The sequence below is a fragment of the Stomoxys calcitrans genome, chromosome 3 (genome assembly GCF_963082655.1).
Source record: "Stomoxys calcitrans chromosome 3, idStoCalc2.1, whole genome shotgun sequence".
Classification (NCBI taxonomy): domain Eukaryota; kingdom Metazoa; phylum Arthropoda; class Insecta; order Diptera; family Muscidae; genus Stomoxys; species Stomoxys calcitrans.
This window is the reverse complement of record NC_081554.1, coordinates 32,829,930-32,902,018: the sequence shown is the minus strand read 5'-3', so window position 1 is coordinate 32,902,018 and position 72,089 is coordinate 32,829,930.

The window sequence follows — 72,089 nt, the reverse complement described above, 5'->3', positions numbered from 1 at the left end:
ATATAAATTCTTGATCAGCTTAAAAATCTAAGACGATTTAGCCATGTCCTTCCATCTGTCCGTCCGTCCGTCTGTCCGTCCGTCTGTCCGTCCGTCTGTCCATCTGTCCGTCCGTCCGTCTGTCCGTCCGTCTGTCCGTCCGTCTGTCCGTCCGTCTGTCCGTCCGTCTGTCCGTCCGTCTGTCCGTCCGTCTGTCCGTCCGTCTGTCCGTCCGTCTGTCCGTCCGTCTGTCCGTCCGTCTGTCCGTCCGTCTGTCCGTCCGTCTGTCCGTCCGTCTGTCCGTCCGTCTGTCCGTCCGTCTGTCCGTCCGTCTGTCCGTCCGTCTGTCCGTCCGTCTGTCCGTCCGTCTGTCCGTCCGTCTGTCCGTCCGTCTGTCCGTCCGTCTGTCCGTCCGTCTGTCCGTCCGTCTGTCCGTCCGTCTGTCCGTCCGTCTGTCCGTCCGTCTGTCCGTCCGTCTGTCCGTCCGTCTGTCCGTCCGTCTGTCCGTCCGTCTGTCCGTCCGTCTGTCCGTCCGTCTGTCCGTCCGTCTGTCCGTCCGTCTGTCCGTCCGTCTGTCCGTCCGTCTGTCCGTCCGTCTGTCCGTCCGTCTGTCCGTCCGTCTGTCCGTCCGTCTGTCCGTCCGTCTGTCCGTCCGTCTGTCCGTCCGTCTGTCCGTCAGTCTGTCCGTCCGTCTGTCCGTCCGTCTGTCTGTCCGTCCGTCTGTCTGTTGAAATCACGCTACAGTCTTTAAAAATAGAGCTATTGAGCTGAAATTTTGCACAGATTCTTTTTTTGTCCATGAGCAGGTTACGTTTGAAGATGGGCTATATCGGACTATATTTTGATATAGCCCCCATATAGACCGTTCCGCCGATTTGTCGGTTTGACACAGTTGTTGAGAGTCATAACAGAACACCATCCCAATTGGACAAAAATTTTGGCTTCCATGGGCTCAAGAAACCAAATCGGGAGATCGGTTTATATTGGAGCTATATCATGTTCTTCAACGATTTGACCCGTACTTAACGCAGTTTTTGGGACTTATAACAAAACACTATGTGAAAAACCAGTAAGGAAGGTCAGAAGTTGGGCGGTGCCGACTGTATAATACCTTACACCTACCCTATACACACAATGTGGGACCAATATCCAATTCTGAACCAATTTTGATTTACTTCGGCGAGCAAATATGTTCAAACTGTAAAAACTACGGTTGACAAATGACAACATTATGAGAAATTACCCAAAATCTGACAAACATATATATGGGAGCTATATCTACTTCTGAATCGATTTCGAGAAAAACTTCTCAGATAATGTAGTAGTCGTCGAGAAAAGCATTGTGCAAAATTTTGGCAAGATTGGTCAAACAATGTCCTTGCAGTGGCTCTTGGGGTGAAAATCTGGCCATACACATATAGGACAGCTATATCTAAATCTGGGCCAATTTCTATAAAATTCACCAATTATATTGAGAGTCATAAGAAAATCCTTCCTGCAAAATATCGACAGAATCGTTTAACAAATGAGCACTTTTTTGCAATATTTCTCAAAATCGGACGAACATATATATGAGAGCTATACCTAAATCGTAACCGATTTCGAGCAAACTCCTCAGATACTGTGGCAGTCGTCAAGGAAAGCGTTTTGCAAAATTTTGGCAAGATTGGTCAATAAATGTGCTTGCAGTGGCTCTAGGAGTGAAAATCGGGCGATATATATTTTATATATATATATATATATATATATATATACTTATATATATATATATATATATATATATACTTATATATATATATGTATATATATATATATATATATATATATATATATATATATATATATATATATATATATATATATATATATATATATATATATATATATATGAGAGCTATACATAAATCTGAACCGATTTCCATGAAGTTTATCAGTAATCGTTCCTGCCAAATTTCGAGAGAATAGGTTAACAAATGACCACTTTATTGCATTATTACTGAAAATTAGCCGAACATATATATATGGGAGCTCTATCCAGATCTGAACCGATTTTTTCCAATTTCAAAAGGCTTTCTCTCGGGGCCGAAAAACATGCCCATACCAAATTTTAAGACGATTGGATGAAAACTGCGACCTGTACGGACATAGCTAAATCGAATCAGAAGGTGATTCTGAGTCGATCGGTATACTTATCAATGGGTCTATCTCTCATCCTTCTGGGTGTTACAAACTAATTCACTAAATTATAATACCCTGTACCACAGTATTGGTGTAGGGCATAATTTCAGCAAAATTGCACAAAAATTTTGGCTTCCATGGGTTCAAGAAGTCCAATCGGGAGATCGGTTTATATGGGAGATACATCCAAATCTAAACGACCGATATGGCCTATTTTCAAACCCCAACGACCTGCATCAATATAAAGTATCTGTGCAAAATATCAAGCTGCTAGCTCTACGCCTTCGACCACTATCGTGATTTCGGTTGAAAGTTTGCTCAAATACTTTATATTTATGTAGATCGTTAGGGATTGCAAATGGGTCATATCGGTACAGATTTGGATATAGCTGCCACATAGACCGATTTCCAGATTTGACTTTTTAAGCCCCTGGAAGCCTCGCTTTTCATCCGATTTGGCTGAAATTTTGTACATGGTGTTCGATTATGACTACCAACAACTGTGCCAAGCACGGTTCAAATTGGTCAACAATATGATATTGCTCCCATATGAACCGATCTCCCGATTTAACTTCTTGAGCCCTTAAAAGCCGCGATTTGTATCCGATTTGGCTGAAATTTTGCATATAGTGTTCTGTTATGACGCGGTCTAAATCTAGATATATTGGGTTGCCCAAAAAGTAATTGCGGATTTTTTAAAAGAAAGTAAATGCATTTTTAATAAGACTTAGAATGAACTTTAATCAAATATACTTTTTTACACTTTTTTTCTAAAGCAAGCTAAAAGTAACAGCTGATAACTGTCAGAAGAAAGAATGCAATTACAGAGTCACAAGCTGTGAAAAAATTTGTCAACGCCGACTATATGAAAAATCCGCAATTACTTTTTGGGCAACAAATAGCTTCCATATTTTTGCAGAATCCATGGTGGTAGGTTCCCAATTCTCGGCCCATCCGAACTTAGCGTTTCTCCAGGATTCGAACCCAGGCGTTCAGCTTCATAGGCGGACATGCTAACCTCTGCGCTACGGTGCCCTCCACTTTATTTAGCAGGCCTTATACAAACGGCATGATGAGATAAGCATTTGCTTGTCCAGTGGTAGTGGGTATAAAAATCAAAACTTTATCGAGCGGTTATTCTTCGTCCTCAATGGTTAAGCGACCATAATTTAGTTTAGGTTGAAACAAGTTTGATTGGTGTAATGTCTCTAGAATGTTGCCCATGGCTTACCAAATCAATACGTCATTCAAATTTCCCTTGTGAAAGTAACATCATCGAACATTACTCACATAATTTGTTTTTTGCTTACATGCCATTTAGACACAATGAGAATCTTTCACACCAGGACCTATAGTGAAGGTCTTTTCAAAATTTATATTTTTCCAATATTTTTTCAACGAAAAAAAAAAAAAAATATTTTTTGGTATATCGATTGTTGAACTTTTATTTATCATTGAAACTTTTACCTTAAGGTAGCGCAATAGTTTCCACAGTTTTGCATTTGTATTTAGTTTTCAGGTGTTACCTTGTCGTTATTTTCGTCTATTCCATTGGATCATCGTTAGTATTTTTCATGTGCAAAGTAAAACTTCTTATCTCTGCGGAAAATATACGTACGTACTTTAAATAAACATAGAATTTATTTCATTTTAATATCGTTCTTAGTGAAAATTACTGTTGTAGTATCGCAGCACGTATGTACGAATAGTTCTGAGGAAACTCAATACGCCTGAATGCCTCTATAAGGTGTGTTGGTAAGATTTCATGCATGTGTACTGCTACAGCATGTCAAGTGGGCTTTCTGTACAGTGTAAGTGCGTGTGTGTGTGTGTGTGTGCGTGTACAACTGGAAATGGTACATCAGTTCATAAAAGGTAAGTTAGCAAAGGTGCTGGTGTGTATGGCTGTATGTGTTTGAGTGTGTAAAATTCACAAGTGAAACTTTTCATGGCTTGTACAACATCTATGCTGTAAAATAGAAAAACAACGGGAACAAAACTACAGAAAAATCCCCTTCGTAAGTAGGCCACAAATGTTCAATGGTTGGTTTAACTTCACAATTTTTTGTTGTTGTATAAATCTAGGGTGTGACTGGGAGTTGGTGTTATTGCGAATATTGTGTATTTTCTTTGAACGCTTCATGTGTGAGTAGGGAATGCGTTTCGTTTTTCTCGCAAACAGTCAGGTTAAAATGATCTCTGCATGGAAATCCGTCCGTCTGTCTGTTGATATCACGCTACAGTCTTAAAAAATTGAGATATTGAGCTGAAACTTTGCTTGGATTCTTTTTTTGTCCATAGGCAGATTAAGTTCGAAAATGGGCTATATCGGACTATATCTTGATATAGCCCCCATATAGTTCGATCCGCCGATTTAAGGTCTTGGGGCCATGAAAGCCCCATTTATTATCCGATTTTGCTGAAATTTGGGACAGTGAGTAGGGTTAGGCCCTTCGATATCCATCTTCAATTTGACCCAGATCGGTCTAGAATTGGATATAGCTGCCATATAGACCGATCTCCCGATTTAAGGTTTTGGGCCGTAAAAAGCGCATTTATTGCCCGATTTCGAAGAAAATTTGTGTCAGTGAGTTGCGTTAGGCGCTTCGATATCCATCTTCAATTTGATTCTGATCCGTTTAGTTTTGGATATAGCTGCCATTTGGACCGATTTCTCGATTTAATGTTTTTGGCCCATAAAAAGCGCATTTATTGTCCGATGTCGCCGAAATTTGGGACAGTGAGTTGTAATAGGCCCTTCGATATCTTTTAGCAATTTGACCCAGATCGGTCCAGATTTGAATATGGCTGCCATGTAGACCGATTTAAGGCGTTGGGTCCATAAAAGACGCTTCTATTGTCCGTTTTCGCCGAAATTTGGGACAGTGAGTTGTCTTAGGCCCTTCGACATCCTTTGTCAATTTGGTTCAGATCAGTCCAGATTTGGATATAGCTGCCATATAGTCCGATCAATCAATTTAAGGTCTTGGGGCCCAAAAAGGCGCATTTATTCTCCGATGATACCGAAATTTGAGAGAGTGAGTTAGGCTCTTCGATATCTTTCTGAAATTTGGGCAAGATCGGTCCAGATTTGGATATAGCTGCCATACAGACCGATCTCTCGATTTTAGGACTTAAAACTCGATATATAATCTGATTTCGCTGAAATTTGTCACAGTACTTATGTTAGGCTTCTCGACATCCGTTGCGTATATGGTTCAGATAGGTTTTCATTTGTATATGTCTGCTTGTTAGGAGAAAAATGAAATCGGCAGATCAGTATATAGCCTAGTCTTCTCACGATCTGGATTTCGCCGTCCTACCGTCAGTTTTGCTGTTACACAGTGTTGCATGCGCATTCGTCGCCCACATCCCTAACTCGGATTGCGTCGACCCGAAAGACTTCGGGTTAACCAAGCTTATTGACGGCAGTCCTCTGGCCTTCACCGCCAAATCATCTGCCCTTTCATTTTTCCTTACTCAGTTATGGCCCGGCACCCAAACGTAGAGGATTTTTCCATCCTCAGAGAAGGCGTTATTCTCCTTCTTACGCTGGAAGACTGTTTGTGACCTTACCGTCCTGATGTTCAGACTCGACGTCCTCGGGTTAGCACCACACCACTTCACGCATTCCGGATCGCCCGGATCCCGCCTGCAGGACCGTTTTATGGTCAGGCAGTCTAAAAAAGGGGTAACAAATGCGCCTTTAATGGGCTCAATACCCTTTTTCGTCAGATTACTCTATATGGCAGTTATATCTAAATATGGTTTAGTTTTCCTCGCTCAGAACTTAAGCTGCGTAAGGACAACATTCGTTCATAATTTTTGCTCAATATGTGTACTTTTTAATGCTCTGACGTGATTACAACTGACAGAAGGACGGACGGACAGACAGACACACGAACATCGTTAAGTGGTCTCAATAATTTTATGACAATTAAACATTGATGAGCCGGAAATGGATACTTCGACTTGGTGCAAATGGACACAATTGCAAAATAAATAAACCCCCTATCCCATGATGGTGGATATGAAACTTAACTAAAATTTTCCACATTGCCAGCCCTATCTCACTCATTCTCTGCATGGCTGAACTAAGGAGCTCTACTAGTCTCACAACAATTCAATTTAAGTTTATTTACAGTTTCCACCCTAAAAATGTGAAAATGAAATTTGTTTCCTTTAATTTAATTTTTATGTGAAGAAATTGTGAAATATGTTTACATTTAAGTCCATAAAAATTATTGAACCTTGCATATAGACATTTTTGTTATGAACGAATTGAATACAAAAGAAATGGGAAGTTAGATGGAGAAGTAATTTCGAATTGGAAGTAAATTGATTTATCAGCACATCGATAAATTGAATACCGAATCCTTAAAGTTTATTAAGTCTTAATTGTGGTAGAATTGTAAAAAATGCCCATTTAACTGTATAACCATCTTTCTACTAAAAGATGGGCAGCTCAATTTTTTTTAAACATATAAATTTTTGAATGGCATAACTTGAAGAGGTAGATATGATATAATATGAACGATGCAGTAAAAAGCATTTAAATTGTGTTTCATATTAGTTTACTTGTTTATGAGCTCAAGGGTGAGTTCTGTATTTTCTTGGAAATTCCTTGTTATGCAGTGAAGCAATAATGCTTTGCAATGCAGCAAGGATTTTAAAAGAAACCCTTCAATAAATGCCTTATTGATTGCATTGCCTTCATATATTTTTCAAACTGATACATTTTTAACCCTATTATTAACCTCTTGGTGCCTCATTGGCCTCTTCTTCTTTATAATTCATTGCAATTAAAGGGTGAACTCAGGGTGATTAACAGCATTGTGGTGCTAACACCCAAGCTGCTAAGGAGAGACATTACATTTAAATCATTAAAATGACGAGAACTTTTTTTAACCCCCACCATAGTCTAGGCTTGCTTTTATTTTAGAAATCTCCAAGATAATTTGCTTTACTTTTTAAGTAGCTTGCATTTCACTGGAAAATATTACAAAGGTGCTGAAGGTGTTTCTTGGCATTTAAAATAATATGAGAAAGTTAGAAGGATTTTTCAACGAAAGGAAGATTGTTGGCTTCAGTAACCAAGAACTTTGTTTAGCTTTGGCGGAGTAATACCTTCTTCACCTTTGCTTTGAGTAAAATCAGTTTAGCTTTCAAAGTCGAGGAAGTAAAGCAGGATAATTTGTCCTTTAGAATCGCATTAAAGGAATAAACAAAAATGTCAGTCAAGTTTTTTGACAATGTTAAAAAAAGAATTTTGTTTTGAAAAACTTTTCAAATTTTTGTTGATTTGAATTTAGATTAAAAAAAGTTTTGTTTTTATGTGTGTATATCTGTAGATATATAACCAGTAACGAAAAGCAAAAGTCGGGCGGAGCCGACTATATAATACCCTACACCACCGAGTTTATGTACTGCTTTAAAAACATGGAATCTATGCTGAAATCTAATCAGACTTTTATTAGATTTATATTTATACCCTTTATATTATTCATAATTATACCCACCACCGAAGGATGGGGGTATATTCACTTTGTCATTCCGTTTGCAACACATCGAAATATCCATTTCCGACACTATAAAGTAAATATAATCTTGATCAGTGTAAAAATCTAAGACGATCTAGCCATGTCCGTCCGCTTGTCTGTTGAAATCACGCTACAGTCTTTAAAAATGGAGATATTGAGCTGAAACCTTGCTCAGATTCTTTTTTTGTCCATAAGCAGGTTAAGGTGGGCTATAACGGACTATATCTTGATATAGCCCCCATATAGACCCATCCGCGATTTAGGGTCTTAGGCCCATAAAGCCACATTTATTATCCGATTTTGATGAAATTTGGGACAGTGAGTTGTGTTAAGCCCTTCGACATCCTTCGTTAATATGGCCCAGATCGGTCCAAATTTGGATATAGCTGCCATATTGACCGATCCTCCGATTCAGGGTCTTAGTTCCATAAAAGCCACATTTATTATCCGATTTTGATGAAATTTGGGACAGTGAGTTGTGTTAGACCCTTCGACAACCTTCTTCAATTTGGCCCTGATCGGTCCAGATTTGGATATAGCTGCCATATAGACCGATCCGCCGATTTAGGGTCTTAGACCCATAAAAGCCGATTTTGATGAAATTTGGGATAGTGAGTTGTGTTAGACCCTACGACAACCTTCTTCAATTTGGCCCTGATCGGTCCAGATTTGGATATAGCTGCCATATAAACCGATCCTCCAATTTAGGGTCTTAGACCCAAAAAAGCCACATTTATTATCCGATTTTGATGAAATTTTGCCAGTGAGTTGTGTTAGATCCTTCGACAACCTTCTTCAATAAGGCCCTGATCGGTTCAGATTTGGATATAGCTGCCATATAGACCGATTTCTCGATTTAAGGTTTTGGGCCCATAAAAGGCGCATTTACTGTCCAATGTCGCCGAAATTTGGGAAAGTGCTTTGTGTTAGGCTCTTCGACAAATATCTGCAACTTGGCCCAAATCGGTTCAGATTTGGATATACCTGTCATGTGGACCGATATCTCGATTTGAAGTCTTGGCCCCATAAAAGGCGCATTTACTATCCGATTTTACTGAAATTTGACACAGTGACTTATGTTAGACTTTTCGACATCCGTATCGTATATGGTTCAGATCGTTTTACTTTTAGAGGTAGCTACTGTACTTATTAATATTTGGTCGAAATCGGAACATATTTCGATATAACTGCTATGGGACATAAGGTATGCAATTTTAACCGGATTTTGATAAAAGGTGATTTACATATGTACCCGAGGTGGTGAGTATCCAAAGTTCGACCCGGCCAAACTTAACGCCTTTTCACTTGTTTGATATCGGATGGGGGGCAAACCCTCTCCCTTTCCCCAAGAGCAAGGAGATCGAGCGAACTGCTCAAATACGAACAGCATACCTATGCCTAGAGAAGGTAGATGGAGATTGCCCTGCACGTGCATAAAATAGAAGAATCCTTCGATGACAAGACGTACACATTGGCACCGTCTTGTTGAAACCACATGTCATGCAAGTCAAGCTCTTGCACTTTGGGCAACAAAAATGTTAGATATCATCTTACGATAGCGCTTACCATTCACAGTTACGTTACGATTCACATCATCTTTGAAGAAGTACGGTCCAATAAAAGTCCACCATCCCATTACCGCACTAAACTGAACACGAAGCGAATAGAAAAACTATTTGTCTTATTTGTTAACCAGTGTAATAAACTTAAAACACTTTCGGGTACATGGGTGCGTATGGAAAATATGTTGCTTCTGCTATGTAACCCATACGCACCATGGTACTATTAATAAATAGTTAGTGGATAAAATTTATAAATATTTTGTGGATATTGTTAATGAAGGCGACCACAGGGCAGAGGTTAGCTGATCGCCTGGGTTCAATCCTGCTGAGAACATCAGAATTTTTTTCGGCGGTGGTTATCCCTTCCTTATGCTGGGGACATTTGAGAAGCACTATGCCTTGAAAAAACTTCTCCCCAAAGAGTTGCCGCACTGCTGCACTCCGTTCGGACTTCGCTATAAAAAGGAGGTCCCTTGTCATTGAGCTAAAACTTGAATCGGACAACACTTATTGATATGCGAGAAGTTTGCCCCTGTGCCTTAATATTCAAGGGCAGTTTGTCTGTTGAATTCATGCTAGAGTCTTTCAAATGAGGGTAGTGAGCTGAATCTTTGCATAGATTCTTTTTATTCCATAGGCAGTTTATGTTCAAAGACGGACAATATCACTCCATTCTAGCGATTTGAGGTATTTAGCTGAAATTTGGTATAGCGAATTGTGTTAGGACAATTCCGATTGCTAAATATCGAATATTAATTTCAGACGCCATAAGGTATACATATTCTTGACCGTCGTAAAAATCTAATCTTAACAAGTAAAAGCGTGCTAAGTTTGGCCGGCCCGAATATTGGGTACATAACCCCATGGATTCTGCTAAAAATGGGCCCTTATAGACTGAGCTTGTTTTTGAATTATTTTGGTGTCAAGAAGTCATGTAGGGATATTGGTACTCAGGGGGCCTATATCACCATTGACTTATTATTGACTTATTCGGATAAAACTTGGCACTTAGCCGTAAGTCATAAGGTAGGGTTTTGGGCCAAATTTCAGCTAAATCAGATGAAAATTTACGCTTCTAAGGGCTGAAGAAGTCAAATCTGGGCATCGGTTTATATCGGGGCTATTACTGTGTATTGAACGATTCAGGTCGTACTAGGCATGGATATTGGAAGTCATAACTCAAGTCATTGTTACAAATTTCAGCAAATCGGACGAATATAGAGACTTCTAAGGGCTAATGAAGTCAAGTCCGGGGATTGGTTTATATGGGGGCTATATCTGTTTATAAGCTGTCTCGGATCATACTTGGCATGAATATTGAAAGTCATAACTCAAGTCTATGGTCTAAATTTCAGGCAAATCGAATGAAAATTGAGGCTTCTAAGGGCTCAAGATGTCAAATCCGGGGATCGGTTTATATGGGGGCGATATCTGTTTATAAACCGATTAAAATAATACTTGGCATGAATGTTGCAAGTCATAATTCAATACGTTTTTCCAAATTTTAGCCAAATCAGATGAAAATTGAGGCTTCTAGGGGCTCCAAAAGTCAAATCGGGGGATCGGTTTATGTGGCGGCTATATCTAAATCCTAACCGATATGGCCCCTGAGCAATTCTCAATGACCAACATCGAAAAGAAGTATCTGTGCAAAATTTCAAGAGGCTAGCCTTATGCGTTCGACCGCTATCGTGATCTCGACAGACGGAAGGACGGATGGACAGACATGGCTAGATAGCCTCAGAATGTCGAGACAATCCAATATGTATGTATATACCTTATGGCGTATCAGATTAATATTTCGAGTTGTTACAAACGAATGACTAGCTAAGTAAACGAAGCGAAGAGCCAAACTCTTTACCTTATTTGTTTAACAGTGTAATAAACTTAAAAAAAACTTTCCTGTACATGGGTGCGTATGGACAATATGGTAGGTCAGCGATGTAGCACATACGCACCATGGTACTAATAAAATTTATGAATATTTAGTGGATATTTTTTATGAAGGCCACCCTAGGACAGAGGTTAGCTATTTGCTTTGGGCACTGCACGCCTGGGTTCAAACCTGCTGAGAACATCAGGAAAATTTTCGGCGGTGGTTATTCCTTCCATATGCTGCAGACATTTGAGAGGCATTGTGCACTTAAAAATCTTCTCCCCAAAGAGGTGTCGCACTGCTGCGAGAACTCCGCCCCTGTTTCTTAATGAAATCTTCATGGGTCGTCTGTCAGTCTGTCTGTTGAAATCATGCTACAGTCTTAAAAATGTGGATGGTGAGCTGAAATTTTGCACAGATTCTTTTTATGTCCACATGCAGGTAAATTTCGAAGACCCGCAATATAGCTCTAATCTCGCGATTTGATGTATAATGACCATAAAAGGCACATTTATTGTCTGATTGAGCTGAATTTTGGTATAGCTAGTTGTATAAGGCCAATTCCGTTAGCAACACATCGAAATATCTATTTCCGACCCTATAAACGCCTTAATCGTCGTAAAAATCTATTCGTAAAAATTGATCATGGGTAGACCATCTGTCTGTTGAAATTACACTACAGTCATTTAATATAGAGATATTGAGCTGAAACTTTATACAGATGATTTTTTTTTTTGTGTATATGCAGGTTAAGTTCGAAGGTGGGCTTTATCAGAATATATCTTACTATAGCCAATATATAGACCTATCTGCGATTCAAGGTCTTAAGTCCATTAATGGCACATTTATTATTCGATTCCGCCAAAATTTGGGACCGTGAGTTGCGTTAGGCCTCTCGATATCCTTGTTTGATACGGTCCAGGATATAGCTACCATATAGTCCGATCTCTTGATTTAAGGTCTTGGGCCCATAAAAGGCGTATCTATTGTCCTATTTTGCTGGGGACTCAAATAAAAGGTATTCGGGAGTAGGAGTGCACCGATAAGGACAATACGGGTATCAATTGAAAAGTATAAGGGAGCAGATAACGAATCTGGCATATAAATTCAAGGCGAAGTGTAGAGTTTCACCTCACCCCCACAAAAACGCCCAAAATAGCCACATTAGCCAGTCACAAGTATGTGTGACTCGGTTTGTATTTGCTCTATAGAGTGAAAACCGGCAGAACCGATGTTCTCGAAATTTTCGCATATTGTATAGGTTGGTCTGGAAGGAAACATAGGCTATATAATTTTTCGGTATCGAAAGGGGGACGGACCCTCCCCTTATGCCAAAAACATAACTCAAAATCAAAAGTGGAACGATCGGGACAATATAGGTATCAAATGAAAGGTATTGGAGAGTAGAATATGAATATGGTATTAAAATTGGGTCCAAATAACCAGTGCCAACCCCCCCCCAATCCCAAAACTTCTCTAAACAGATATATTCGAAGTTCGTGTTAAAATGGGACCCAAATGAAAAGTATTAGGCAGTAGATTACAAATGTGGCATACAACCTTAGGTCCAAGTAATGGGAGGTCGCCCAACCTCAAATACCCCCAAATGGGCACATTAGCCGACCATGACTATATGGGACTCAAATGAAAGGTACTTGGGAGTAGATTATGAATATGGCATTAAAATTTTTGTTCAAGCCAAGGTGGTGCTTTTCCTCATAGAGGTACGTCATGTGGGTTTTTTGACCCAAAACACCCTCCAAACGGTTCATATTTACTGGTCATGGTTATATGGGGCTAAAATTTAAGGGATTTGGAAGTGCAGCACGAATTTGATATCAATATTTGGGTCGAAATGTCTGAGGTGCCATCCCTTTCCTAATGAGAACATTATCCTAAGGAAGAACATTACCACTAGGAACCGAGAAGGGGCAAATTCTCACACATCATCGAAGTGACCTTTTTTTATAGCCGAGTCTGAACGGCGTCACGCAGTTTGACACCTGTTTGGGGAAAATTGTTTTAAATGACCATACATGGCATTGTACCTCACAAATGTCGCCAACATTAAGAGGGGATAAACACCGCTTTGTCCGATGTTCTCGCCAGGATTCGAACGCGTTCAGCGTCATAGGCTACAATGCGATATCCATATTCGATATTGCGATATCCACATTCAGGGCGAAGTGTCCCGACCCCAAATAGATATTAGAGACTTAAAGAAGGCGCAGCGGAGCGGGCCCGGTTCGGCTAATCTGTCCTATAAACCGATCTCTCGATTTAAGGTCTTGGGCCTATAATAGGCACTTTTATTGTGAGATTTCACAGAAATTTGGTATTGCGAGTTGTGTTAGGCTCCACGTCATTCCTATTCAATACGGCGCAGACCGATCCCAATTAGGATATAACTGCCATATATTCCGATCACCCGATTAAAGGTTTTTGATCCCATAAAAGGTGATTTCATGTGACATGTGACACAGTGTAAGGCTCGAGATTCGTGTTCAATATGGTTCACATCGGTCTATATTTAGATCTTCCGATTTTAGTTCTTCGGCAGATAGTGTTTTTTTTATCCAAAGATTTTTGTACAATGAGTTGTGTTAGACACAGTCTTCCTGAGTATGGTGAAGACCGGACTATATAGCTGCCATGGGTTCATAAGTTTTGCATTTTTCATCGTATTATGACGAACAGTGGTTAATATGGCTATGCAAATTTGGGTAACGCCGACCGGCCTTTTTACTTGACTTATTATTCTATTTTACTGTAATTCGGTACTGTGTTTTGTGTTGTTGTACTTTTTAGACCATATCTTGACGAAATATGGTTAATGTTAAAATATCCTAGGAGGCGGGTATCCCATATTCTGCCCGTTCGAACTTAATGCATTTTTAGTTTTTACAACTTGTTTTGTTTTGTATTGATTTCCAACAAATACTTTTTTTTTGTCACTCTCATGTCAATGCTCCAGGCTTGTCATTACGTTAAACAATTGTGGCGTTGCTTTTTTTTGTCATATTTTTCATCACACATTATGACACCTACATAATTAATTTCATATTCATGTTCATCGTTGTGAATGGCCATAAAATTCATTCCATTATATCACTCATTACAAGGAGTATGATTATGGGCTTTTATTGGCCCTGTGTTTGCCCTGCTACATGTGTTGATTTAATTAATGAGCGTATTACAATAATAATAAGGATATACAAATAAAACCAACTAAGAATCTCAATAATTCCAGCATCGCATTATTGCGAATACACTCACACTCGTACATTGGTGAAGTTTACATTGACATTTTGTGCAAGTGAAACGGCTGAGAATTTTGCCATTAGCATAGTGAAACAAATTTAATTATGGGCTTTTTTGTATGCTAGTTTCTTGGGAGCTAGAGAATGCAGCTGCCTCTAAGGTATCAGATTTTCCCTTCAGGCTCGCTGGTAATAGGTCATCAAGCAATGTTTTAATATTATGACCAGCCATTAGTTATACAGGTTTTCGCAATACCACATTTGACTTCTCTCAACAGAACTTTAAGCAGCTTTAAATGCTAAGTTTGATATTTAATTAAAATTCTACTTTAAATCTCTGAATCCGAATCGAGTATATAATTTTTTTCTCTAGCACTGATGTTTAAATTTTTACTTGCGAATTGCTTAAACCAGGATAAACAGGTTATTGCTGGCTACCGCAAGCACACAACACAGTGAATGCTAAATACTTATACATGAAGCTTTTTACGACCATTAATGACGATAAGTTAAACAAACACCACTTGTGGATGTGTGTGTGTGTGTGTGTGTGTGCGTGTACGTTCCAAGCGTATCCTTGCAGAAATTTCTGTTTATACGAGTTATGGCCATTCTATTAAAATGTTTACCCGGCTAGAGTGGTTACGCTGGCTGTGTGCTGTGGTAGCTTTGGCATTCAAGAGGTTTGCGGTTTCATCACTTCAGCTGAGTTGGAGGCGGGTGACGAGTTCCGTATCACAGTCTACGAATGAATGGCTTTGACTTTTAGCCCTCGACTTAATGTCTCTACTAAGGATGTAATGTAAATTAACATCTTTGTTGATTTTGTTTTTTTTTTTGCTTTGTGCTCCCTTTCATTCTGGCTGCGTAATTTAATATTGCCTTTTGCTGTTAATGAAATATTTAATAAAAGACATGGAAGTGCCCCCAAAGAAGTGGAAATGGAATGTCGATAGCAACACTCTCCTTGCGTTGGGGTTCCACAAAGAAGTCGTTTAGGCAAATCTTGGCCATTGTTTGTGGTTAAGAGTTGACTTGTTGTCAGATAGGTTTTAATAGGCGCTGTTGTTATATCGCCCATGTTGGCGACAATTCAACTGAAATTTAATATGGTGGAAAGCAGACTTTAAGAGCTAAGTGTTGGTGCTGGTGTCAAATTTAATACAAATTAAGTAAAAACGAGTTAAATTTGGAGAAACTCATGGATTGCGCTGAAAATTTCCTCAATTAGATTAGTTTATATCCCGATTATTAGACCCTCCCCCATAGGATAGGGGTATAATATTTTCGTCATTATCTTTGTAGCTAAGGTTAGGTTTAAGTAGTACCATCAGACTCAAACGTTTTCGTCCAATGTGATACCACAGGGACAGAAGAAGAAAGATGCCTTCTAGTTCCTACCGTTGAACCATCCAGATCGCTTTCAACAACTTGCGAATGTTCACACCAGCTAAATCAGAAAGGTTCTCAAAGAAATTAGAGTGAACCTCACACAGAAGTTGCTCTATAGTCTCTTCTTCTTCGATGATCTCACAGCTTCTGCAAAGGTGTTACTGACAATCTTCAGTCTGTCAGCATGTTTGCCGATTAGACAGTGACCAGTCATGAGGGACACAATGACTTAGACTTAGACCTCCTCAAGTCTAGATTAGGCCACATAGTTTTGGAATGCTCACAGCTCCCTTTTCTGATCATCTATCATTCGTTGTCCTTCGGGTCTGAGCCTGAAAATTTGGCTTACATGTCGCTAGAGGCATACCCACAGATTCCAGTATCCTCGATATGTGTAGGGAGTTCCTAGTCTCGCAAGCTCGTCCGCTGTACCATTCCCTGGGATATTTCTATGGCCCGGCACCCAGAACAGGTAAATTTTTAACTGTTCAGCCATCTCGTTGAAAGATCTTTGTGTTCAGAAATACGTTCTCCAAGGATTTAATGGCTGTCTAAGATGATATTCATGTCAATCGTCGTTATGACTTTATATCATAGCCATTCCACTACTTCCTTAATTGCTAGGATCTCCTCTTGATACACACTGCAATGGTAGGGTGACCTTTTTGATATGACCAGCTCAAGATCTTTAGAGTACTCCTTAAAACTCACCTGGTCGTCTAGGTTGAAACCATCCGTATAGAAGTCTATGTAACTTCTGCTTCCAGGAATATCGTAGTTCCAATCGGTTTTATCAGGAATAGTGGTACAGTAGTTTTTTTTTCAAAATGAGGATCAGGCCAGTGTCCGTACCCGCCACATAACCAAAGGGAAAGCTCCCTTAACCTCACGGCTATGGTCGCAGCAATTTGTCTAGCCGCAATGTCCAGAAGCATTAGATGTAGGATTAAATTCAGAGCATCAGATGGTGTCGTCCTCAGTGCTGCTCTGATGCACAAGCAAGCCATCCTTTGGATCCGGTTTACTATTGAACAGAAGGGGGACTTTTGAAGCGTCATCCACCAGACCACAATACCATAGAGCATTATAGGTCTGACAACTGCAATGGCTCTCTTGCAGGTGTATAGTGCAAGAGTTGCCTTTCATGGCCTTTTCAAAATCTTGGATTTGAAGTTCAATTTCCTGTCCAGCAAAACACCCAGGCATTTTCCACTTTCTACAAATGGAATATTCTCTCCACCCAAGGTGACAGATGCCACTCTAGGTTGCTTGTGTCTCCTGCTGAAGAGAACTACTTCTGTGTTGCACAGATTTACACCTAGACCACTTTCCGTAGCCCACTTAGCTGTTGCACGAAGAGCTAACTGAAGTATATCTCTTAAAGTGCTGGGAAACTTTCCCCTTACCGCAATAGTCACTTCATCAGTATACGCGACCACTTTTACAGCTTTTTCTTCCAGAGACAACAATATATTGTTAATGGCTATATTCTTTGTAACATATCGAAATAATTACAACAAATGCAAATAGCAAATTTTGCCCATGACCATTCCAGTAGGGAACAGGGGCAAGCTTCTCACCTATCATTGAGTGCAGTCCCATTGAAGTTTAAGCTCAATGATACGGGGACTCCTTGTTATAGCCGAGTCCGAACGGCGGGCCGCAGTGCGACACCTCTTTGAAGAGAAGTTTTACATGGCATAGTACCTCACAAAAGTTGCCATCACTAGGAGGGGAAAACCAGGATTCGAACCCAGACGTTCAGCGTTATAGGCGGACATGGTAACTTCTGCCCTACGGTGGCCTCCTCCTCTGAGACCACACAAGGCAAACATATATTTTTGATCGTCTCTGACATTGGTCCGTCCATCTGTCCGTCCGTCTGTGGGTCCATCTGTCCGTCCGTCTGTCCTTCTCCGTCTGTCAAAAGCACGCAAACTATCGAAGATATATAGCTTGATTTAAGATCACTTAGGATTGTAAATGGGCCACACCGGTCCATGCTTTGATATGGCTGCTATATATATCGATCTAAGATCTTCACTTTTTGAGCTTGTCGATGGCGCATCTGCTATACGATTTATCTAAAATTTTGTATTAACTATGCCAAGTATGGTCCAAATCGGTTCATAACCCGATAAAGCTACCAATGTTGGACCTTGATTTCTAGAGCCTCTAGAGGGAGAATCCGAACCAGCTATGCAGAAGGGCTGAAAAGGTATTGCATATGGCATATGACTGGGCCAGACCCAGGGGTCTCAATGTTAATCCAGAGAAGACTGAAATGTGCCTGTTTACGAGGAAGACGAAGGTGGGACAATTTGACACACCACATTTCCTCAATAAAACGATTTCGATATCTGGCAAAGTCAAATACTTAGAATTGATCTTGGATAGGAAACCTAATTGGAGGTGTCACAATCAGGAGCGTACTGAGAAGGCTCACAGATGTTGGACACTAAGAAGACGGGCGTTGGCTGGAAATGGGGCCTGAATCCGAGAATAGTCCACTGGCTCTACAGGAGCGTGATTAGACCTATACTTACTTACGCCTCAGTAGTTTGGTGGACTGCTATGAAGAAAAAGTGCAACATAAGGACCATACAACAGCTTCAGAGTATATGTTGTTTTAGTGTTGGCGTATCAATAAGGACCACGCCCACTAGGGTATTTGAGACTATTCTAAATATCCGACCCATTGACATACAGATAACATGTGAGGCATTCAAAGCGGCTATGAGACTTAAAGCGATGGGTGAATGGATTAAGGATGGGAGATCCCTAATATTGACATCTGGAAGATCAGTTGCACAGATGGATCAATTGACATTGACAACCCAGGGACTGAGATCTGTTTTAGACTGCCTGACCTGATCACGGAATGCGTGAAGTTGTGTGGTCTTAACGCGAGGACATTAAGTGTGAACATCTTTACCGACAGTAAAATTGCCATAAGGGCAATAACAACCTGGACGGTAAGGACACGAACAGTCTTGCAGAGTAAGAAGAAGATAAACGAATTATCTGGGAATGGTTATAGGATGATGGTATAGGCGGAGCAATGAGAACCACGCGCTCTAGGGCATTGTAGATTTTTCTAGATATCCGGCCCGGGCATTGTAGATTTTTCTAGATATCCGGCCCATTGACATACAGATTAAGTGTGAAGCAGCCACTGCGGCTATGAGACTTAAGGCGATAGGAGAATGGATTGAGGATGGGAGCAGCTCATACCATCGCGGTATAATCGAGACCACGATAGGAAACCTGGAAGGAAGGGAAGAGGTTTCCGATCGGATAACTGAGACGACACATGTAAAGTGTTCCAAGTATGTCCTTCCTGTGATCTAATCTGATACAGGGCCCATACAAACCTGGAAGGAAGGGAAGCGAAGATGTTACCGATCGGATAACTGAGACGACACAAGTCGAGTGCGAGACACTGCTCGTTCCCAGTATGGTCTAAATCGGTTCATAATCTGATACAGGGCCCATACAAACCTGGAAGGAAGGGAAGAGGTTACCGATCGGATAACTGAGACGACACTTGAAGTCGAGTGCGAGACACTGCTTGTGCCAAGTATGGTCTAAATCGGTTCATAATCTGATACAGGGCCCATATAAACCATACAAAATGATAGAAAATCTGGAAGGTAGGGAAGAGGTTACCGATCGGATAACTGAGACGACACTTGAAGTCGAGTGCGAGACACTGCTTGTTACAAGTATGGTCTAAATCGCGGTATAATCGAGGAGACGATATGGATGGGTAGAGGTTTCCGATAGTAAACCTGAGACGATACTTGAGGTCGAGTGCGAAGCACTGATGCCAGCGGCGCAGTCTTGGACTGACGGAACCCTGGTATTGCCATCTGGAAGATCATATTTTACGGATGGATCAAAGCTAGAGGACTGAGAGGGCCTGAGAACCCACGGACTGAGATCTGTTTTAGACTGCCTGACCATAATATGGTCCTGCAGGCAGAGATCCGGGCGATCACAGAATGCGTGAAGTGGTGTGGTGCTAAAGCGAGGACGTCGAGTGTGAACACCTTTACCGACAGTAAAATTGCCATAAGGACAATAACAACCAAGACGGTAAGGTCGGGAACAGTCTTGCAGTGTAAGAAAGGGATTAACGCCTTTGGTCAGTAAATAGGCCAACAGTCTTGGAATGTAAGACGGAGATTATCGCCTTCTCTGAGGATGTCACGCTCCACATCGTTTGGGTGCCGGGCCATAGCGGAGTAACTAGGAATGGAAAAGCAGACGATTCGGCACTGAAGGCAGAGAACTGCCTTGAATTGACTTGGTTAACCCGAAGCCTTTCGGGTCGACGCAGTCCGAGACAGTCGGTAGGACGGCGAAAATCCTATGCTGTGATCCATATCGTGAGAGGACGAGGCTATTGCTGAAAGGAGGTAAGAAGAAGGTCAGTATAGCTTTTGGTACCATAACGGGACACAAAGGACTACGAGCTCGCTTATCCAAAATCGGTGCGGCAAGTGATAGCATGTGTAGGGCATGCTGTCAAGATGATAAGACGTTGAAGCATGTCATTGCCCGGGCTTCGCTGCCAAAAGACACCAGTAGAAGCAAATGCTTTTGGTGAAGTATAAACCATAAAAATCTCTCAATAAAACAAATATCGTGTAGCTGTTATTTCTGGTTTGAAAGATATAACAGTGAGAACTATCCTGTTGTCGCCATATTTAGCAATCTTAACTTTTCATACATATTGAGCTATCAGTTTACTATTATCACCTGCCATTTTTCATTTGCTTTTGCCCCATAGACTGTGGCTTTATGCACTTTTGGCATTTTATTACATTAACAGTAGAAAACTCATTCGAAACTTTATTTTATTGTGGCCCCGAGCAGTTGTTGGAGTTGAAAGCAAAATTCGTCATGGCTGTGGAATTTGTTGGCAATTTCGCCCGTTTATAATTTGTTGTTGGTCGCTTGCGGTGTTATCGCCCCAGGGGCATGGTTTTCATTCTTTTTTCTCTATTGAAATTCCAAAAACATTTCGCAAAGTATTTAAAATGATTTTTGTTTAATATTTAAATTAATATTTTCATTACGTTTGAATGTGTTTCATTTTGTTTGGATATTCGTAGAAAAGTTTGATTCATTTTCCGTCATACACATGTGTGTGTGTGTGTGCTCGTTGTGCTGCCCAAAGTGATTTAGAATGCTTTCGGCACTTGCTAGGTTGATGGTGTGTAGCTAACTACAAATTTGCAATAAATAAAATTAAATAAAACAAATTTTCAATATGCTCTCATAGCAATTTGCTGTATGGAACACGTAACGTTTATGCCACTTGTTTAGGAATTTATTTTGCAAACATGATTTCATTTCGATTGCCATGCTGGCCTGATGAGTTTTTAAATATTTATGTGATTTGTGAAGAAATACCAAAAAAATTTCAAAACATAGAGTTTGCAAATTTAGTTGAATAGGTTTACGCTTTGTATATGAAATTTTAAATTGGAAATTTAATTTGTAGATTTTATAACGAGAGTATTATGATGTTAAAATAACATGAGCAAATTGACAGAGGGAAAAGAAGATCAGCTTCAACAGAGTCAGAACATTAATGTACTTCAGTGTGTTGGTCTGTTTGGCTGGAAATGCGATTTACACTGAGATGCAGAAAGGCAAACTCAATCAGTAAGGAAAGCAAAAAGTCGGGCGGAGTCAACTATATAATACCCTATACCACTGAGTATATGTTATACTTTTCATAGATAGCACTTATGTCCAAATTTAGTCAGACTTTGATTTTGCATACCTATTGAAATATCGAATAGATCTTTATACGATTTTCATACGATGCTACGATAATTGTGGCCTCTACAGCCTTAAAATTCGAAACGCATAAAAGATTCATTTAAATCGATTTTGATGAAATTTTGCACACGTATTGGGATGTTAATTAAACCATCTCATGAAAAATTTTGTAAAGATCGGACCAAAATTGTGGCTTCTACAGCCTTAAAAGGCCATATCGGATGAAAAATATATATAGGAGCTATATCTAAATCTGGACCGATTATTATGGAACTTTGCACACATATGGGGACGTCGAATAAAACGCTCCATGCCAAATTTTGTAAAGATCGGACCAAAATTGTGCCTGCTACAGCCTTAAAAGACCATATCGGATGAAAGATATATATGGGAGCTATATATAAATCTAATACGATTTTAATGAAATTTTGCACACATATTGGGACGTTACAAAAAGCACTACGAGCCAAATTTTTTAAAGATCGGACCAAAATTGTGCCTTCTACAGCCTTAATAGGCCAAATCGGACGAAAGTTATATATGGGAGCTATATCTAAATTTGAACCGATTGAGATAGAATTTTGCACACATATTGGGAAGTCACAAAAAGCACTTCGTGCCAAATTTGGTAGAGATCGGGCCAAAATTGTGGCTCCTACAGCTTTAAAAGGGCATATCGGATGAAAGATGTATATGGGAGCTATATCTAAATCTGAACCGATTTCAATAAAACTTTACAAGCATTTTGGGTTGTTAAAAAAAACACTTCGCGCCAAATTTTGGGAGGGTCGGACTAAATTTGTGGCTTCTACAGTCTTAATAGGTCAAATCGGACGAAAGTTATATATGGGAGCTATACCTAAATCTTAACCGATTTAGATACAATTTTGCACACATATAGGGACGTCACAAAAAGCACTTCGTGCCAAATTTTGGGAGAGTCAGTGTACAATTGTGGCTTCTACAGCTTTAAAAGTGAATGTCGGATGAAATATATATATGGGAGCTATATCTAAATCGGAACCGATTTTTCTCAAAATCAATAGCATTCGTCCTTGGACAAAAAAAGACACTTATGCAAAATTTTGTGAACATCGGACAGCAAATGCGACCTGTACCTTGATTACAAAAAAAAATACATGGACAGACAAACAGACGGATAGACGGTCATAACTAAATCGAATCAGGAATTGATTCTAAACCGATCCGTATACTTATCGATGGGTCTAGCTCTTCTCCTTCTCAGCACTGCAAGTAAATGCACAAATCTGCAATACCCTGTACCACAGTAGTGGTGTAGGGTATAAATAGGCTTCTATAAAGAAGATATGTCAAATAAAAAAATTACATACCTATTGGGTTGCCCAAAAATTAATTTCGGATTTTTTAAAAGAAAGTAAATGCATTTTTAATAAAATTTAGAATGAACTTAATTAAAATATGCTTTTTTACACTTTTTTCTAAAGCAAGCTAAAAGTAGCAGCTGATAACTGACAGAAGTAAGAATACAATTACAGAGTCACACTATATGAAAAATACGCAATTACTTTTTGGGCAACCATATATTGAGTTTTCTAAATAATGCCGTATATAAGTTAAAAAAAATATTTTGTGGTGCCCTGACGATTAATTGGAAAATTACGAACAAAAAAAGGAAAAATATCAGCTTAAAATAAGTTGTGTAGTGATAGGACAACAGACAAAAAAAATGGCAAAACGTAACATGATCGGCCGGGCCGAATCTCGGGTACCCACCACCATAGATTGTGCTAAAAATTGATGCAAAATAAATTTAGTTGAAGGGCATAATTTTATTCTACATACCAAACTACTTTCAAACAAGCAAAAATTAAACCTTAGGAACCGAACAGGAACGATCGAGAGACCGGTTTATATGGAGGCTATGTCAGGTTATAGACCGATTTGGACCGTACTTGAACAGAACACCGCAAGAAAAATTTCAGCGAAATCGGACAAAAATTGCGGCTTGTAAAGACTCAAGAAGTCAAATCGGGAGATCGGTTTATATGGGAGCTAATGGACCGTTTCGGAATGTACTTAGCACAGTTGTTGCAAGTCATAACAGAACACTACTTGCTAAATTTGAGCAAAAGCAGACAAAAATTGCGGCTTCCAGGGATCAAGAAGTCAAATCGATCTCCCGATTTATATGGGAGCTATATCTAAATCTGAACCGATATCTCCCGTTTGCAATTCCCAATAACCTACATCAATACTAAGTGTTTGCGCAAAATTTCAAGCGGTTAGCCTTACGCTTTCGACCGCTATCGTGATTTCGACAGACGGACGGACAGATGGACGGACGGACAAGGCTAGATCGGATTAGAATGTCGAGACGATCCAGAGTATATATACTTTGTGGGGTCCCAGATCAATACTTCGAGGTGTTACAAACGGAATGACTATATTCGTATACACCCATCCTATGTAGTGGGTATAATAAAAGGGGGAATCCCGGAATTTTACACAAAAAAATCATGTGTGTGGTGTGCGGTTACTAAAGGTAAGCACGGCTAATAGAGCTAAGCACGTTTAATAGAGGAAACATTATTGACATACAAAAAATGGAGATAATAGAGGTTCAAAATCAAAAGCTCTGCATGACGGTTCACAGGGGTAATCTATTAATAGAGGTCCGGGTAAACGAGGTTCAACTGCCGTTCGCAATACATCGAAATATCCATTTCCGACCCTATAAAGTGTATACATTCCTGATCAGCGTAAAAATCTAAGAAGATCTAGCCATGTCCGTCCGTCTGTCTGTCCGTCCGTCTGCCCGTCCGTCTGTTCGTCCGTCCGTCTGTCCGTCCATCTGTCCGTCCGTCTGTCCGTCCATCTGTCCGTCCGTCTGTCCGTCCGTCTGTCCTTCCGACTGTCCGTCCGTCTGTCCGTCCGACTGTCCGTCCGTCTGTCCGTCCGACTGTCCGTCCGTCTGTCCGTACGTCCGTCTGTCCGTCCGTCTGTCCGTCCGTCTGTCCGTCCGTCTGTCCGTCCGTCTGTCCGTCCGTCTGTCCGTCCGTCTGTCCGTCCGTCTGTCCGTCCGTCTGTCCGTCCGTCTGTCCGTCCGTCTGTCCGTCCGTCTGTCCGTCCGTCTGTCCGTCCGTCTGTCCGTCCGTCTGTCCGTCCGTCTGTCCGTCCGTCTGTCCGTCCGTCTGTCCGTCCGTCTGTCCGTCCGTCTGTCCGTCCGTCTGTCCGTCCGTCTGTCCGTCCGTCTGTCCGTCCGTCTGTCCGTCCGTCTGTCCGTCCGTCTGTCCGTCTGTCCCTCTGTCCGTCCGTCTGTCCGTCCGACTGTCCGTCCGTCTGTCCGTCCGTCTGTGTGTCCGTCCGTCCGTCTGTCCGTTCGCCTGTCCGTCCGTCTGTCCGTCTGTTGAAATCACGCTACAGTTTTTAAAAACAGAGATATTAAGCTGAAATTTTGCATAGATTTTTTTTTCGTCCATAAGCAGGTTAAGTTCGAAGATGGGCTATATCGGACTATATCTTGATATAGCCCCCATATAGACCGATCCGCCGATTTAGGGTCTTAGGCCCATAAAAGCCACATTTATTATCCGATCTTGCTGAAATTTGGGACAGTGAATTGCGGTAGGCCACTCAAAATTCTTCGTCAATTTGGCCCAGATCGGTCCAGATTCGGATATAGCCCCCATATAGACCGATCGGCCGATTTAGTGTCTTAGGCCCATAAAAGCCACATTTATTATCCGATTTTGCTGAAATTTGGGACACTGCGTTGCGTTAAGCCACTCGACATCCTTCATCAATTTGGCCTAGATCGGTCCAGATTTGGATGTAGCTGCCATATCGACCAATCCTCGGATTTAGGGTCTTGGGCCCATAAAAGCCACATTTATTATCCGATTTTGCTGAAATTTGGGACAGCGAGTTTCGGTGAGTCCTTCGACATCCTGCGTCAATTTGGCTTAGATTGGTCCAGATTTGAATATAGCTGCCATATAGACCGATCTCTCGATTTAGGTCTTTGGGCCTATATAAAGCTCATTTATTGTCCAATTTTGCCAAAATTTGGGATAGTGAGTTGTATTAAGCCCTTCGATATCCTTTTTATACCCACCACCGAAGGATGGGGGTATATTCATTTTGTCATTCCGTTTGCAACACATCGAAATATCCATTTCCGACCCTATAAAGTATATATATTCTTGATCAGCGTAAAAATCTAAGACGATCTAGCCATGTCCGTCCGTCTGTCCGTCTGTCTGTTGAAATCACGCTACAGTCTTTAAAAATAGAGATATTGAGCTGAAATTTTGCACAGATTCTTTTTTTGTCCATAAGCAGGTTAAGTTTGAAGATGGGCTATATCGGACTATATCTTGATATAGCCCCCATATAGACCGATCCGCCGATTTAGGGTCTTAGGCCCATAAAAGCCACATTTATTATCCGATTTTATTGAAATTTTGGACAGTGAGTTGCTTTAGGCCCTTCAACATTCATTGTCAATTTGGCTCAGATCGGTCCAGATTTGGATATAGCTGCCATATAGACCGATCCACCGATTTAGGGTCTAAGGCCCATAAAATCCACATTTATGGTCCGATTTCGCTGAAATTTGGGACAGTGAGTTGTCTTAGGTCCTTTGACATGTTTCTTTAATTTGGTTCAGATCGGTGTAGATTTGGATATAGCTGCCATATAGACCGATCCTCCGATTTAGGGTCTTAGGCCCACAAAAGCCACATTTATTATCCGATTTTGATGAAATTCAGGGCAGTGAATTGTGTAAGGCCCATCGACATCCTTCGTTTATTTGGCTCAGATCGGTCCAGATTTGGATATAGCTGCCATATAGATCGATCCTCCGATTTATGGTGTAAGGCCCATAAAATGCTCATTTATTGCCCGATGTCCCCGAAATTTGGAACAGTGACATACTTCTGCAATATCGCACAGATCGGTCCAGATTTGGATATAGCTGCCATATAGACCGATATCTAGGTTTTAGGTTTTGGGGCCATAAAAGACGCATTTATTGTCCGATGTCGCTGAAATTTGAGACAGTGAGTTTGGTTAGGCTCTTCGACGTCCTTCTTAAATTTTGCCCATATCGGTCCAGATTTGAATATAGCTGCCATATAGACCGATCTCTGGATTTAAGGTTTAGGGCCCATAAAAGAGGCATTTATTGTCCGATTTCGCCGAAATTTGGGACAGGGCTTAGTGTTAGGCTCTTCGACATGTTTATGCAACTTGGCCCAAATCGGTCCAGATTTGGATATAGCATGCAGACCGATATCTCGATTTAAAGTCTTGGCCCCATAAAAGGCGCATTTATAATCCGATTTCACTGAAATTTGACACAGTGACTTATGTTCGGCTTTTCGACATCCGTGTCGTATATAGTTCAGATCGGTATGAGGTATATGAGTATAAGGTATGAAATTTTCACCGAATTTTGATGAAAGGTGGTTTACATATATACCCGAGATGGTGGGTATCCAAAGTTCGGCCCTTCCGAACTTAACGCCTTTTTACTTGCTTAATTTGGTCCGGATCGTTTCAGGTTTAGATATAGCTGTCATATTGACCTATTCTCGAATTAAGGTTTTGAGCCCATAAAAGGTGCATTTATTGTCCGATTCACCGAAATTTGGGACAGTGAGTTTAGTTAGGCCCTTCGACATATTTCTTCAATATGGCGCAGATCGGTCTAAATATGTATATATCTGTCATATAGAACGATCTCTCGTTTTAAGATTTAAGGCCCATAAAAGGCGCATTTATTGTCCGATTTTGCCAAAATTTGAGATAGTGAGTTGTGTTAAGCCCTTCGATATCCTTTTTTAATTTGGTCCGGATCGTTTCAGGTTTAGATATAGCAGTCATATGGACCTAATCTCGAATTAAGGTTTTGGGCCCATGAAAGGCGCATCTAATGTCGGATTTTGCCAAAATTTAGCACAGTGTGTTTTGTTAGACCCTTCGACATCCTTTTCAATTTTGCCGAGATCGGTTCAGATTTTAATATAGCTGCCATATAGACCGATCTCTCGATTTAAGGTTTTGGGCCCATAAAAGGCGCATTTATTGTCCGATGTCGCCAAAATTTGGCACAGTGAGTTGTGTTATACCCTTCGACATCCTTTTTAATTTTGCCGAGATCGGTTCAGATTTGAATATAGCTGCCATATAGACCGATCTCTCGATTTAAGGTTTTGGGCCCATAAAAGGCGCACTTATTGTCCGATGTCGCCAAAATTTGGCACAGTGAGTTGTGTTAGACCCTTCGACATCCTCTTTAATTTTTCCGAGATCGGTCAAGATTTGTTTATAGCTGTGATATGGACCGATATCTCGATTTAAGGTTTTGGGCCTTTAAAAAGCCCATTTATTGTCCGATTTTGCCAAAATTTGGCACAGTGAGTTGTGTTAGACCCTTCAACATTCTTTTCAATTTTGCCGAGATCGGTCCAGATTTGGATATAGCTGCCATATAAACCGATGTCTCGATTTGAAGTTTTGGGGCCATAAAAGACTCATTTATTGTCCAATGTCGCCGAAATTTAGGACAGTGAGTTGTGTTAGGCCCTTTGACATCCTTATTCAATTTGGCTTAGATCGGTCCAGGACATTCTCTGTTGATAAAACTATTTGATTAAGATGAATACCATTGTCATAATGTGTTTTTAACATTTAAGTTAAAAAACTCATTTTAGAAATGAATATGTATCGCTAACATCCCCATCCATTTCTAAAACGAGGATAATAATGAAAGTCCAACATAACCTAATAATTTTCCCATTAACACGACAAATGAATAATAATTCTGCCATTGAATTATGTGTGTGTGTGTGTGTGTGTGTGTGTGTGTAAGCGTTGTGCCGTCCATATTACATTTTAAGCGATTAATATTAACTTTAGGCCTTGGTGTGGCAATACGCCATTCTACGACCCTTGGTCATGAAAGAGACCATCAGCGATGTTAAACGACACCGCCTCCAGCTGAGGTCACGTTTGTGGCCATGTATGTGTTCCGTCCTTAGGCTTACATTTAAAGTGTCATTAATTCATATTACACACTGGAGGCGACAATAGCCATAGCAAATCGAGGCGACACAGTGGTTACGCATCGAATGTGTTTTGCACGGGTTAGCAGCCAGAACGGCTTATGAATTCTTTTGAGGAAAGCATTACTTTTGGATTAAATAACATGTAAGTTAATGGCATACCACCCAACCGATATCATTGCTCCCACTCCATATTTTGTCTGCACATGCTCTTCGAATTAAGGCATGAGAGCAGTGCAAATACCGAGTGATGAGTTGCTCACTAACACCAGCTCATTTGAATAATAGAGCGACTGCTGTCTGTTAACAAACAAACAATGTTGGAGGAGCAAGTGCCAATCTGCCACCTCCCGATTTATTGGTTGTTTTGAGAGAGAGTGCGCGCCAGGAGTTCAGTAACGGCTGAACTCAGAATTGACCTCCTACTTTGCCTAAGCGGAACAGTCGTTACATTACCAGTTTTGCAGAAGAAACAGACGACCATTTGCTTCGAAGTGCTTCTTCCACAAACAACTTTTGTTGGATTTGCCTCCTCTTCGAAGACCCACTCCATCGCTCGTTTTCTTGTTTCGGGCTCATACGCAAGGATTCATGATTTGATACCTGTGTCAATCCTATAAACGTCGCACAGTGGAGCAGACAGAGGAAACAGGTGGCAAAATCTGGGTATGAGTCGAGTGGGTCTGGCTGGGCAGTTAAACAGGTGACGTGTATCGTGCGGTCCCGGGTTACAATCGGGACATACATCTTGCAGGTCGGCATCAATCTTTGTTCTGTAGGAGTTGAGTCCGCTGCATCTGCCGGAAAGTAATTGAGCCAGAATTACTCTGGTTTGCCGGGGGAGGTGAACTTCTTCAGGTGCAATGGGTGGAGGTCGTTCTCCAAGAACGACATTAGCCATTTACCGCATCTGCTACCGTGTCTGCATGAATGTTATCTAGACCTGCTTGATATGCCGCTTAATCTAGTGGTTCTCTCTTGTTGCGCTGAACCTCACGCTCTAGATCATGTAGATCTACCTTAAAGCTTCTGGGCGGGGGATATCTATCCACAAGATGATGATTTGGATGGTCTCTGCGATAACAGACCAAAAGGTATTCCCTAGACAGCCTTCGCACTGGTAGGATCTTTGTCTCCTGATGGAGGTGGTCCACATGAGAACTGAGGAGACAGCCCGTCGCAGTTCGGAGGGCGGCATTCTGACAGATCTGAATTTTATTCCACTGCGTATCACAAAGTTGGCGAGACCACACTGGCGCTGCATAACTTACCACAGACCGGCAAATTGCTTTGTACGTGGTCAACAAGGATTCTTTGTCTGCACCCCAAGTGCTACCGGCAAGTGACTTGAGGACCTTGTTTCTACTTTTGACCTTATCGCAAATTGCTGTGGCATGTGGGTAGAATGTGTAAGAGCTGTCAAATGTGACGCCAAGTACTTTGGAATACTTGATGGTCGGAATCATTTCTCCATCGACCATCACACTGTCAGCTCAGTATTCACCTCACGCGTATTTGTAGTGAACGTTGTGAATATTTGGTGGCAGATTTCTTCAGATTTCTGGCAGCAAAATATGAGGCAAGTTCGTTGAGGAAGACGTTCAACCTATCACAGATGTCAACAATGGGTGGGGGCTTGATGCCAAGATCGTACAATCGTCCGCATATGATACCATCTCTATGCCGTCTGGAGGGGGTGGAATAGAAGATAGGTAGAGGTTAAATAGTGCCGTAGATATCACCCCACCTTTGGGGTGAAACTCCCTGTTTCATTCTACGGTGCTTCGACTTCTTATCCCTAAATTCCACAAATGACTGGCGAACACACAGATAATTTGCGACCCAGCGTTTCAGACCTGGCTGGAGGGACGTGTTGACGATAGCCTCAAATAATTTGGCATGGCTGACCGAATGTCGAATGCCTTCGATAGGTCTAGTGCCACGAGGACCGTCCTATTACATGGCCTGGGCTGATTGAAGCCATGGCAAATGTGTGCGGTAATGGCATGCAAAGCTGTTGTTGTGCTATGCAAATGCAAATTTTGCCCATGAACATTCCACTAAGGAACAGGGGCAAACTTCTCACATATCAATGAGTGCAGTCCGATTCAAGTTTTTAAGCTCAATAATAAGGGGCCTCCTTTTTATAGCCGAGTCCGAGCGGCGTGCCGCAGTGCGACACCTCTTTGGAGAGAAGTTTTACATGGCATAGTACCTCACAAATGATGCCAGCATTAGGAGGGGAAAACCACCGCTGAAAATTGTTTCTGATGGTTTCGCCAGGATTCGAACCCAGGCGTTCAGCGTCATAGGCGGACATGCCAACCTCAGCACTACGGTGGTCTCGTTGTGCTATGCAGTCTTGGAAATCCGTAATCCGACACCGACCGATGATGGAGGCGGTTCTGCCTTCTTTACTGCCATACCTGCCTTCATACTGCCATATACATTTTTGAGAAAACCCCTAGATTGTCATTAGCACCACTGTTTCTCACGTGATTATATGCGATTCACCCGGTACATGGCTTCGGCGAATACGTGACTCCATCCACTTATGCTTCATTTCATGGCACATTATCTGTACGTAATTACTTCTTCCATGGAAAGATTCGGCAGCAACACAAAAATTTAGTGCTGGTTAGGTTTGTGGGCAATTTTTTACAACACTTAGTATTTCATTACGGTTATACAGTAGGAACTACTTGTGAATTTGTATTCCATACAGTGCCGATAAATAACTACACTAAAATCTGAAATTCCACTTTTGGTAATGTGGGTCTGTTTGCTTTATCAGTGCATTGTTGAACGATTATCAATTTGTTTATCTTCTATTTTGTGAGTATCGAGGGTAACTTACTTTATTTTAATTGGCTATGACAGAATATTTGTTTCACTAGCCGAACGTGGAATAGCGTTCCAAGCGCCTCGATCTTCTGCGCTCATTCTAAATGTAACATTTTGACAAAAAAAATTTTACATTTTTTTTGACATCGTGAGGGGGGCGGACCCTCCCCCTTATCCTAAAAGTACTACCCTATAATAAAAGTGTCCCGATCAGGGCAATTAGGATTCACAAGAAAGGTATTTAAGAGTAGAAAACGAATTTTTTTAAAAAAAGTTGGGTCCATGTAACAGGGGGGGGGGGGGGGGCCGCCCCATCCCCAAAACCCCTCAAAATAGGATTATTTGACGATCATGACAATATGGGACTCAAATGAAAGGTATTCGGGAGTAGATTACGAATATGGTCAGGAAGTAGGAATAGGCCTTATAATTCATTGAAAACGGAAGGGGGCGGACCCTCAACCGTTACCCCGAAAACACCACCCACAATCAAAAGTGGACCGATAAGGACAATATTCGGAAGTAGGTTACGAATATGGTCAGGAAGAAGGAATAGGCTCTATTGATAACGGAAGGGGCGTACTCTCTCCAGCGTGACCGCAAAAACACCACCCAAAATCAAAAGTGGACCGATAAAGACAATATGGGTATCAAATGAAAAGTATGCGGGAGTAGATAACGAATCAGGCATACAAATGCATGTCGAAGTATAGGGGGTCATCCCACTCCCACAAAAACGCCCAAAATGGGCATATTAGCCAATGACGGATATATGGGACTCGGTTTATTTGTTTTGAATAGACTGGAAAACGGCAGAACCGATTTGCTCGAAATTTTCGCATATTATAAAGGTTGGTCTGGAAGGAAACATATAACTATATATAATTAATTATAATTATATATAACTATATATATATAGACTGTATAATTTTTCGATATCGGAAGGGGGACGGACCCTCCCCCTTATCACAAAAGTACTACTCAAAAATAAAAGTGGACCGATCGGGACAATATGGAATTCAAATCATACGTATTGCAGAGTAGAATACGAATGTGGTATTAAAATTTGAGCCTAAGTATGCATCGGGCCGACCCAACCCCAAAACTCCACCAAACAGACATATTGGACGTTAATTTCAATATGGGGCCCAAATGAAAGGAATTCGGGAGTAGATTTCGAATCTGGTATACAAAACCAGATCGAAGTATATGCTGTCACGCCACCCTTCAAAAACGCCATGAGACCCATTATGACTATATGAACCGATTTTCTTAAAATGTTGATAGATTGTACAAGTTTGTCTGAAAGGAAACATAGTCAATATAATTTTTATACCCACCACCGAAGGATGGGGGTACATTCATGTTGTCATTCCGTTTGCAACACATCGAAATATCCATTTCAGACCCTATAAAGTATATATATTCCTGATCAGCGTAAAAAATCTAAGACGATCTAGACATGTCCGTCCGTCTGTCTGTTGAAATCACGTTACAGTCTTCAAAAATAGAGATATTGAGCTGAAACTTTGCACATATTCTTTTTTGTCCATAAGCAGATTAAGTTCGAAGATGGGCTATATCGGACTATATCATGATATAGCCCCCATATAGACCGATCCGCCGATTCAGGGTCTTAGGCCAATAAAAGCCACATTTATTATCCGATTTTGCTGAAATTTGGAACAGCAAGTTGTGTTAGGCCCTTCGACATTCTTCGTCAATTTGATTCAGATCAGTCCATATTTGGATATAGCTGCCATATAGACCGATCCTCCGATTTATGGTCTTAGGCCCAAAAAAAAACCACATTTATTATACGATTTTGTTGAAATTTGGGACAGTGAGTTGTCTTAATCCCTTCAATATCCTTCATCAATTTGGCTCAGATCGGTCTTGAGTTGGATATAGCTGCCATATAGACCGATCCGCCGATTTAGGGTCTTAGGCCCATAAAAGCCACATTTATTATCCGATTTTGCTGAAATTTGGAACAGCAAGTTGTGTTAGGCCCTTCGAGATCCTTCGTTAATTTGGCCTAGATCGGACCATATTTGGATATAGCTGCCATATAGACCGATCCTCCGATTGAGGGTCTTAGGTCCATAAAAGCCACATTTATTATCCGTTTTTGCTGAAATTTGGGACAATGAGTTATGTTGGGCCTTACGACATCCTTCGTCAATTTGACTCAGATCAGTCCAGATTTGGATATAGCTGCCATATAGACCGATCCCTCGATTGGGCCCATAAAATGCGCATTTATTGTCAGATGTCGCTGAAATTTGGGACAGTGAGTTAAATTAAGCCCCTTGACATACTTCTGCAACATGGCACAGATCAGTCCAGATTTGGATATAGCTGCCATATAGACCGATCCTCCGACTTAGGGTCTTAGGTTCATAAAAGCCACATTTATGAACCGATTTTGCTGAAATTTGGGACAGTGAGTTGTCTTAAGCCCTTCGACATCCTTCATTAATATGGGTCAGATCGGTCTAGATTTGGATATAGCTGCCATATAGACCGATCCTCCGATTTAGGGTGAAAGGTCCATAAAAGCCACATTTATAAACAAAATTGGGACAGCAAGTTGTGTTAAGCCCTTCGACATCCTTCGTCAATTTGGCCCAGATCGGTCCAAGTTTGGATATAGCTGCCATTTAGACCCATATCTCGATTTAATGTCTTGGCCCCAAAAAATGGTGGCCCAGCGGATCCCCCCAACCCCAACTCTTCTCTAAGCGGATATATTCAAAGTTCATGTCAATGTGGGACTCAAATGACAAGTATTAGGAAGTAAATAGATTACAAATATGGCATACAACATTAGATCCAAGTAGTGGGAGGTCGCTCACCCCAAATACCCCCAAATGGGCATATTAGCCGACCATGGCTATGTGGGACTCAAATGTATTTGGAAGTAGCTTACGAATATGACATTAAAATTCGCGTTCAAGCCAAGGCGGCGCTTTTTCTCATAAAGATACGTCAGTGTAGGGGGTCACGTCACCCCTAGAAAATTCCATTAGACCCACTATGACTATATGATACTTGGCTGAACCGATTTTTTTAAAATTTTCATAAATTGTGTACGTTCTTCTGGAAGGAAACATAGGCTATTAGATATCGGGTGTAGTCGGACCCTCTCCCTTACCCCAAAAACTCCAACTATATCCGAAAGTGGTCCGATGAGCACAACAAGGATAACAAATGAAAGGTATTGGAGACCAGAAAACGAATATGGTATTAAAATTTGGGTCCAAGTACCCAGCTGGCCCCTCCCCACCAACCCCAAAACTCCTCTAAACAGATATATTCGATGTTCATGTCAATATGGGAATCAAATGAAAAGTGTTAGGCAGTAGATTACAAATATGGCATAAAACATTAGGTCCAAGTAATAGGAGGTCGCCCACCCCCAAATATCCCTAAATACCCCCAAATGGGCATATTAGCCGACCATTTCTATATAAGACTCAAATGAAAGTTATTAGGGAGTAGATTACGAATATGAAATTAAAATTTGCATTCAAGTCTAGGGGGCGCTTTTCCTCCTCATGATAAGTCAAATGGCATATTTGAGGGGACTCAAATGAAAGGTATTTGAGAGTAGAAAACAAATTTGATATCCAATTTCGGAGCCAAGTGTTTTGGGGTACGCCCTAAAGCACCCCCTCTAATGAACTTCATTTCCTTTGGGAATAAAGAACAATTTTTATATCTATTGTCAGTGTAAAGTGCCGGTGGCCGTCCCAGCCCCAAAACACCCTACAAATGGTTCATATTTACCGGCCATGGAAGTATGGGGCTCAAAGGGTAAGGGATTTTGAAGTGCTGCACGAATTTGATATTCATATTTGAGTTGAAATGCTTGAGGTGCCATCCCTCCCCTAAAACGCAATTCTCATTACCCTAATTTGTGAAAACACCAGGAACCGAGGCCATCGTAGCGCAGAAGTTGGCATGTCCGCCTGTGACGCTGTACGCCTGGGTTCGAATCCTGGCGAGACCATCAGAAAAAAATTTTAGAGGTGGTTTTCCCCTCCTCATGCTGGCAACATTTATGAGGTACTATGCCATGTAAAACATCTCTCCAAAGAGGTATCGCACTGCGGCACGCCGTTCGGACTCGGCAATAAAAAGGAGGCTCCTTATCATTGAGCTTAGACTTGAATAGGATTGCACTCATTGATATGTGAAAAGTTTGCCCCTTTTCCCTAGTGGAATATTCATGGGCAAAATTTGCATTTTACCAGGAACCGAGAAGGGGCATACATCTCACATATCAATGAGTGCAGTCAGATTCAAGTTTAAGCTCAATGATAAGGGGCCTCCTTTTTATTGCCGAGTCCGAACGGTGCGATACCTCTTTGGAGAGAAGTTTTACGATGAGTGCTTTCCGATTCAAGTTTAAAGTCAATGAAAAGGCACAATTTTTTTGATAGCTGAGTCCGAACGGCATCCAGCAGTGCGACACCTCTTTGGGGAACATTGACCATGCATGGCATTGTACTTCGCAAATGTCGCCAACATTAAAAGGGGATAACCACCGCTTTGTCCGATGCTCTTGCCGGATTCGAACGCGTTTAGCGCCATACACTACAATGGCACAAATTTAATATCCGCATTTAGGGTGAAGTGTCCCCACCCTAAAAAGGCGCAGCGGAGTGGGCCCCGTTCGGCTAGTTATAACTAAAACACAACCACCACAGAGTAACGAATGCGTTTAACGGTCAGTCAGAATGAGGTCCAAGTAGCAGTGACCCGACTGAAGAACAACGAGGCAGCAAGAGCCGACGGGTTACCCGCTGAACTATTGAAGGCCGAAGGCTACACGCTGATAAGGCGTATGCCTCAGCTTGTCTGCGCAATCTGGCAAGAAGAACGTATGCCCGATGATTGGAACCTCAGGTACACAAGAAAGGAGACAAGATGGAATGTGCGAACTACAGAGGAATAGGTCTCCTCCCCCTAGCCTAAAAGATGCTCTCGAGCGAACTGAGTGAAATATTAAATCCCAAAGTCAATGAAATAATTGGGCCCTATCAATGCGGCTTTAGACCTGGTAAATCCATCTGAAGGTATACAGATATACCACCAATAAATATATACATGAATTGACACAAAATAACACTGGTATTCAAAAAGCTTAATGGTGATTTGAAATAGGCTTATTTGGCAAATTTTCTTCAATCAACTGTCAAATAAACCTATTTTAAGCCTTCATCTACTTTTGTGAATATGCATTTTTATTCCATCTTAATCGCAATTTTTAAGAAGCTAATTTTTAATCTTAAGTTGTGTGAGTTGAGAGCAATGTAATCATCATTATGCTTGTGAGTATAGCTAAAACAATGAAAAGCATTTGACACAGTTTTAGACAGCTTATCAAATATTTGCCATCTTGCGGTGGTTAAGCCAAAACTTCAACAGTCTTCATAGCTAATCTTGGTTTAATTACGATGATGAAATGTCAAGTGTTTGACAATGGACTGAGGAGGAAAGTCATTGAAAGTTTTATCAGAAGTCAAGTTTGACAAGGAAATTTGAGTAGCTATTGCGGTTGTCAGCTCAAACATTGGATGACCTAATTTAATGGCTATGTTTTCAACCAAATTAAGATAAAAAATGTTATCTTCTGGTGTCTCATCTTAAGGAAATGGAAAAGTTTATTTTAGACTACAAGGTCAATCAAATTAGAAAGAGTGGTAACCAATTTTATTGTTTTAAATCAAGTAAAAACGCCAACAAGAATATATTTGTAAATCTACATCGAGCCTTATTACTATATATTGGGTTGCCCAAAAAGTAATTGCGGATTTTTCATATAGTCGGCGTTGACAAATTTTTTCACAGCTTGTGACTCTGTAATTGCATTCTTTCTTCTGTCAGTTATCAGCTGTTACTTTTAGCTTGCTTTAGAAAAAAAGTGTAAAAAAAAGTATATTTGATTAAAGTTCATTCTAAGATTTATTAAAAATGCATTTACTTTCTTTTAAAAAATCCGCAATTACTTTTTGGGCAACCCAATATATATACTCGTGTTCGTCTCGACGTTCTAATGCAATCTAGCCATGTCCGTTCATTTGTCGAAATCAGGATACCGGTACCGATAGCCGCTTAAAATTTTATTCTTACTTTACTTTAATTGGCTATGAATATTTGTTCCACTAGCCGAACGTAGAATAGCGTTCCAAGCGCTTTGATCTTCTGCCCTCATTCTAAAATCTCTGGCACAAAGTTTCGAGGTGTCTCCCACAACTTGATCTTTCCATCGGGCTTTTGGTCTTCCCGGTTTGCGTGTACCACCGTGTTTGCCTTCAAAATACCTCTTTGCTGGAGCTTCTTCATCCATTCTGACAACATGACCTAGCCAACGCAGCCATTGTTTTTTGATGCGAGTAACTATGCTATCGTCGTCATAAAGCTCGTGGTTCATACGTCGTCTATATTCTCCTTTAACGCAAACTGGTCCATATATTTTACGGAGAATCTTTCTCTCAAATACTCCAAGCACTGCCTCATCTGCTTTCACAAGTACCCATGCTTCAGAACCACGGGTAGAATCAGTGTCTTGTATAGCGTAATCTTCGTCGGTCGAGGGGTGGACTTGTTTCTAAACTGCTTACTTAGTCCAAAGTAGCATCTGTTTGCCAGTATTATTCTTCGCTTAATCTCAAAACTGGTGTCATTCGTTTCGGTTACGGCGGTACCAAGGCAGATAAATTTACTGACTGTCTCAAAGTTGTGGTTACCAACTTTCTCCATTTTCTTTATCTGCTCCGTTGTACAAGGCTTTTTGGGAGTTGAAACCATCCATTTCGTCTTATCTCCATTTACTGCCAGACCCATTTTCATTGACTCTCCTTCGATTCTTTCAAAGGCTGCAGTTACTACTTCAGGTGACCGAGCTATGATATCGATGTCGTCGGCATAGGCTGGTAGCATGTGTTCTCTTATGATTAGTGTGCCATATCTATTCACATCTGCATCTCGTATAATCTTCTCCAGCAGGATATTAAAAAGATCACACGATAGGTTGTCTCCTTGTCTGAAACCTGGTTTGGTATTAAATGGTTCGGAGGGATTATTTCTTATTCTTACTGAGGAACGCGTATCAGCATATGTTATCCTGCAGAGTCTTATTAATTTTGCAGGGATACCAAACTCAGAGATGGCTTGAAATACCTTTGAACGTAAAGGGGTCTCGAAAGCAGCTTTGTAGTCAACAAAGAGATGGTAGGTGTTGATTTGTCCTTCTCGGGTCTTTTCCAGGATTTGGCGCAGTGTAAATATCTGGTCTAGGGTGGATTTACCAGGTATAAGGCCGCATTAATAGGGCCCAATTATTTCATTGACTTTAGGTTTTAATATTTCACTCAGTTCGCTCGAGAGTATCTTGTATGCGATGGGGAGGAGACTTATTCCTCTGTAGTTGGCACATTCAGTCTTGTCTCCTTTCTTGTGTACGGGATATAGTATGCTGAGGTTCATTCTTCTTGCCAGATTGCGCAGACAAGCTGAGGCATACGGCTTATCAGCGTGTAGCCTTCGGCCTTCAATAGATCAGCGGGTAACCCATCGGCTCTTGCTGCCTTGTTGTTCTTCAGTGGAATAACTGCTACTTGGTCCACATTCTGACTAGGAGGTAAACATTCTATACCATCATCATCGGTGATTGATTCTATGGTATCCTCTTCGCCGCCAACATCGGACACTAGCAGTTGGGTAAAATATTCTTTCCATATCCTTTTGCTTTCTGTGTCAGTTACCAGATTTCCTTCTTTATCGCTGCAGAAGGATGTGCTTCTACCAAAGCCATCGGTTTGATGTTTAATTTTTTGGTAGAAGTTCTGTACATCTCAATTCTGTACGTCTTTCCATTTCTTTTTTCTTTTTGCGGAATAGACGTTTCTCATCTCTCCTTTTCTCCCGATACCTCTCCTTCATCTGGAGCGTTGCTACTGATTTCAGTGTTGCTCTGTATGCCGCATTCTAGGCTTCAGTAGCATTTTGACACTCTTGGTCATACCGTGTGTTTTGTGGGGGAGGCTTCCTGTACCCAAGTATGGATTTTGGGGCATTTTCCATGGAATGGGTATGCATTGCCATTGAGTCGTTATATCATCGGGAAGAGGAGTGCTTTCATCAAACTGTTGGGTCAGTGTGCCATTGTCATCTGTTGTGTTTGCAGTGCTTTTCAATGTCCAGCTTCCGTGCAGTGTCAGATCGTACTTTGCTCGCCATGTTCAAACAGGTGCGAAACTTTGCTGCAACAAGGTAATCATCCGAATCTATATTCGCTCCACGGATCGATCGCACATCTAATACGCTGGATGAATGCCATCCATCTATCACAACGTGATCAATTTGGTTTCTCGTGTTTTGATCAGGTGACAGCCATGTGGCTTTGTGAATATTTTTATGTTGAAATGTGGTGCTACCGCGGGAAATTTATCAGCCTCAACCCATTACTGGACGTTATCTCGTGCAGGCTAAACTTTCCGACTGTTGGACCAAAAATGTCTTCCTTCCCTATCTTCGCATTAAAATCTCCCAGAACGATTTTAATATCATGGGCGGGGCATCGATCATATTCTCTATCTAGGCGCTCGTAGAAATTATCCTTGGTTTGTTCGTCCTTGTCTTCCATCGGAGAATGGGCGCAAATAAGACTGATGTTGAAGAATTTCGATTTTATGCGGATTGTGGCTAGCCTCTCATCCACCGGAGTAAACCTGGAGACAAGGTGTTTCAGTCTCTGACCAGCCACAAATCTACAGCCAAATTCATGTCTCGTCTCATGGCAGCTATTGTAAAATATAGGGCGTCACCACTCGCTGTTGTTATGGAGTCCTTCCCGATCCATCGCACTTCCTGTATGGCAGTATTGTCTGCCCTATATTCTCCCCAATACATCGGTCAGTGCGTACACTGCACCCTCTCTATAAAAAGTGCGGACATTCCAGGTTCAGAGTCACAAGAGAACCCTTCTTGCCAAATTTCGTAAACAACTGTTGCCGAGATAGACAATCTGAAGGGATCTTTCCCCTGCAATATGTTTCTAGCAACAAGGATAACAGACTTATAGGACGGAAATCTTTCACTTTCGTGTGGTAAGGTTTTCCTGCTTTCGGAAAGAAAATGACCTTTGTGTGTCTCCATTTCACAGGTAAATGGGACATGCAAGCACAGGTTATCTCCCTAAACCAAGGAGCACATCTATCGTACACAGAAATTCAAACGGCGATACATTATCAGGACCTGGAGATTTAAAGGACACGAAAGTTTTCATCGCCCTAATGATTTTTGACTCAGACTGGCGGTTAGAAGTCATAACAAAGTACCACATTCACAATCACCACAATTGTTTTACTCGATGTAAATCAATTTAAAGTCTCCTATTCAATCTCTACTAAAATCCCTTAAAACAGACACTCGCCATTCCGTTTCACCAAACATTTCATAATTTCTCTTTTTTTTAATTGTTTTGGTTGCCAGTCTTCTTGAAGGTGATGATTGAAATCCATCTGGGTTATTCAAAGTTTCATTCACTTACAGTTATATGGTGGCCACATGATGTAGCCACAAAATGTGAATGTGCGACATTCAACCGTTTCCCATTAATGAAAAGGAATGAAGACTACATGTATGGACATGCGGTGGTCGACCAATCTTAGATTTAATGTGTGTGTCGCCACGCCACCCACTTAGAGTGTCGTAAATTTTAGTATTCCCTTTATAGGGAACAAAATTAATGAGATACCATAGTAGATGCCATCGTCATGGGTAGCCACAGAGCAGAGTTCGTTACATTATCGGACGCTTTGTAATTAAGTGTAAATTGAAATGGCCATTCCCATGGGGAGACACCAAAGAAAATCACTAACACAGAAACTCTTTGTTGAAATATGGACATCAACAGTTGTGGAAACCCATAGACCTTTAGATCCCTAGACACTTGAAGTGCTTAATTGTTAGTTTTAAATTGAAGTGTGATAAGTTAAAAGGGTCAAATAATATAAAGGCGGACATAAATTAGCTATAATAAATCGTAGTCTACTGCCATTTACTTATTATTGCACAGATGGAGGCATTAAGGATTGTTGAAAGGATGCTTTTATTCGTTACAAGAGGTATGCAATAAAAAAAGACATTGAAATTTTAGTATTACTTCTAGGTGCATTTGTTTGCAGCACCCAGAAAGAAGAGATATAAACCCATTGAAATGTATATGGATCGGAATCACTCAGTTCAAGATCTGTACGCCTGTTTCGACATCTCACTGTGAACCCATAGTAGTTCGTCTAGAACGAATATACCGCACTTTTCATCTGGTCATTTGATCATCTTCAAATCTAGCATATATATTTTTATTCCCTCCACAGTAGGATGGGGGTATACTTATTTTGTCATTCCGTTTGTAACACATACAAATATCCATTTCCGACGTTATAAAGGATATGTATTCTTGATGGTTCTAAAAATCAAAGACGATCTAGCCATGTCCGTCCGCCTATCTGTTGAAATCACGCTACAGTCTTTAAATATAGAGATATAGAGCTGACAATTTACACGATTCCTTTTTTGTCCATAAGCAGGTTGAGTTCGAAGATGAGCTATATCTGGTTATAGTCGCCATAAAGACTGATCCGCCGATTTAGGGCTTTAGGCCCATAAAAGCCACATTTATTACCAATTTTGCCGAAATTTGTGACAATGAGTTGTATTGGGCCAGTCGACATCTTAGTTCAATTTGGCTCAGATCGGTTCAGATTTGGATATAGCTGCCATATAGACCGATCTCTCGATTTAAGGTCTTAGGCCCATTAAAGCTGCATTTATTACTCAATTTCGCTGAAAGTTGAAACAGTGAGTTTTGTTAGACCTCTCGGGGTAGCAAAGGATATTGGATAAGAATTGCTAAGTTATTGTAGCCTAATCATGGTATGGACAGATTCGTAGATACTTCTTTTGGTTGATGGAGACCGTAGTAGAAGTCATTGTGCAAAATTTCAGGATAGCCCTATAGGGGCTGAAGAAGTAAAATCGGAAAAACAGTTTTTATGGGAGCTATATTGGATTATGAACTACTTGGCATAGTTGTTGGAAGCCAAAACAAAACACTTCATGCAAAGTTTCAGCAAAATCGGATAAGAATTGCCCCCTCTAGAGGCTTAAGAAGACAGATCCGAGATAGGTTCATAGCTTGAAAGCTATATCAAGTTCTGAACCGATTTGGCCATACTAGACACAGTTAATTGAAGTCATAAGAATATACAACAATAAAAATTTCACTCGAATCGGATAAGAATGCGCCCTCTAGAAGCCCAAGAAGTCAAGATCCGAGATCGGCTTATATGGCAGCTATTGAATATCAGGTAATGAATCGATTTTAACCATGCATAACACAGTTGTTCGAATGCATAACAAAATATTTCATGCAAAATATTAGCCAAATCGGATAAGAAGTGCCTCCTACAGAGGCTCAAGAAAAATAATCGGGGGATCTATATCAGGTTAAAAACCAACTTAAACCATACTTGGCATAGCTTTCGCAAGTCACCGCGAAACACATCATGCAAAGTTTCGGCTAAATTGGATAAGAATTGCGCCCTCTAGAGACTCTCTATATGGGAAGTATTTGTGCAACATTTCAAGCTCCTAGCTTTATTCCTTTGAAAGTTACTGTGCTTTGGACAGGCATACACACGGACAGATGAACAAAATGAAAGATATGGATAAAGTAGACTTAGAATGTCAAGGCGATCAAGAATGTATATACCTTGTTGGGTCTCAGATCAATATTTCGATGTGTTTCAAACGGAATGACGAAATTACTATTTGCTCAATGTTTTCAGTGTTTTTGCATAGATTCTTATGAAAATAAAAGGCGTTTAAACCAGGGAGTCCAACCCTCTACTCCGACCCTGGGTCGGAGTCTAAGTAGGAGTCGGAAAGCGGTTCGGAGTCGGGGCAAGTGTGTTTTACTCCAAACCAAACTCCTGCTCCGACTCCGACGTCGACTCCAATCTCAAAAACTCGACTTTGCAACCCTGGTTTAAACCCCATTTTCTAAATCTGAAAAATGGGTCAGATCCTTGCCATATTAGCAACCACAATTTTCAATAAAAAAATTGGATGTGTTTTTATTCATTTTGCAGTTACAGAAGGACTTTAAGAATTTTTTGATTTTGAACCACAATGAGGTGAGTCGATGCCGAAGCTCTAAACAACTCACTGTTCCAAATATCAGAACAAAGGTGTTAAAAGATATAAAGTTTTTTCATTCGATACATTGTCAAAATTTAATTTCAACAGTCATTCTCCTGGTATGAAATAGTCCTTACGACTCAGCAATGGTCCATATGCTGCTAAACTCTTGTTGTCAGTTGCCCTCTGTGATTAATGTGTCATGTTTAAATTTAACATTAACTTTTACGGCCTAATATAAAGGGATGACTGGAACTAGTGGACGTGTGTGTTTTTAATTACAATACTTGAACTTTTAAGTACTTGTATTACCCACATCCATACAACAAAGCATTATGTGTGAAAAGTAAAAGACCCTCTTCTACATGTATGTATGTGGATTAGGGTGTCCCAAAACACAAAAAGTATTTTTCCCCTAATTTGTTTTTGCATCCCCTCACCAAGGAATCTACTAATCTAGTCATTCCGTAGGTAACACTTCGAAATATTGATCTGAGACCCCACAAAGTATGTATATTCTGAATCGTCTCGACATTCTGAGTCGATTTAGTAGTGTCAGTTCGTCTGTCGAAATCACGATAGCGGTCGAACGCGTAAAGCTAGACGATTGAAATCTTGCAAAGATAGTTCTCATTGATGTAGTTCATTGGGGATTGCAAATGGATCATATTTTTTTCAGATTTGGATATAGCCCCTATATAAACCGGTTCCTTGATTTGAGTTCTTGAACCCGTACACGCCTTAATTTTCATCCGATTGGGCTGACATTTTTAACAAAGAGTTGCCTTATGACTTGCTATATCCTAATCGGTCTACAAACAGATATAGCCCCACATAAACCGATCTCCGAACTTGATTTCTTGAGCCCTTAGAAGCCTCAATTTGCATCCAATTTGGCTGAAATTCGAAACAAAGACTTAAATTACGACTTCCAGCATCCAGCCCAAGGACGATCTAAATCGGTCTATAAACAGATATAACCCCCACATAAACCGATCCCAGGATTGGGCTTCTGTATCCCTTAGGAGTTTAATTGTTCATTACATTTGGCTGAACTTTGGAACAAAGACTTGAGTTATGACTTTAACATCAATGTCAAGTATGATCCGAATCGGTCTATAAACAGATATAACCCCCATATAAATAGATCCCGGGATTTGAATTCGTGAGTCAATTTTCATCCTATTTGGCTGAAATTCGGAAGAAAGTCTTTAGTTACGACTTCCAACATCCAGGCCAATTACGATCCGAAACGGTCTCTTAATAGATATTACCTCCATAAAAACTGATCCCCTGATTTGACTTCATCAGCCCTTAGAAGCCAAAATTTTCACCCGATTTGGGTGAAATTTGGCCCAAAACCCTATTCTATGACTTGCAACATCTTTGCCATGCTTTTTAGCGAATAGATCAATATGGTGATAAAGGACCTTCAAAGTACCGATATCCCGATATGACTTTTTGAGATCAAAATAATTCATAACAAACACGGTTAATAAAAGTAAATTTTAAGCGGAATCCATCCGACCGAACTTGTTTGGCTTTGCTTGTTCCCACTGGTCCCGATTGTGATGAAATTTCGCAAATATGTGTAGTTAGAATGCAACAAAACAATCCATTCTAAATTTTGTGCAGATCGGTTGAAATTTAAAGTTACTATGGCCGTTTAAGTGTATATCAGGCCTATATATGGGTGTTATATCCAAATCTGAACCGACTTCGATGAAATTTCGTAAAAATTTTCAGATCAGTACCAAAGCAATATTTGCCATGTATTCCGTACCACAGTGATAGTTTAGGGTATAAAAACGACAATTGGGCAAAATGCACAGATTATCAGGCAGACGAACATGGCTTGGAAGAATGAGGAGATATTTCTGAGTCGAACCCGTGCAGGGTAAGTGACAGTCACATTAGTCGCGCGGGGTACAGTTCATGTTTTTACAATATGTGCCATATAAATATGTACGTTGTTTAACAATATCATTCTAGACCTAAAGTTCTCCCCTGGATTCCGATTCCGTCCAATCTCAATGTGTGCAGTCAGGACGTCCAAAGTTGAATGAACCGCTTTTCATTCAACTTTGGACGTCCTGACTGCACACATTGAGATTGGACCGAAGAAAACGAATACAAAACTAGTAAAAACGTGCTAAGTTCGGCCGGGCCGAATCTTATAACCTTATAACCTCCACCATGCATCGCATTTGTCGGGTACTTTTCCCGATGAGCAAAATTTCAGCCAATTCGTATAAGAATTGCGCCCATTGGGGCTCACGAAGTAAAATAAAGGGAACGATTTATATGGGAGCTGTATCAGGCTATAGACCGTTTCAGACCATAATAAACTCGTATATTGATGGTCATGAGAGGATCCGTCGTACAAAATTTCAGGCAAATCGTATAATAATTGTGACCTCTAGAGGCTCAAGAGGTCAAGATTCCAGATCGGTTTATATGGCAGCTATATCAGGTTATGAACCGATTTGAACCTTATATGGCACAGTTGTTGAAAGTCATAATAAAATATGTCATGCAAAATTTCAGCCAAATCGCATAAGAATTGCGCCCTCTAGAAGCTCACAAAGTCAAGTCCCCAGATCGGTTTATATGACAGGTATATCAGGTTATGAACCGATTTGGACCGTACTTGGCACAGTTATTGAAAGTCATAGCGAAACACATCTTGCAAAATTTCATTCAATTCAAATTGGAATTTAGCCCTTTAGAGGTTTCAGAAGTCAAAACCCAAGATCGGTTTATATGGCTGCTCTATCAGGTTATGGACCAGGCTGTGAACCATACTTGGCACAGTTATTGGATATCATAACAAAACACGTCGTGCAAATTGTCAATCCAATCGGATAAGAATTGCGCCCTCTAGAGGCTGAAGAAGTCAAGACCTAAGATCGGTTTATATGGCAGCTTCATCAAAACATGGACCGATATGGCCCATTTATAATCCGATTTAACCTACACTAATAAGAAGTATTTTTGCAAAATTTCAAGTGGCTAGCTTTACTCCTTTGAAAGTTAGCGTGCTTTCGACAGACGGACGGACGGATGGATGAACAGACGGACGGACGGACAGACGGACGGACGGACAGACGGACGGACATGGCTAGATCGACATAAAATGTCACGCCGATTAAGAATATATATTATTTATGGGGTCTCAGGCGAATATTTCTAGGTGTTACAAACAGAATGACGAAATAAGTTTACCCCCATCCTTTGGTGGAGGGTATAAAAATATGCCGTGTGAGAACGAGTAGAGATATATCTTTCAAATTTGGAATGGTTAGAACTAAGGTGTAAGAAAGATCGTGTGCAAAATTTCAATGTCTTAGGCTATTTGCGCCTTTTTGGCTTGCCCAAAAATTGGTCACCTCGGTAATTCGAAAAATTATTGGGGCTGCCAAATCTTAGTTTGCTGCCCGATTTCCAATTTTTTGCTGGTTAGTGCTGAGATTTGCACACAATATCGCTAATATGGAGAAATCTTTACCCGTTTTCACACGGCATGTTTTACCCTCCACCATAGGATCGGGTTATATTTGGTTGCCCAAAAAGTAATTGCTGTTTTTTTAAAAGAAAGTAAATGCATTTTTAATAAAACTTAGAATGAACTTTATTCAAATATACTTTTTTTACACTTTTTTTCTAAAGCAAGCTAAAAGTAACAGCTGATAACTGACAGAAGAAAGAATGCAATTACAGAGTCACAAGTTGTGAAAAAATTTGTGAACGCCGACTATATGAAAAATCCGCAATTACTTTTTGGGCAGCCCATTACGAATTTCGTCATTCCGTTTGTGACACATCGAAATATTGATCTGAGACCCAACCACTTTTATATATTGTTGATCGTATTGATATTCTTAGTCAGTTTAGCCATGTCCATCCGTCTGCACGTCCGTCCGTCTGAATGTCTGCCGAAAGCACGCCAACTATCGAAGGAGTAAGGTCAGGTGCTTGAAATTGTGGATAAGTACTTCCTATAAGTTATAGGGATAGTAAATGGGCCAAATCGGTCCATGATTTGGTATAGCTGCAATTTATACTGATATCGGATTTTGACTTCTTCAGCCTCTAGAGGGTGCAATTATTATCCAATTTGGGTGAAATTTTGCACAAAGTGTTTTGGTTTGACCACCAACAACTGTCGTTAGTATGGTCTTAATCGGTTCATAACCTGATATAGCTCCCATATAAACCGATCTCGGATCTTGATTTTTCATTCGCTGGAGGGCTCATTTATTATCCGATTTTGCTGAAATTTGGGACGAAGTGGTTTGGTATGACCATTAATAACTGTGCTAGGCATGGCTTAAATCGGTTCATAAACTGATATAGCTCCAATATAACCCGATTATACTTCTTGCGCCTCTAGAGGGAGCAATTCTTATCCGATTCGGCTGAAGTTTTGCTCATCGACTTCTTGTACAACCTTTAACATACGTGTTAAATATGGGCTATGGTTCATAACCTAATATTGCTCGCATACAAACAGATCTCCCAGTTTTATTTCTCGAGACACTATAGGGTGCAGTTCTTATCCGATTTTGCTGATATTTTGGAAAAGGAATTCCGCTTTGGCCTCCAACAGCCAAACCAAGTATTCCCCCAATCAGTTCATAACGTGGTGCAGCTGAAATAGCATAGCAATTCTTATCCATTATCCTTTGTTTGCCTATAAGGAGATATCTGCCAAAGAACTTGAAAAATACGATCCATGTTTATTTTTTACTAGTTTTCTTCGATTCTATCCCACTGTGCTGCATGGCTTGCCGTTAACAGATCACCATAACATCCCTATAGCTTGGGACGGTCTAATGTACATATTTAAAAATATTCAAAACTGAATTAAGGAACTTGAAAGCTTAAAAATCCATGCATGGAAAAGAGATGGACATGGACATTTAACAAAAACATTGCCATGAGCCATTATTATGAGATACTTGTACAACAATAAGGTAAAATAAAAAAAAAACATTGTTGCCCATTCACCACATGTTCTCTGTGGACACATACACACACCCGTACATATGCTTATGGCTGGTTTCTAAAATACAATGTGTCATACATATTTATTATGGACACTGTGCACAAGGACTTTTCCTTCCGTTTTTTTTTTCTTGATTTAAGCCCTCTTTCACTCCTGGGATTTGGAAGTTCTGGCAACGTTTCTGGTACGACACACTGCAATGTCACTGTCATGCCACAAAATAAACTCATTAAAATGGCACCCATCTTGTTAGCCAAACCAAGTTACACTACTGCAGCGCAAATATAGTCAAGTGCAGTTAACCACGTCAAAGGCTGGCACAAACTTCCAAAGTCAATGGGACGCATTGAATTTCAAGATGCAGATGTGGTATTACATAGTCTCATGTACAAACAAAAATAAAAATGGTATAAGGAGACAGGCACCCAACAACGGGCATTGGCAAGAAAGTTTTGTTTTTTGCGCAGAATACAAATGAAACGCAGACCAGTGTTGACAAAAGTTTTGCATCTTTCGTGAAGGACCTAGTCCTGGCTGAATAAATTTTGTGAGTAAAAAAGGGGTTGTTGCTCTTTGACATACACACTTCTATTTGTGGAAAAATAATGTTGATTGCACAGTGTGTAAAAACGTCGCAAATAAGACACGTTGTCGTGGGAAATTAAGGAAATGAAGTACAAGACATGGATCCTTTATTCTGTGTCACTTCCCTTCATAAAATGAGGAGATTTTGACATAGAATTCAATCAAATCGGATAGGAATTGCGCCCTCTAGAAGATCAAGAAGAAGGCTAGATTGACTTACAATGTCATGACATCCAGAATATATGTACTTAATGGGGTATCAGATGAATATTTCGAGGGGCTGCAAACAGAATGATGAAATTAGTAAGCCTCCATCCTTTGGTGGAGGGTATAAAAAGAAAATCTTAGTAAGGAATTCCATGCTACTTACAAAATACTTAATTGTCTTCCGTGCCACACTCCCAAGCTAGTTCATGTCTGGTATTGTGTCCCCAACTTAGTGCCAGTATCTGTTAGACACCAAAGCCGGACAACGGCAAAGGAAGTGCTCCAACGTCTCATCATCTTCCCCGCATGCCATACACATGCTGTCACTTGCGGCACCAATTTTACATAAGTGAGCTCGTAGTCCTATGTGTTCCGATATGATACCAATAGCTATACAGACCTCCTTCTTACTTGCTTTCAGTAATCATCTCGTTTTCTCACGATCTGGATCTCTCCATAGGATTTTCGCCGTCCCAACGACCGTTTCGCTCTTCCACAATGTTGCATGAGCATTCTTTGCCCACGCTCTTTACTCGGAGTGCTTCGGCTCCAAGGGCTTCGGGTTAACCAAATTTATTGACGGCAGTCCTCTTGCCTTCACCGCCAAATCGTCTGCCTTTCATTCCCCCTTACTGCGTTATGGTCCGGCATCCAAACGTTGGGGGTTTTGCCATCCTCAAAAAAGGCGTAAATCTCCTTCTCACACTGCAAAACTGTTCGTGACCTAACCGTACTGGTTGTTATTGCCCTTATCGCAATTTTGCTGTCTGTTAAAATGTTGGCACTCGATGTCCTTGCGATAGTACCACACCACCTCACGCATTCCGTGATCGCCCAGATCACCGCCTGTAAGATCATGCTATGGTCGGGCAGTTTAAAACAGATCTCATTCCTTGAGTTCTCAAAGTAGTCCCCCAGGCCCACTCTGTCCTCTAGTTTTGATCCATGCGTGTAACATGATATTCCAGATACTAGGGTTTCGTCAATCTAAGACTGTGCCGTTGTCAGCAATGCCTCGCACTCGACCTCAAGGTTTATCTCAGGTATACAATCGGAATTCTCTTCCCTTCCTTATAGGTTTCCAATTGTCGCTTCGATTATACCGGGATGGTATGAGCTGCTCCCATCCTCAATCCATTCTCCCATTGCCTTAAGTCTCATAGCTGCAGTGGCTGCCTCACACTTAATCTGTATGTCAATGGGTTGGATATCTAGGATAGTCTCCAGTGCCCTAGTTGGCGTGGTCCTCATCGCTCAGGTTATGCCAAGACAACATGTTCTCTGAACCTGTTGCATGGTCCTTATGTTGCATTTTTTCTCCATAGCTGTCCATCAAACTACAGAGGCGTAAGTAAGATTGGTCTAATCACGCTCCTGTAGAGCCAGTGGACTATCCTTGGATTTAGGCGCCCATATCGAGCCTACGGCCCCATTTCGAGCCTACGGCCCCATTTCGAGCCTACGGCCCCATTTCGAGCCTACGGCCCCATTTCGAGCCTACGGCCCCATTTCGAGCCTACGGCCCCATTTCGAGCCTACGGCCCCATTTCGAGCCTACGGCCCCATTTCGAGCCTACGGCCCCATTTCGAGCCTACGGCCCCATTTCGAGCCTACGGCCCCATTTCGAGCCTACGGCCCCATTTCGAGCCTACGGCCCCATTTCGAGCCTACGGCCCCATTTCGAGCCTACGGCCCCATTTCGAGCCTACGGCCCCATTTCGAGCCTACGGCCCCATTTCGAGCCTACGGCCCCATTTCGAGCCTACGGCCCCATTTCGAGCCTACGGCCCCATTTCGAGCCTACGGCCCCATTTCGAGCCTACGGCCCCATTTCGAGCCTACGGCCCCATTTCGAGCCTACGGCCCCATTTCGAGCCTACGGCCCCATTTCGAGCCTACGGCCCCATTTCGAGCCTACGGCCCCATTTCGAGCCTACGGCCCCATTTCGAGCCTACGGCCCCATTTCGAGCCTACGGCCCCATTTCGAGCCTACGGCCCCATTTCGAGCCTACGGCCCCATTTCGAGCCTACGGCCCCATTTCGAGCCTACGGCCCCATTTCGAGCCTACGGCCCCATTTCGAGCCTACGGCCCCATTTCGAGCCTACGGCCCCATTTCGAGCCTACGGCCCCATTTCGAGCCTACGGCCCCATTTCGAGCCTACGGCCCCATTTCGAGCCTACGGCCCCATTTCGAGCCTACGGCCCCATTTCGAGCCTACGGCCCCATTTCGAGCCTACGGCCCCATTTCGAGCCTACGGCCCCATTTCGAGCCTACGGCCCCATTTCGAGCCTACGGCCCCATTTCGAGCCTACGGCCCCATTTCGAGCCTACGGCCCCATTTCGAGCCTACGGCCCCATTTCGAGCCTACGGCCCCATTTCGAGCCTACGGCCCCATTTCGAGCCTACGGCCCCATTTCGAGCCTACGGCCCCATTTCGAGCCTACGGCCCCATTTCGAGCCTACGGCCCCATTTCGAGCCTACGGCCCCATTTCGAGCCTACGGCCCCATTTCGAGCCTACGGCCCCATTTCGAGCCTACGGCCCCATTTCGAGCCTACGGCCCCATTTCGAGCCTACGGCCCCATTTCGAGCCTACGGCCCCATTTCGAGCCTACGGCCCCATTTCGAGCCTACGGCCCCATTTCGAGCCTACGGCCCCATTTCGAGCCTACGGCCCCATTTCGAGCCTACGGCCCCATTTCGAGCCTACGGCCCCATTTCGAGCCTACGGCCCCATTTCGAGCCTACGGCCCCATTTCGAGCCTACGGCCCCATTTCGAGCCTACGGCCCCATTTCGAGCCTACGGCCCCATTTCGAGCCTACGGCCCCATTTCGAGCCTACGGCCCCATTTCGAGCCTACGGCCCCATTTCGAGCCTACGGCCCCATTTCGAGCCTACGGCCCCATTTCGAGCCTACGGCCCCATTTCGAGCCTACGGCCCCATTTCGAGCCTACGGCCCCATTTCGAGCCTACGGCCCCATTTCGAGCCTACGGCCCCATTTCGAGCCTACGGCCCCATTTCGAGCCTACGGCCCCATTTCGAGCCTACGGCCCCATTTCGAGCCTACGGCCCCATTTCGAGCCTACGGCCCCATTTCGAGCCTACGGCCCCATTTCGAGCCTACGGCCCCATTTCGAGCCTACGGCCCCATTTCGAGCCTACGGCCCCATTTCGAGCCTACGGCCCCATTTCGAGCCTACGGCCCCATTTCGAGCCTACGGCCCCATTTCGAGCCTACGGCCCCATTTCGAGCCTACGGCCCCATTTCGAGCCTACGGCCCCATTTCGAGCCTACGGCCCCATTTCGAGCCTACGGCCCCATTTCGAGCCTACGGCCCCATTTCGAGCCTACGGCCCCATTTCGAGCCTACGGCCCCATTTCGAGCCTACGGCCCCATTTCGAGCCTACGGCCCCATTTCGAGCCTACGGCCCCATTTCGAGCCTACGGCCCCATTTCGAGCCTACGGCCCCATTTCGAGCCTACGGCCCCATTTCGAGCCTACGGCCCCATTTCGAGCCTACGGCCCCATTTCGAGCCTACGGCCCCATTTCGAGCCTACGGCCCCATTTCGAGCCTACGGCCCCATTTCGAGCCTACGGCCCCATTTCGAGCCTACGGCCCCATTTCGAGCCTACGGCCCCATTTCGAGCCTACGGCCCCATTTCGAGCCTACGGCCCCATTTCGAGCCTACGGCCCCATTTCGAGCCTACGGCCCCATTTCGAGCCTACGGCCCCATTTCGAGCCTACGGCCCCATTTCGAGCCTACGGCCCCATTTCGAGCCTACGGCCCCATTTCGAGCCTACGGCCCCATTTCGAGCCTACGGCCCCATTTCGAGCCTACGGCCCCATTTCGAGCCTACGGCCCCATTTCGAGCCTACGGCCCCATTTCGGTTATTTATGGTGGTCACCCATTGGAGTGGTGATAAATTGCCACCCCGTGGCTTGCCTTGTGCCACTTTCTCCCTTATATTTATGCCATGGGACACACAATTTAATCACCTGTTCCTAAGCATTTGGTTTATTCAGTCTCTAAGGACCCGGTCCACCCTGTACTGGTCTAACGATTGGAAAATCAGTGTGTCGGTCGGCACATTGTTAAAAGCCCCCTCGATGCCAATGCATACCGCCAGTGGGTACGTTTTGGCATAGAAGGACTCTTCAATTTTATGCCCTACCTGGAGCAGGACATATTGATGTAGGACGTTAGAATTGCAAATGGGCCATACCGGTTCAGATTTGGATATAGCTCTCGTATATACCGATCTCCCGATTTGACTTCGTGATCTCCTGCAAGCCGCAATTTTTGTCTGATTGGGCTGAAATTTTGCACATAAGGTTCTGCAATGACTTCGATTTATTGCCAGGTATTGCCAGGTATGGTCTATAGCCTGATATAGCTCCCGTATATACCGATCTTCCGGTTTGACTTCATGATCTCCTTCAAGCCGCAATTTTAGTTCGATTTGGCTGAAATTTTGCACATAAGGTTCTGTTATGACTTCCAACAACTGTGCTTAGTTCGGTCCAAATCGGTCAAGAACCTGATGTAGCTCCCATAAAATCAGATCTCCCGATTTGATTTCTTGAGACCCTACAAGCCACGATACTTATCCGATTTGCCTGACTTTCAACAACTGTGGTTAGTACGATCTAAATCGGTCTATAACCACATGTAGCTCCCATATTTTAGCAGAAGCCATGGTAGTGGATTCCCAAGATTCGGCCCGGCCGAACTTGCTTGGTATTACTCATATATAGGTAGCCCCGATAGCCAAGTTGACCGCGTGCTAGGTTAACCAATGTGAAAGGTGGGTTCGATTCCCACAAGGGACCTGGTCTGTCGCTACTGTGGTATCGCAATGGAATGGTCTAAGTGACTCTGTTCAGAAGATGGACCATATAATGACCGACGCAAGCCACTGTGAAAATTGCTTCAGCCAAAAATGTCTGCCGTGCTATGCCACATATTTTGTAAGGCTTTTTAATGCAATTTGCTGGTCCCATGTTTCTATCCTTTCTTTCTGAATTGCTAAAATATGTTGCAGTAGTAATATTTGCGGTCACGACCGGACATTTGTTTGGTCAACATTCATATTTAGTGGCCATGTTTTTGCCATTGCCCATTCATATATGTATGAGTCTGTGAGTAAGTGTGCGAGTATGAGGGAGTGTGTTACAGTTTATATCCTTTGGGTAGTTTTTTGTTTTTTTTTTTTGCAACCGGTAGTTTTTTATGGTCTGGTCACAAATGACGTCTGCTACGTGGTAGATTTATTTGCCACTTTGGGGTATGAACAAATGGATTTTAATTGAATAAAAGCTTAAATTAAAATTACATTTGGCGTTGTTATATTTACTCGTGGCAACCACATTTAATTCAGTTCATTACTTAATTATCGTGGTCAGATAATTCTTTGCAAGGCGATTTTATTTAGCTTGATGTCGATGGAAATTGCATTGAGCCCCGATAAATTAATTACTACAAAACATATTTGCTAAACAATTAATTAGGCGATTTTAATATTTAATGAAATACGGAAAAGAGCAAACAAATTTTGATTTAAAAAATTTGGAATTTTAATTAGACATATTGCAGTTTTTATGTGGGATTGCTTAAAAGTGTTTCTACTAACATGCAGTTGTATTAGGATGATCACACCATTTAGCAAAATATGAAATTAGTTAAAAAAACAAGTAAAATCGTTCAAAGTTCCGGCGGGCCGAATGCCAAGTTCTTTGCCCTGTATCTCTTTTTAGGTAAACAAAGCATAATGGAAAAGAGAATTGACCGATTCGGGCTATATATCACTTGGATGATGGAGACCATAGTAGAAGTCATTGTGCGGTTTTTATGGGAGCTATATTAGGTTATAGACCTATTCAGACCATAATTAGTTGAGTTCATTATGCAAATGTGGACACGTATATTGAAGGTCATGGGAGAAGCCGTTGTACAAAACTTCTGCCAAATCAAATGAAAATTGCGCCCTCTAAAGGCTCAAGAAATCAAGATCCCAGATCGGTTTATATCGGCCAGCTATATCAGGTTATGAAGCGATTTGAACCATACTTAGCACAGTTTTTGGAAGTGATATAAAAACACCACGTGAAAAATTACAGCCAAATCGGATGAGAACTGCGCCCTCTAAAAGCTGCAGAAGTCAAAACCCAAAATCGGTTTATATGGCAGCTATATCGAAACATAGACCAATTTGCCCCATTTACAATCCCAACCGATCTACACTAATAAAAGGTATTTGCTCAAAATTTCAAGTCATAACAAAACACTTCGTTCAAAATGTTAGCCAAATTGGATAACAATCAAAATTGCAAATTGGCAGATCGATTTATTGATGGGAGCTATATCAGGTTATACACTGATTTAAAGACAAACATTCCATGAAATTTTCTATAAGGCAAAATGTCCATGAAATTTTCTTTAAAGACAAGCATTCAATGAAAATTTCCAAAAAATTTTTTCTAAATACAAAATGTTTATCCAATTTTCTCTAAAAACAAAATTTTCTGAAATTTTCTATAAAGACTCCGATCACTCAGCTCGTCACGAAAGAGAAACAAACAAAAAATTGTAAAATTTAATGATCTCGCCCTAACAGGCAAAAAACTTGCAAAGTTGGAAGTTCGAAAGAGCCCGGCCAGGATTCGAGCCTAGGCACACGGAGTGGGAGCGAGAGCCGTTGCCGTTGTCTTAGCGTTCGAAGCCATCAATACAACTTCCAACAGATGAACGAAATCATGTCTAGTACCGAGGAAATATAAATTGACTCAGATAGAATGTCTGTCATAACACAAAAATACATGCATTTGGAAAAGTACAGCTAATAAGCAGGGTTGTCGAGTTTGGTTAATGTTGTAATTGTATCATAGATGCGTTTTCGCTATTAATGACGTTGAACAAAACGCTCCATGAACAATTTTGTAGAGATTGGATAAAAATTGTGCCTGCTGCAGCCGTAAAATACCATATCGGATGAAAGATATATATGGGAGCTATATATAAATCTGATCCGATTATGATGAAATTTTTAACACATATTGGGACGTCACAAAAAGCACTTCATGCCAAATTTTGTAAAGATCAGATCAAAATTGTGCCTTCTACAGCCTTAATAGGTCAAATCGGACGAAAGTTATATATGAGAGCTATATCTAAATCTGAATCGATTTAGATGAAAATTTGCACACATATTGGGACGTCACAAAAAGCACTTCGTGCCAAATTTGGTAGAGATCGCACCAAAAAGGGCATATCGGATGAAGGATATATATGGGAGATATATCTAAATCTGAACCGATTTCAATAAAATTTTGCAAGCATTTTGGGTCGTTAAAAAAACACTTTGTGTCAAATTTTCTAAGGATCGGACCAAAATTGTGGCTTCTACCGCTTTAAAAGGGCACATCGGATGAGATATATCATATGGGAGCTATATTTAAATTTGGACCGATTTTTTCAAAATAAATAGCGTTCGTCCTTGGACCAAAAAAGACACTTTTGCAAAATTTTGTGAAAGTCGGATAACAAATGCGACCTGTATCTTGATTACAAGAATACAAGAACAGACAGATAGATAAACGGACAGACGAACAGACGGACATAGCTAAATCGAATCAGGAAGTGATTCTAAGTCGATCCGTATACTTATCGATGGGTCTAGCTTTTCTCCTTCTTAGCGTTGCTAACAAATGCACAAATCTATAATACCTTGTACCACTGTAGTGATGTAGGGTGTAAATATGCGAGAAAGGTTTCGTCTACGTTTAGCGAACCTGTCGCTGGTCTCGTATATGTGTCGGGGACGAAAGAGCTGCATGTTTTCGTAAAGTGGTTAGTTTGCGTGAGTTGTGCGATAGGCCACGGGCTTTCCTCATTGAGAAGGTGATTTTTCCCCTATGTGGGAACTTGGAGACCTTTTATAGGAGGTTTCTTCAGATACTTGAACAATACGGAATTATTTCAACAAGTGACCTCATGAAATGCAGAACACGCTGTAATGCGGTGGTACACACTACCCGGTGTGTAACCTGGGAGATGATCGCTGCTAATTCGGCGATACAAATGAATTTGGGCATACTGACTAGGCGCAGGCTCCACTCTCTTACACAGAAATTTTCTTGCGGAAGATTCTATTTCAAATATATTTTTTTAGGTAACTTTCAATATTTCAATGAAAGTTTTCTTAATGGCAGGATTTATTTGTTTAATTATTTCTGTCTATGGTAATGCAATTGAATTGAAATTATCTCTAAAACACCATTTTAATTAAATTTTCTCTGAAGACGGTTTTCAATTAATTTCTCTTGGGGTAAGATTTTAAGGTTGGTGAATTTGTTTTGTAGTTTAAATTTCTTTATGTTATAGTTGGCATATGATATAGAAGGTATATTTTATGATACAGTACCTTAGCCTACTTTTGTACCCTACTTACCCCAATTCTCATTTCTTTGATTTTAAACTTTTAATTTTTCCTTCTTATGGTGATTTATTGAAATCAAAATATGGCATTAGTTTTAGTTTATGGCCTTGGTTCTCCAATCTTTGGCCAATAAAGAAATTGTGGTAAATTTCACCCCCTCCCGAATTAGACATTAAAAATTTATGCTAGTGGATTGATTTGCTATAGGTCACGTTTGTCTGTCATTTAAGAAACGATGATATTTTGGACACATGGTGCGGTGTACGTTGCCAGAAATTTTTTGCTCCAACTATTTAGTTTTTGTTACAAAAAACGCCTCTCATGTCGACTATAACTAATAGTGCGGTTTCATACGATTTGGCAGTGATTTATGCCTCTTGGTGGGCAAACAATTTTCATTTTTGAAAGTGATAGATTGAGTTCATCGCTATGATACCTCTCACTGAAGTATGAAAGTTAAAAGTAAATGGGTAATTTATTTCACATTGGTCAGCCTATTTGTTGGCATTGAAATAGGTTGGTTAGCCTTTTAAAATGGGACTCTAATTTGTGGCTTTTTTTTTGTTTGTTGGGAATCTCAATGGCAATGAATTAGATGTGCTCAACAAAACAAGGTCATCCGAACAAATGGGATATTTAGAGTTTTAAATCATTTAAATCTATGGTTCTTAATATCTTTGAATAAAATGAAAGTGATAGAAAGTGATGGAGTTGGGATGAAACCTGATTGAAATTCCAAAGTCTCGGTGGTAGGGTAAATTAAAAGAAGAGGCAATGTGTTTAATTTGGCAGAGGATATTAAATCATTATGCATGTGCTTGCTTGGGGGAAAGGGGTATTACAATTCCATAGTCTTATGGAAATTGATGTAGAAACTTTATTCAAGTCATCGGTTCAAGTTTGTGTTTTAAATCAACGGAAATATTTGCCTTCTGTGGGCTTAAGAAAATGAGAGGGAATATGTGAAGATATATATCTTACTAGCTGACCCGGGCCCGCTGCGCTGCGCCTTCCTTTACTTCATATATTGCCCAAAAAGTAATTGCGGATTTTTTAAAAGAAAGTAAATGCATTTTTAATAAAACTTAGAATGAACTTTAATCAAATAAACTTTTTTACGCTTTTTTTCTAAAGCAAGCTAAAAGTAACAGCTGATAACTGACAGAAGAAAGAATGCAATTACAGAGTCACAAGCTGTGAAAAAATTTGTCAACGCCGACTATGTGAAAAATCCGCAATTACTTTTTGGGCAACCCAATAGAACAAAAGTATCCTTGGAATATTTATTTTCTACAATTAAGGATCTTTAAGTGAAATCCCTTGCTACGAAAATAGTATATCGTTTGACTAACAGTTTAACAATTTAAGTGCCTTTATCTGATCTTAGTTGGTCTAAAAATTTAAGTTTGGATGTTAGGTGTACTCCATTCTAAATAAAATACCTTATTTCAGCCTGATATTCTCATGATCTCTGATTTAGGGGTGTTTTCGTAGGTGAGACACTTGGCTCTGAAAAAATATCAGCACCGTGCTCTTTTCTCAAATACCATTTATTTAAACCCCATATTGCCACTGGCTTAAGAGGAGTTTACAGAATGAGGCGTCCCCCAAACACATGGCCCCAAAATAGGTTATCAAATTCGTTTTCTGATCTCAAATAGCTTTCATTTGAGCCACATATTGGCATGGTCGAAAAATGTTTACCCTTTGGAAGGTGTCTTGGGAAAGGGATGATGCCCTAAATACATGGTCCTATATTTGGATATAAAATTTGTATTCTACTCCCAAATACCTTTATTTGAGCCCCATATTGCGATGGTCAGTAAAAAATTGATGTTTGTGGGGTATTTTGGGAAAGGTGTAGACCCCCAGAAAATTGGTCTCGAAAATGGGTATCAATTCTTGCTCTACTCACCAATACCTTTCATTTAAGCTCCACATTGAAATGGTCGGTAAATATGCCCGATTTAGGGGTGTTTTGGGGTGATCCCCCAAACACTTAGCCTAGAAAATATATCAGCAAGGTGCTCTATTCTCATATATCTATATATCATTTATTTGAACCCCATATTGCCATTGCCCTCAAATTTGCATATCAAATTCGTTTTCTGATCTCATTTAAACTCCTTATTGCAAAAGTCAGCAAATATGTCCGGTTTGGGGTATTGGCCCTAACAACTACCACATACCTTTAATTTGAGCCTCATATTTCCATAGTCGGCATGAGCAGCTTGGGGTCCCCCTAGCACTTGGTCCGACAATTGGATATCAGATACGTTTTCTTATCTTAAATACCTTTCATTTGACTCCTATATTGCCGTGATTGGTGTATATATGTGTTTGGTAGGTTTTAGGGTGGGGAAGCCCCCCTAGGTACCCCATCCGAAATATGGATAACAAATTTTTATTTTTAGGGTACTATATGAGAGCACAAAAAATTTCGCTTAAAGAGCGCCATCCATCTCCGAGATCTGGCGTTTCTGAAAATTAGGGTAAGGGGGAGGGTCCGCTCCCCCTTCAGATATCAAAAAATTTAGTACCCTATTTTTACCATGGGATCATTATGCACCATCTGTGAAAATTTCTAGAAAATTGTTTCAACCGTTTCTGAGTCTATAAGGAACACACAAATATACAAATAAACCAACAAACAAACGCAAATTGATTTTTATATATAAGATGAAAGTGGGCGGACTCTCCACCGTTACCCCAAAAACACCACCCAAACTCAAAAATGGACTGATATAGACAATATGGGTAGCAAATTAAAAGTATGTGGGAGTAGATAACGAATCTGGCATACAAATTCATATCGAAATATAGGGGTTCACCCCACTCCCTCAACAACGCCCAAAATGGGCATATTAGCCAATGACGGATATATGGGACTCGGTTTATTTGTTCTGTATAGACTGAAAAACGGCAGAACCGATTTGCTCGAAATTTTCGCATATTTTATAGGTTGGTCTGAAAGGAAACATAGGCTATATCATTTTTCGGTATCGGAAGGGGGGCGGACCCTCCCCCTTATGCCAAAAACACAACCCAAAATCAAAAGTGGACCGATCGTGACAATATAGGTATCAAATGAAAGGTATTGGAGATTAGAATACGAATATGGAATTAAAATTTGAGTCTAAATACCCATCGGGCCGCCCCAACCCCAAAAACTTCCTCAAACAGACATATTAGACGTTCATTTCAATATGGGGCTCAAATGAAAGGTAGTCGAGAGTAGATTTCGAATCAGGCATACAAAATCAGACCGAAGTGTAGGGGGTCACGTCACCCCTAAAAATGCCATTAGACCCACTATGACTATATCATACTTGGCTGAACCGATTTTCTAAAAAAATTTTCATAGATTGTGTACGTCTGTCTGGAAGGAAACATAGGCTATATAATTTTTAGATATCGGGTGGAGGCGGACCCTTCACCTTACTCAAAAAACGCCACCCATATCCGAAAGTGGTCCGATGAGCACAATAAGGGCATCAAATGAAAGGTATTGGAGACCGGAAAACGAATATGGTATTAACATTTGGATCCAAGTACCCAGCGGGGCTCCCCCCAACCAACCTCAAAACTTCTCTAAAAACAGATATATTCGATGTTCATGTCAACGTGGGAATCAAATGAAAAGTTTTAAGCAGTAGATTACAAATATGGCATAAAACATTAGGTCCAAGTAATAGAAGGTCGCCCACCCCTAAATACTCCCAAATGGGCATAATAGCCGACCATGACTCAAATGAAAGGTAATAGGAAGTAGATCACGAATATGGCATTGAAATTTCCGTTCAAGTCTAGCTGGCGTTTTTCCTCCTCAAGATAAGTCAAATGGGTTATTTGACCCATTATGACGATATGGGAAACGTATTTGAGAGTAGAAAACGAATTTAATATCCAATTTTGGAGCCAAGTGTTTTGGGGTACGTCCCAAAGCACACCCTAAACTGAACTTCATTTCCGTTGGGAATAAAGAACAAATTTGGTATCTAATTGCAGTGTAAAGTGCCGGTGGCCGCCCCAACCCCAAAACACCCTCCAAACGGTTCATATATACCGGCCATGGCAATATGGGGCTCAAAGTAAAGGGATTTGTAAGTGCAGCACTAATTTGATATCCATATTTGAGCCGAAATATCTGAGGTCCCATCCCTTCTCTAATGAGAACATTACCCTAAGGAAGAACATTACCACCAGGATCGAAGAATGGGCAAATTCTCACACAATGAGTGCTTTACGATTCAAGTTTAAACCCAATGCTAAGGAACCTTTTTTATAGCCGAGTCCGAACGGCGTCCCGCAGTGCGACACCTCATTGGGGAAAATTTTTTAAATGACCATGCATGGCATTGTACCTCACAAATGTCGCCAACATTAAGAAGGAATAAACACCGCTTTGTCCGATGTTCTCGCCAAGAATCGAACTCGTTCAGCGTCATAGGCTACAACGGCACGAATGCTATATTCGCATTCAGGGCAAAGTGTCCTCACCCTAAAAAGATATTAGAGAGTTAAAGAGGGAGCAGCAGAGCTGGCCCGGTTCGGCTAGTTGTATATATATCTTGTGCTATGGACAGTGTGTGTCAATCTAGAGAGCACCCAGTGGACAAGGATGAATATGAGTGTCTTGTCTGTATATCATAATACTATTGGGTTGCCCAAAAAGTAATTGCGGATTTTTTAAAAGAAAGTAAATGCATTTTTAATAAATCTTAGAATGAACTTTAATCAAATATACTTTTTTTACACTTTTTTTCTAAAGCAAGCTAAAAGTAACAGCTGATAACTGACAGAAGAAAAAATGCAATTACAGAGTCACAAGCTGTGAAAAAATTTGTCAACGCTGACTATATGAAAAATCCGCAATTACTTCTTGGGCAACCCAATATGATCTGTCTAGCCCCAAAACCCTCATCGTTGCCCCTAATGAAAGGAAATTAATTACCCGCAAAGTTCATTTTGTACTCCTTGAAATATTTGTTGGTAATTCCTTGCCTCCAGTTGGTGTGCTTTTATGATTCCTATAACATTCTCCCTTTAAGGTAAATATATAAAAGTTTACCTTTCACAGCCAATCATAGAGTTCAAGATTTTACTCGATGCCTATATCGAAGGCGAATGAAACCCTTTACATTACTATGTAACAACAAGCTAACTTGCCTCCACCACCATCGATCAATTATCAATTCCCACATTACAGTATCCGATACCAATCACATTTATTGTGATTGATTGCTTATTGGTCTGAGGACAAACCTCAAACATGAGTATGGATTATTGCCATTTGAGTTATGCGCATAAGTAAATATTGGTTTTCCATACCAGTTGAGGTTTTTCTTTTTCTCCATTCCATACTCTATGAAGATTAATCGAAGTAGAAATTGTTCACACTATGGCTTATGCTACCTGTTTGAGAAGACCAACTATTCTGTAGGGCACTAACAAAAATAAAAGAGATAAAATACACGCAGGTGACGAAAATTTTTTTATTCATTGATTTATGACAATAGAAGGAGAATTACAAGAAAGGTAATTCTTTGTTACCACATATAGATTTTATGGAGGATATCTTAAAGTTTCGTGATGAATGCTAAAAAACAGTTAAAAATCCAATGGGATATTAAACAAGTAAGAGCGTGCTAAGTTCAGCCGGGCCGAATCTTCTATATACCCTCCACCATGGAACGCATTTGTCAAGTTCTATGCGCGGTATCTCTTTTTAGGCAAACAAAGTATATAGAATAAGAACTGTTATGCTATAGGAGCTACATCAAGTTATAGTCCGATTCGGACCAAAAATGGGTGCTAAATATTGTAGAAGTCATTGTGTAATATTTCAGTTCATTCGGATAAGAATTACGCCTTGTAGGGGCTCAAGAAGCAAAATCTGGAGATAGGTTTATATGGGAGCTGTATCAAGCTATTGATCGATTCAGACCATATTAGTATGTTGAACGTCATGAGAGAAGCCGTTGTATAAAATTTCTGCCAAATCGGATGAGAATTGCGCCCTCTAGAGGCTCAAGAAGTCAAGTCCCCAGATCGGTTTATTTGGCAGCTATATCAGGTTATGTACCGATTTGCGCCACACTTAACACAGTTATTGGAAGTCATAATAAAACACCTCATGCAGAATTTCAGCCAAATCCGATGAGAATTGCGAGCTCTATTGGCTCAAGAAGTCAAGATCCAAGATCGGTTTATATGACAGCTATACCAGATTATGAACCGATTTGAATCATACATAATACAGCTGTTGGAAGTGATACCAAAATACTACGTGCAATATTTCAGTCAAATCGAACGAGAATTGCGCCCTCTGGAGGCTCAATAAGTCAAGACCCAAGATCGGTTTATATGACAGCTATATCAAAACATGGACCGATTTGTCCCATTTTCAATCCCAACCGACTTACACTAATAAAAAGTATTTGTGCAAAATTCCAAGCGACGGAAGTAAGAAGCAGGTCAGTATAGCTTTCGGTATCATAATGGGACACATCGGACTACGAGCTCACTAATGCAAAATCGGTGCGGCAAGTGAGACCATGTGTAGGGCATGTGGGTAAGATGATGAGACGTTGGAGCATTTGCTATGTCATTGCCCGGCTTTCGCGGCTAAAAGATACCGGTACACAGGTGGGGACACTATACCAGATATGAACCAACTTACGGGCTTGTTATGGAAAACAATTAAGTTTACCGAGTTTACTATAAAGTATTTAGAGCGCACAACAAGCCTAATACCTAAATAAATATCAACCTAACCTAGCCTGGACAGTGACCGAAGGCCGTGATAGCTGAAAGAAGTGCAAAGCTATGCAGACGTGCTTAGGGGCCTTAGGCGAAGGAAGCCGAATTCTCAAAATGCTCGGTTCAGAACATGGGCAGAGATGTTCTGCAAGTTCCTCGAGGGCACCCTTTAGGAGGCTACAGTCGTGCAGGACATAAAATCGAAGGCGACTATAAAGATACGCCACCTGGATTCCCTCTCCACTACCGAAGAGATTACAGATGCTGCGATACTGGCAAAGGAAGTGACTGTGCAGCTAACTGCACTTTACCCCCGAAAGCAGAAGGGGGTCTTCGTCTTCCTACCAGCTAGCTGCGCCAACGAGCTGCTAAAGAATAACAGGCTCCTGATTGGAAAAACTAATTGTCGGCTGAAATATTGGGATCAGAGAAAACCCTGCTTCAGGTATTTTGGAGCAGGACATCTACAGTGAAAATGCAAGGGACCCGACAGAAAAGGAAAGGGACTATGCATTAAATGCAGCAAGAGTGAGCACAAGATAAAGGAGTAGAGTAGAGTAGAGTAGGAGATACTCTACTCTACTCTACTCTACTCTACTCTACTCTACTCTACTCTACTCTACTCTATACTACTCTAGCAACAGAATTTTCCACATAAAGCATGCATAATACATCCATACAAGCATCGATGTGACTAAGCAATGATACATCTCTGTTCTATTCTGCGATAGGGAATACTTTTACAATAACCATGATTTTGCAAATCCACGAATAACAAGGATATTTTGTGGCCTTTTACTCTGCTAATAAAGTTGTGCAAATATTTTTGTCGATACTCGTATAAAATAAAGTGAACACAAACAAATAGAAACGAGAAGTAAGTATCAAAACGTAGTTGAGGTTGATAACACAAAACGAAGGATGAATGAAATAGTGCCCCGCTACCATTTTACTATGATGTGGGCTTGTATTTCTGTGTTTAAGTTTATAATCATAGGCGACAATATGTGACCTCATGCGATTACTTTTTCTTAGATTGAAGATTTTGTTAAGGACCTTTCATCATCCTTTGGACGTTGAATCAATGGAATTTTTCAAGTGATTGGATTTGTTATCCAAGTATAAAAACAAGTAAAAGCGTGCTAAGTTCGGCCGGGCCGAAACTTATATATATAGATCCCATTTGTCAAGTCCTTTTTCCGATATCTCTTTTTAGGCAAACAAAGGATAAAAGAAAAGAATTGCTATAATATTGGAGCATTATCAAGTTATGGTTCATTTCAGACCATAATTGAACTGAATATTGGAGATCATAGTAGAAGTCATTGTGTAAAATTTCAGCCAAATCTAGTAAGAAATGCGCACTTTAGGGGCTGAAGGAGTAAAATAGGGAGATCGGTTTATAGGGGAGCTGTATTAGGCTATAAACCAATTCATGCCATATTCGACACGTATCTTAAAGGTCATGAGAGAAGCCGGTGTACAAAATTTCAGCCAAATCGGATAATACTTGCGTCCTCTAGTGGCTCAAGAAGTCAAGACCCCAGATCGGTTTATATGGCAGCTATATCAGGTTATGGACCGATTTGAACTATTCTTAACACAGTTGTTGAAAGTCATAACAAAACACCTCATGCAATATTTCAGCCAAATCGGTTAGGAATTGCTCCCTGTAGAGGCCCAGATAGTCAGATATTAGGTTATGGACCGATTTAAACCATTCTCAGCACAGTTGTTGGAAGTCATAATGAAACACCTCATGCAAAATTTAAGCCAAATCGGATAAGAATTGTGCCCTCTAGCGGGTCAAGAAGTCAAGATCCCATATCGGTTTCTATGGCAGCTATATCAAAACGTGGACCGATATAGCCCATTTACAATTCCAACCGACCTACACTAATAAGAAGTATTTGTGCAAAATTTGAAGCGGCTTGCTTTACTCCTGCGAAAGTTAGCGTGCTTTCAACAGACAGACGGACGGACATGCCTAGATCGACTTAAAATGTCATGACGATCAAGAATTTGTGGGCATTATGGGGTCTTAGACGAATATTTCGAGGAGTTGCAAACAGAATGACGAAATTAGTATACCCTTATGCTATGGGGGTATAGGGTATAATAAGACAAAGCCGGTTTAGTTGGGCCGGGCCGAATGTTGGGTACCCATTTACCTTTGACGTTATTATCACGTATATGAATTATTTTAGAACAACCAAATCAGGAATTTTCAAGTTTAGGGAGAAGATCATTAAATTTAAGAATTTATGTTTGTTTCTCTTTCGAGAAGAGCTCAATGATCAGAGAAAGACAAAGATCGCAACACACACCAACCACTTTGCGACGCGTTTCTCATTTTGGTTTAGAATTACTTCTTAGCCATATTAGGTGTGATGGCTTCAAGGGGCGTATGTTGCACTTACACTTAATTTATTGCAAAACTGCTTCTATGATATAAATACCACATATACCACCCTCGAAAACCCTGTCTATCAACTGTAATTTTCCTAATGCATGTTTTTTTGTTTAATGACAGATTTTTTGTCTACAATAATTTCACTACTCCCATGGTATTCACATGAATCTGTGGACCTGTTGGAAGTTGTATTGGGGGCTGCGAGCGCTAGACAACGACAAGTACTTTCGCCGTTGCTCCGTGTGCCCAGGTTCGAATCTCAGCATGGCTCTGCCGAATTTTTACAACCACCATCGAAGGATTAGGGTATATTCATTTTGTCATTCCGTTTGCAACATCCATATCCATTCCATTCCATATCCATCCATTTGAAATATCCATTTCCGACTCTATAAAGTATATATATTTTTGATCAGCACAAAAATTTAATACGATCTAGCCATGTCCCTCTGTCTGTTGAAATCACGCTACAGTCTTTAAACATAGAGATATTGAGTTGGTCCATAAGCAGGATAAGTTAGAAGATGGCCTATATAGGACCATATCTTGATATAGCCCCCATTTAGATCGTCGATTAAGGGTCTTAGACCCATAAAAGACACATTTATTATCCGATTTTACTGAAATTTGAGACAGTGAGTTCTGTTAGGCCCTTCGACATCCTTCGTCAATTTGGCTCAGATCGGTCCAGATTTGGATAGGGTCTTAGGCCCATAAAAGCCACACTTATTATCCGATTTTACTGAAATTTGAGACAGTGAGTTCTGTTAGGCCCTTCGTTATCCATCGTCAATTTGGCTCAGATCGGTTCAGAATTGTATATAGCTGCCATATAGACCGATCCTCCGATTTAGGGTCTTAGGCCAAAAAAAACCACATTTATTATCTGATTTTGCTGAAATTTTGGACTGTGAGTTCTATTAGGCCCTTAGACATCTTTCGCCGATCGGTCCAGATTTGGATATAGCTGCCATATAGACCGATCGGCCCAGATTTGGATATAGCTGCCATATAGACCGATCTTTCGATTTAGGGTTTTGGGCCCATAGAAGCCACATTTATTATCCGATTTTGCTGAAATTTGGGACAGTGAGTTCTGTTAGGCCCTTCGACATTCTTCGTCAATTTGGCTCAGATTGGTTCAGATTTGGATATAGCTGCCATAGAGACCGATCCTCCGATTTGGGGTCTTAGGCCCATAAAAGCCAAATCTATTATCCGATTTTGCTGAAATTTGGGTCAGTGAGTTGTGTTAGGTCCTTCCATATCCTTCTTTAATTTGAATTAGATCGGCTCAGATTTGGATATAGCTGCCACATAGACCGTTCTCTCGATATAAGGGTTTTCGCCCATAAAAGGCTCATTTATTGACCGATGTCGGCGAAAATTGGGACTGTGAGTTATATTGGGCTCCTTGACATACTTCTGCAATATGGCATAGATCGGTTCAGATTTGGATATATCTGGTATATAGACCGATCTCTTGATTTGAGGTTTTGGGCCCATAAAAGGTGCATTTATTATCCGATTTTGATGAAATTTGGGACATTTTGTTGTGCTAGGCCCTTCGACATCCTTTACAATTTGGCTCTGATTGGTCCAGATTTTGACAATGCTGCCATATAGACCGATCTCTCGATTTAAGGTTTTGGGTCTATAAAAGGCGCATTTATTGTCCAATGTCGCCGAAATTTGCGACAGTGAGTTATGTTGAGCTCCTTGACATACTTCTGCAATATGGCACCGATCGGTCCAGATTTGAATATAGCTGCCATTTAGACCGACCTCTCGATTTTAGGTTTTGGGCCCATCAAAGGTGCATTTATTATCCGATTTTGATGAAATTTGGGACAGTGAGTTGAATTGGGCCCCTCAACACCTTTATGCAATATGGCCGAGATCGGTTCAGATTTGTATATAGCTGCCATATAGACCGATCTTTTGATTTAAGGTCTTGGGCCCATAAAAGGCGCATTTATTGTCCGGTTTCGCTTAAATTTGGAACAGTGAGTTGTGTTAGGCTCTTCAACATTCTTCTTCAATTTGGCTCAGATCGGTTCAGATTTGGATATAGCTGCCATATAGACCGATATCCCGATTTAAAGTCTTGGCCCCAAAAAAGGCGCATTTTTAATCCGATTTCACTGAAATTTAGCACAGTGACTCATGTTAGGCTTTTGACATGCGTGTCGCATATGGTTCCGATCGAGCTTCTTTTGTATATGGCTACCAAAAAGGCCAATATTTTGTTCTACACAAACCACGCAATGTCCGTATCGAATTTAGTTTAAATCGGACCATATTTCATTATAGCTACTATTGGGCCATAAATTATGCATTTTTCACCGGATTATGACGAAAGATGGTTTACATATATACCCGAGGTGGTAGGTATCCAAAGTTCGGCCCGGCCGAACTTAACGCCTTTTTACTTGTTTAAGATTTTAAATTTCAAAAAATAATAATTGGAGAGTCGTCTGCGAAGTGAACTAATAATCAATCAGCCATCGAAATATGAAACGGGTGGTCGTGGTCGTTGGTTAATAGAACAATAAATTAAAATATTTCTATTTTAAAGTTTTTATTCTTTTGCTCATTTTAATTACTAGATACTTGGAAACATCTTCAATTTTTCTCCATCTTTTCTTTCTGTGTATAGACCGATTCGATTCATACTCCGCACGGATGTTGAAAGTCGTTACAAAAGTCCTTGAGCTAAATTTCATCCAAAACATGATACGAATCGTTTGCATTAATACTCGTATCGTTTTGCTATATATGTGCATGCTATGAAAAGACCCATATTCATGTCAAAATTACTCTCAATCCCAATTTCATACCAATATGACATCAAATTATTTCCATTATACTCCCTATTTTCATTCAATAGCATTTTAACGAAATGCTTTGCATTTTAAATGTCAACTTTTTGGATTTGATTGTTCGCAGATATGAACGCAATCAGCAGTATTTGCTGTTCGTATGCAAGAAGTCATTTCGAAATTGAAATTTTTATGAAATTTATTGCTAAAATACTTTTCGTAGCTCGAGGATATGTGATGTTGTTATTGTCAATGGTTTTCAGGGAAAATATTTTCAATGACATTTCGGGGGCAATTACTAGCATAAGGCATGAATGCCAAAACATGGATGCTACTCATCGAAAGGAGGACAATTATACTTTAGTTGGTATGAAAATTGAACTATTTGCTAAAACTAAAACATCAAATTAACATCCTGCAAATGCACATACAAGAATAGAAGAGATTTTTTCCAACTTAATTCTCGTTGGCTCTCTGCTTCCGCTTGAGTTAGATTTTATGCAAAACGTTTAATGGGGGGGTAAAGAAGGAAAATCAATAGAAATGGCTTTTCACTTTCCATTGGAATGGCAATGTGCCACCCTGAATTATTCTCGTTGAAATTTATTACTATTCATGAGATGTACTTGGACGCATTTTTCCTCTCGATGGCGCACAACGTGAATGGATTTTTCATATTTCCTATGAACGATTTTGATTTATTTGATGGATTATATATTTTTTTTTTTTTGTGTTGAAGTACCATCTAATCCATGATGAGATTTTACTTGAATAACGACAACAAATCAACTTGACAATGACAAGGACAGAATTTGATTGAAAACCAAAGGGGTGTTATAAATAATAAAAGTTTGTAGGAATTTGTTATCACAAAGTGATAGTGGATACACTCGGAAACAAAATCGTCATTTGGGCGCACACCACCATGGTTTATGCTAAGAATTTTCACAGATGTACTTAGTTGAAGGAATTATGTGTACTTTATATACAAAATTTCTACCAAATCAGCATTGAAGCATCTAAGGGCCTCAGAAGACTAAACAGGAGTTCAGTTTATATGGGAGCTATATCATGTTAGTGACGGATTTGGGCAATAATCACCATGCATGTTGAAAATCATAAAAAGACAGCACGTGCAAAATTTAAGCCTAATCGAATAACAAATGTGGCTTCCGGAGCCAAAAGAAATAAAATCGTGGGATCAATATCAGGTTAAATGCCGATTTGGACCATACTTGCCACTTATGTTGGAAGTGATAACAAAATACTTCATGTAAATTTACCAATAAATCGGATATATATTGCGGCTTCTAGGGGCTCGAAATCTCAAATCGGGAGATGGGCTTCTATGGGAACTAAATTAGGATATAAACCGATTTTAACCGTACTAAACATTGTAGTGGCGCATGTCGATGTACCCAATATGAATATATTTCTTGGAATTGGCCCGCCTGATAATAGATATGGACATTCCTGTTTTTTTTCCAACCCCAACGCGAGTTAACATACAATGTGGATGCTAGAGTATTTTTGTTGTTGTGATTGCTTGTCTCATGTTGTTCCCTTATTGGAACATATTTGGAGCTTTGCCTATGCTGTTTTTCTTCTTCTTCTTCCTTGTAGCACTGTTACAGTTGGATTCACTTACATTGACCGCTGTTGATGATTCAAAGCTTAGTGTGATCATGTGTTATAATCACTTAGCTAACAGAGACGCATCATAGGCGGTAGCCTAGGGGAAGCGTTACAGCCTACGAACCGGTGAGCGTGAGTTCGAATACCGGCAGCAGTGTTTCTTTATACATTTATATTTTTTATTTATTTATTTTTTTTTTGTTTGTTTCATTTCATTTGTTTTCTTTTTTTTGATCATTTGATCACATCAAAGTTCAAATGAGTTGTTTAATTTTTTTTTTCTTTTGGTTTTCTTTTTTTTTGACAACTATTGGATAAGGTGGAAAATGGTTTTGGTTGTTAACATCCACACATATAAGTCCGACCAAATCATAGGTTTAGAGCACTTTGTCTCCATATTGAAAAGTTGCTATAATTTCCCCTTAGCCATAGTGGTGAATGTTAACTTCTTTTCTATGTTCTTTGTAGCTTTTCTTTCGCATTGGAGTTCCCATACACTCACAAATG